Source organism: Dermacentor variabilis, chromosome 7 (genome assembly GCF_050947875.1).
Source record: "Dermacentor variabilis isolate Ectoservices chromosome 7, ASM5094787v1, whole genome shotgun sequence".
In the NCBI taxonomy this organism is placed as follows: Eukaryota; Metazoa; Arthropoda; class Arachnida; order Ixodida; family Ixodidae; genus Dermacentor; species Dermacentor variabilis.
This window is the reverse complement of record NC_134574.1, coordinates 52,371,309-52,443,397: the sequence shown is the minus strand read 5'-3', so window position 1 is coordinate 52,443,397 and position 72,089 is coordinate 52,371,309. Positions and strand designations below refer to the sequence as shown.

At 47.5% G+C, this 72,089-nt stretch overlaps 1 protein-coding gene across 1 annotated transcript; it reads right to left on the bottom strand.

Moving 5' to 3' along the window:
- Nucleotides 1-13,958: 13,958 nt before the first annotated feature.
- LOC142588626 (neprilysin-1-like) lies at nt 13,959-60,785 on the bottom strand. The gene is made up of 7 exons (XM_075700458.1): nt 60,642-60,785; nt 60,318-60,485; nt 54,460-54,549; nt 49,690-49,791; nt 47,319-47,414; nt 28,675-28,776; nt 13,959-16,016 (listed from the first exon to the last, which is right to left on the bottom strand). Exons 1-7 carry the CDS (start codon nt 60,783-60,785, stop codon nt 13,959-13,961), a joined length of 2,760 nt encoding a protein of 919 aa, XP_075556573.1.
- Between the last annotated feature and the right edge of the window lie 11,304 nt (nt 60,786-72,089).

Here is a 72,089-nt window from a genome sequence, read left to right as displayed (position 1 = left end):
ATCACACACAACATGGGGTAGCGACAGGAAGTGTATAATGAATATTTATAAGAGCCTCATTCAATCACGGTTAGACTATGGCGCCATAGTATACAACTCTGCCGTGCCGAGTGCACTAAAAATGCTGGATCCCGTCCACAACCTGGGTATCTGTCTGGCCACGGGCGCATTCAGAACTAGCCCCGTTGAAAGTTTATATGTAAAACCGAATGAGTGGTCACTCAATCTGCAGAGATCTTACACCAGCTATACATTTTCCTTAAAGTGCACTCTAATCCTGAACATCCATGTTGTGAAACTATTAACGATTCGACATGTACTGCACTTTTCCGTAATCAACCCTCTGTGAGACTGCCTTTCTCACTCCGTGTGACGGAGCTTAGCGTGCAAATGGATGTTCCACTCTTCGAACACCGCTTAATGCCTGCAGCGAAGCAGCTACCGCCTTGGGATTGGCATGAATTAGAATGCAATATATCTTTTGTAAGAGTTACAAAACACGCGCCAGAGCTCAAAATACGAATGCATTTCCACGAACTCCAATTGAAGTACTGTTGTCCGGAATTCTACACCGTTGCATCAAAATCGCATCTTGGTGTGTCTTACGCGGCTGTTGGACCCTCTTTCTCCGAAGCAGGTGTACTGAACCCCCATACAAGCATCTTTACTGCAGAAGCCTACGCAGTACTCTCTGCGGTAAAACACATAAAGAAATGAAAACTAGAGAAAGCGATAATATTCACGGACTCGTTAAGTGTCGTAAAGCACTAATGTCTTTAAGAAAACACAAAAATAATATGTTCATTGAGCTTTACTATCTCACGTGCAATATTTGTTTGTCTCGTAGACTTGTGACAATATGCTGGGTCCCTGGTCATAGATGCATCGAAGGTAATGTGCTGGCCGACGAAATGGCCACATCAGTTACACCCCCCCCCCAAGCTGGTAATTCCACCACTGCTATTCCTGCCACAGACCTCAAGCCTTTTTTGCGAACGAAACTGCGAAGATACTGTCAACGCATGTGGAATAATGGAACAAATAATAAGCTGCATTTGATTAAGCCAAGGATAGGTTTCTAGCCCCCCGTTACAAAAACAGGACAGACTGATGGCCTATTCTATAGACTCAGAATAGGACACACATATGGTACACAAAATTTTCTGCTTACTGGCAACGAACCTCCTGCCTGTGGTAGATGTGGTGAAAGGCTCACCTTCCTCCACGTCCTCGTGGAGTGTCGGGAAGCCGAAAGAGAAAGAAGGAAACATTTTCATCTAACATACCTATAATGTCTCCCTCTCCATCCTAGTATGTTTCTTGGTATAAGGAAACCCTTTTTGCCACCAAAGCTGACCTAGATTTCTTGAATGATGTCGTTTTACATGTTAATAGCCCAATAGTATGGCAACGCATCCTCTCTCTAGAGGATACTCCTGTGACAGTAGTCCTCATACAGCACACGCCTTCAGGTCCTTGCGCTTCAAAGGATCTGTTAGGGCAGTAGTGCTTTTTCGAATTTTTATCCAAATGACCAATTTTAGCACATCGTAACTCTTTTATAATGCACCTTTCGCGACCTTGGCCCACTTCATAGTCATTGTGATAGTTTTATTACATGTAGCTCTTACACACTTTACAGTGAAAATCTTTTAGGCCCCTTTACAGCCCTGTGACGGTGCAGCGGTGGCGTAGAGGTAGAACACCCGCCTCGCGTGCAAGAGGTCCGTGGTTAGAATCCCGTTGCCGACAATTTCCTACCTGTATAAAAAAATCCGCGTGTTGTTAAAATTGCATAAACAGGCCTGCAGTGTGGCCTGATCCCGGTGACCAGAACCGGTAACGCACTCCCTCACCTGAGCAGGATTAGCCACCCTGGTGCAGTACTTGGCCACAACCTCCTATATGAACACAACAATCAAACCCCGGCCCTCAGTCCCCAGCAGCTCCGAAGCAACTGACCACGGCGGCGGTCAGACCTGCGACGCCGCAGAGGGTGCTAAGAATCCCGGGCTCCGGACAGGCCGCCATTGGAATATGAACCTCGCAACGTTTAACGCTAGAATGTTATCTAGTGAGGCGAGTCTAGCAGTGCTATTGGAGGAATTAGAGGGCAGTAAATGGGTTATAATAGGGCTCAGTGAAGTTAGGAGGCCAGAAGAAGCATATACAGTGCTAAAAAGCGGGCACGTCCTGTGCTACGGGGGCTTAGTGGAGAGACGAGAACTAGGAGTCGAATTCATGAATAATAAGAATAAAGCTGGTAACATACAGGAATTCTATAGCATTAACGAGAGGGTGCCAGCTCTTGTGAAACTTAATAAGAGGTACAAAATGAAGGTTGTACAGCTTTACGCCCCTACATCCAGTCATGATGACCCGGAAGTCCAAAGCTTCTATGAACACGTGGAATCGGCGATGGGTACAGTGAAAACAAAATACACTATAGTAATGAGCGACTTTAATGCCAAGGCAGGCAAGAAGTAGGCTGGAGACAAGGCAGTGGGGGAATATGGCATAGGCACTAGGAATAGCAGGGGAGAGTTATTAGTAGAGTTTGCGGAACAGGATAATATGTGGATAATGAATACTTTCGGATAAGGAATACTTTCATCCGCAAGTGGCATAGATGAAAGTGGACGTGGAGGAGCCTGAACGATGAGACTAGAAATGAGATAGACCTCATACTCTGTGCTAACCCTGTGATCATACAAGATGTGGACGTGCTCAGCAAGGTGCGCTGCAGTGACCATAGGATGGTAAGAACTCGAATTAACCTAGACGTGAGGAGGGAACGGAAGAAACTGGCGCATAAGAAGCCAATCAATGAGTTAGCGGTAAGAGGGAAAATAGAGGAGTTCCAGATCAACCTACAGAACTGGTATTCGGCTTTAACTCAGGAAGAGGACCTTAGTGTTGAAGCAATACACGACAATCTTGTGGGCATCATAAAGGAGTGTGCAATGGAAGTCGGTGGTAACTCCGTTAGGCAGGATACCAGTAAAATATCGCAGGAGACGAAAGATCTGATCAAGAAACGCCAATGTATGAAAGCCTCTAACCTTACAGCTAGAATAGAACTGGCAGAACTTTCGAAGTTAATCAACAAGCGTAAGACAGCTGACATCAGGAAGTATAATATGGATAGAATTGAACGCGCTCTCAGGAACGGAGGAAGTCTAAAAGAAGTGAAGAAGAAACTAGGAATTGGCAAGAATCAGATGTATGCATTAAGAGACAAAGCCGGCAATATTATTACTAATATGGATGAGATAGTTCAAGTGGCTGAGGAGTTTTATAGAGATTTATACAGTACCAGTGGTACCAACGCCGATAATGGAAGAGAAAATAGTCTAGAGGAATTCGAGATCCCACAGGTAACGCCGGAAGAAGTAAAGAAAGCCTTGGGAGATATGCAAAGGGGGAAGGCAGCTGGGGAGGATCAGGTAACAGCAGATTTGTTGAAGGATCGTGGGCAGATTGTTCTAGAAAAACTGGCCACACTGTATACACAATGCCTCATGACCTCGAGCGTACCGGAATCTTGGAAGAACGCTAACATACTCCTAATCGATAAGAAAGGGGACGCCAAAGACTTGAAAAATTATAGACCGATCAGCTTACTGTCAGTTGCCTACAAACTCTTTACTAAGGTAATCGCAAATAGAATCCGGAACACCTTATACTTCCGTCAACCAAAGGACCAGGCAGGATTCCGTAAAGGCTACTCTACAATAGACCATATTCACACTATCAATCAGGTGATAGACAAATGTGCGGAATATAACCAACCGTTATATATAGCTTTCATTGATTACGAGAAAGCGTTTGATTCAGTCGAAACCTCAGCAGTCATGGAGGCATTACGAATCAGGGTGTACACGAGCCGTATGTAAAAATACTGAAAGATATCTATAGCGGCTCCACAGCCACCATAGTCCTTCATAAGCAAAGCAACAAAATCCCAATAAAGAGAGGCGTCAGGCAGGGAGATACGATCTCTGCAATGCTATTCACAGCGTGTTTACAGGAGGTATTCAGAGACCTGGCTTGGGAAGAATTTGAGATAAAAGTTAACGGGCAATCCCTTAGTAACTTGAGATTCGCTGATGATATTGCCTTGCTTAGTAACTAAGGGGACCAATTGCAATGCATGCTCACTGACCTGGAGAGGCAAAGCAAAGAGTGAGTCTAAAAATTATCTGCAGAAAACTAAGGTAATGTTTAACAGTCTCGGAAGAGCAGAGCAATTTACAATCGGTAGTGAGGAACTGGAAGTGGTAAGGGAATACATCTGCTTAGGGCAGGTAGTGACGGCGGATCCGGATAATGAGACGGAAATAATCAGAAGAATAAGAATAGGCTGGGGTGCGTTTGGCAGGCATTCTCAGATCATTAACAGCAGGTTGCCATTATCCGTCAAGAGAAAAGTGTATAACATCTGTGTCTTACCAGTACTAACGTACTGGGCAGAAACCTGGCGGCTTACTAATAGGTTTGTACTGTAATTGAGGACGACGCAACGAGCTGTGGAAAGAAGAATGATAGGTGTAACGTTAAGGGATATGAAAAGAGCTGATTGGGTGAGGGAACAAACGCGAATTAATGACATCTGAGTTGAAATCAAGAAAAAGAAATGGGCATGGGCAGGACATGTAATGAGGAGGGAAGATAACCGATGATCATTAAGAGTTACGGACTGGATTACAAGGGAAGGGAAGCGTAGCAGGGGGCGGCAGAAAGTTAGGTGGGCGGATGAGATTAAGAATTTTGCTGGGACGACATGGCCACAATTAGTACAAGACCGGGGTTGTTGGAGAAGTATGGGAGAGGCCTTTGCCATGCAGGGGGCGTAACCAAGCTGTTGATGATGATGACAGCCCTGTAGCATTCATTGCTCGTAATATATCACTTCACTTTGATCTAATTGCCATTGGCTTGGCGCTGTTTGGCCAAACCTGGCCCTTGCGCCATAAAACACCACACATCATAATCATCAAGGAGGCTGCCGATTCCGTCCGCAAGAAAAGGCGCCAGTTACGGCAAAGGCGTTGCCCCTCCCAGAGCAAGTCCCGGGGGAAAGAGGTACTTCGTTTAAGTACTTGGATGCGAAACGTGCGACAGAGAGAGCAAGGCTGGCACACAAAAGATGCGCCTCCCCCAGTACCTCCGCGCCCGTCAAGGAACGAAGCGTCATCCAACGTGCGTCCAACCTCTTCGGCTGTGACTTTCGCTACCACAAAGGGCTTCAGGTGGAGACACTCCTTCGACGCTCCCCAAGAGCCGGGAAAGTAATGAAAGGCTTCGAAATGAAAAGGTGATACTTAGACAGCTAGTAAACACTATGCGTATGTTGCTCTCCGTCTTGGCAACGCCAACTGCATTATCTGCCGTGAAGGCGTTAGATGCTATGGAGCCGCTAATAGCGGCTCTAAATTAAGGGCGGCAATCATGGCTCTCACGATAAAACACTGGACATTGGAACGGAAGATGCATCACTCTGTTATACTGCAATGGAATGCTCGAGGTCTATGCGGCCGCATATCTGACTTTCGGCAATGGGTTTTGAAATACTGCTTCCCAGTGATCGTGATATGCGAGCCAAATCTCACGTCGGAATTTTGCCTTTCCGGATACATTAAGCTCTGGTCACGTGAACATGGACACAAGAGCAACGTGTTAATGTGTATACGCAGTGACATGACGTTTGTTCGGCACACGATCACTCCACAAGACAGCAATGAATATGTGTGTGTGTGACAATAAAACATAAACTACATGTGTTTTTGATCATCGGCGCCTACATACTTCCTAGACAAATACTTGACCTGTCCTACATATCCACTGTATTACAAGGTTCCCCAATCCCTCATGTTGTTATTGGAGACTTCAATGCTCATCATCCTTACTGGGGAAGTGCCGCAATGAACTGTCGGGGTAGGAACTTGATGGACTTCATAGACACTGAAGGTATGACTGTCATCAACGATGGGTCTCCAACTTACATCCGCGCATTACCTACGGAAGTTGCCTAGACCTCGCCATCGTATCTCAGAGCCTCCTGCCCTCAGTCAGCTGGTGCTTGGACATAGAACCGTATGGGAGCGATCGTACAGCAACAGATGTGCAAATGAAGCGGTTTATGCAATCAACTGCACTGATTGGTCGACATTCTCTACATGTGTCGAAGAGTATTGCGGAGACATCACTTCACCATCTGATATAGAAGACATTATTGCATCGTCAGTGCAGGATACAACTAAGTTTATCAGCGCACCTACATCCAGAACGGCGATTGATATTGAATATGAACGGCTCCACGCGATCCGTCGTAGAGCGGAAAGGAAGGTTAGGCGAACTCGATCGTCATTAGACGTTGTCTTATGTCGACGAGCTCAACGAAAAATACGGCGTCACCTTCAAAAAATTGTAAAACCTCGGTGGAGGACCTTCTGTTCGTCTCTGGACCCTCGAAAGCCACTTTCTAGGATCTGGTAGATAGTACGAAGCCTTCATGCTCATCCTCAGCAAAAACATCCTTTCTGTGCTCTAGCACTTCACCAATCTCTTACGGAAGTGCAGGTTGCCGAAGACTTCTGTAAGAGAGTCACCCGTACCTATATTTCAACATGTCCAACATTGGATGGACCCGTGCCACCTCCTAAAGATGCTCGTCTTGACCTTCCTTTCACGATGCCGGAATTGGAAGCAGCAATTGCTGCTATGAAATACGGTCAGGTCCAGGTGCAGAAGATCGTCTCGAAGCAGCAATTGCTGCTTCGAGACGATCTTCTGCACCTGGACCTGACCGTATTTCATATACTGCTCTGTGCCACCTTGGCGTGGAAGCTCGGCAAGTCCTGCTGTCGTACTGTAACGCCACGTCGTCATCCTGTACTGTACGGAAGCAGTGGAAAACCGGCTGTCCTAAAGCCATGAAAATCGCCTTGCGAAATGTCATCTTCCCGGCCAGTATCTTTAGCTAGCTGTGTCGGTGGGGTGATGGAATGAATGGTACTCATTAGATTAGAATGGTTCAAAATAATGAGCTTTATCCTGAAATGATGACCGAATTTAGGCGTGGACGGCCTAGAATCGATTGATCAGTGTGCACGATCGAACACGAAAAAAAGGCGACACCGACTTATAGGAGCTGTTTCCTTAGACATAAAAGGAGCCTATGACAATGTACTGCACGAAGCCATTCTTGATGCCCTCAGTAATTCGGGCATCGGCGGCCGTCTCTACATGTGGATTGAAAATTACCTAGATGGTCGCACAGTCTTCATGTCCACGAATGATGGCGAAACGAGAAAACACGTTGTGGTCCGTGGAGTTCCTCAAGGAGTGCTCAGCCCAACTCTTTTTAATTTTTCCCTTATTTGCCTTGTGGAAATATTTCCTGATACAGTACGCATCAGTACCTACGCAGACGACATATGAATATGGGCGTCTGCAGTCAGGCGACCGCAAATTCGTGCAAGATTGCAGCGAGCCGTTTCTTTACCGTCTCCGTACTTGCAGTGCGAAGGACTGCAACTGGTCCCAGATAAGTGCGCTGTGATAGCGTTCACACGGACGCTTATCTGTTGGTGTCCATCATCATCATCATCATCATCATCATCATCATCATCATCATCATCATCATCATCCTGGTTAGGCCCACTGAAAGGCAAAGGCCTCTCCCATACTTCTCCAACAACCCCGGTCTTGTACTAATTGTGGCCATGTCGTCCCAGCAAAATTCTTAATCTCATCCGCCCACCTAACTTTCTGCCGCCCCCTGCTACGCTTCCCTTCCCTTGTAATCCAGTCCGTAACTCTTAATGATCATCGGTTATCTTCCCTCCTCATTACATGTCCTGCCCATGCCCATTTCTTTTTCTTGATTTCAACTCAGATGTCATTAATTCGCGTTTGTTCCCTCACCCAATCAGCTCTTTTCATATCCCTTAACGTTACACCTATCATTCTTCTTTCCACAGCTCGTTGCGTCGTCCTCAATTTCAGTACAAACCTATTAGTAAGCCGCCAGGTTTCTGCCCAGTACGTGAGTACTGGTAAGACACAGATGTTATACACTTTTCTCTTGACGGATAATGGCAACCTGCTGTTAATGATCTGAGCATGCCTGCCAAACGCACCCCAGCCTATTCTTATTCTTCTGATTATTTCACTCTCATGATCCGGATCAGCAGTCACTACCTGTCCTATGTAGATGTATTCCCTTACCACTTCCAGTGCCTCGCTACCAATCGTAAACTGCTGTTCCCTTCCGAGACTGTTAAACATTAGTTTTCTGCAGATTGATTTTTAGTCCCCCCCCCTTCTGCTTTGCCTCTCCAGGTCACTTAGCATGCATTGCAGTAGGTCCCCTTAGTTTCTAAGCAAGGCAATATCACTAGCGAAGCGCAAGTTACGAAGGTATTCTCCATTTACCCTTATCCCCAATTCTTCCCAATTCAGGTCTGAATACCTCCTGTCAACACGCTGTGAATAGCATTGGAGAGATCGTATCTCCCTGCCTGACGCCTTTCTTTATTGGGATTTTGTTGCTTTGCTTATGAAGGACTATGGTGGCTGTGGAGCCGCTATAGATATCTTTCAGTATTTTTACATACGGCTCGTGCACACCCTGATTGCGTAATGCCTCCATGACTGCTGAGGTTTCGACTGAATCAAACGCTTTCTCGTAATCAATGAAAGCTATATATAACGGTTGGTTATATTCCGCACATTTCTCTATCACCTGATTGATAGTGTGAATATGGTCTATTGTAGAGTAGCCTTTACGGAATCCTGCCTGGTCCTTTGGTTGACGGAAGTATAAGGTGTTCCGGATTTTATTTGCAATTACCTTAGTAAATACTTAGTAGGCAACGGACAGTAAGCTTATCGGTCTATAATTTTTCAAGTCGTGGCGTCCCCATTCTTATGGACTAGGATTATGTTAGCGTTCTTCCAAAATTCCGGTACGCTCAAGGTCATGAGGCATTGTGTATACAGGGTGGCCAGTTTTTCTAGAGCAATCTGCGAACCGTCCTTCAACAAATCTGCTGTTACCTGGTCCTCCCCAGCTGCCTTCCCCCTTTGCATAGCTGCCAAGGCTTTCCTTACTTCTTCCGGCGTTAATTGTGGGATTTCGAATTCCTCTAGACCATTCTCTCTTCCTATATTTTCATGAGTGCCACTCGTACTGTATAAATCTCTATAGAACTCCTCAGCGGCTTGAACTATCTCATCCGTATTAGTAATGATATTGCCGGCTTTGTCTCTTAACGCATACATCTGATTCTTGCCAATTCCTAGTTTCTTCTTGTGTTGGTATCCAATTATGGTTAGTGGCGATGTCGTCCCATATGTGACCCACCACAGATATCTCGACGTTGTCATTGACCATGGTGTTTTGTGGTCAAAGCATGTGACAATGTTAAAGAAAAAATTAACTGGGCTTGCTCAAGTTTTCAGCCTTCTGGCCGATATGAAGGTGGGTCCATCTGAGAATTCGCTACTCCGGCTCGGTACAGCCTGCCAGTTTTATCAAATATGAGCCGCTGATGTTTGCGTACGCTGGAAAGTACACAGGCACAGATGCTGAAAACATGTATCGGTATTCCACGTGGCACCTCAACCTACGGAACAATTGAGGAGGCTCGCGTCACCCCTTTATCTGTCTATATACGATGCGAACTTCTTCGAGTATTCGTCAGAGTGCTGTGCCGTCATGGACGCCACCCCATATCGACATTTCCCGACATACGGCCGGGCTCCACTTTTTCAAGTGCCATTAAATGCCAAGAATCTGCCATACCATCATACTTTGCCCCTGCTAACCTTCCACGTATGCCCCCATGGGTAATGTCCAAAATACAGGTACGTCTGTATATTCCCGGAATTTCTAAAAAATCTCGAATAGCTAACGTCCGCCTCAGACATTTAACACTTGAATATATGTCGAAAGAATATGACTCCTTGGTGAATGTGTATACAGACGGGTCAGTCTCGTCGTATGCTTCTGGTGCGGATTTCGTTGTGCCTGCGCATCAATTCATTCGACGGTTTCATCTGTGTAACAAGACGAATGCAATATATACGGAACTAGTGGCAATCAGAGAGGCCATTCAATATATTTCGCGAACGCCTCCTCAAGTATAGGAAGTTTTCAGTGACGCAAAATCGGCTCTGCAACTACTTATAGTGGTATTGAAAGAAAGCGCTTACAGAGTGTTGGCTCTTCAAACTGCCGAGCTCTACACTTTAGCGCAAGAAAACGGCCACCACATCAAATTTCAGTGGATTCCCAGTCACAGTGGTATACACGGCAACGAACTGGCTGATACCGAAGCGAAGAAAGCACTCGAAGAACCAGGGTTACTGCTTGAAATTGCTTTTTCAAGAGCGGACGCCAACTGCCTCCTCTCCAGTGTCATCCGAAAATCGACAGAAAAGCACTGGAACAATCCGGATAATAGCCACAGATGACTCCAGAGATTGGACCTTACCATGAAGTTTAGGCTACCACACACAAAAAAAAATATGAACGCAGCTGTGCCAGTCTTCTGCGCAGACTAAGACTGGGGATAGCGTTTACGCGCGGATACGTCCACCTCATGCGGCGCACTGAGTCTCCAGACTGTGAGTTGTGCAATGTTAATGAGACTATAGGTCATGTGCTTTGTGACTGCCCTAAGTACGTGGAAGAGGGTCAAAAGTTGAAAAATGACCTTGCGCGTCTCATCATTGTCCATCATTGTCGGAGGACGTTATTTTGGGCCCTTGGCCAGACGCTCAATCGAGTTTCAAGGCCATTCAAGCGTTACTGAACTTTTTCAAAAATACGACCCTGGACTGTAGGCTTTGAGCATGCCAAATTGCTTGCCATATGTTTTACATCCCCTTTCTCTAGTCATCGTCACCCATAATGTGGCTCTTTCTTCAATATTTCTTTCCCTCTTGCCCCAACGCCGAGTAGCTGGCTAGAGGAATATACCTCAGGCCGACCTCTCTGCATTTCGTACCATTAAACTTCTCTCTCTTCCTGTTCCTTCGTGACTAATTTTACTTTCTTCATATTGGAGTAAATCCTAGACCTCACTAACCTATGATCGCTGCATTTTACCCTACCTTACACTTCTACATCCTGCACCATGTTGGTATCGGCAGAAAGTATCAAATCTATTTCATTTCTTGCTTCTCCATTGGGGCTTTCGAGGTCCACTTTTTGTTGCTACGCTTCCTGAAGGTGTTCATTATTCCCAGCTTATTCGTTTCCGCGAATTCTACCAACATTTCTAGTGTGTCTTGAATCGACGCCGTTGTTACGAATTGCTTGTTCACCAGCCTGATTTTCCCCGCCTTTGCGTTGAAATCGCCCATTACTACAGTATATCTTATCAACATCTTCATAAGACTGATTTACTCCGTCATCGTTACGACTGCAGTTTGGAGCGTAGGGTTCATTCTATATCTCCTATTTACCTTTATTACTACTGCTACGCTTTCATTAATGCAGTAGAATTCGTCAATGTTTCCCTTTATACTTATGGATTAGAGGTTCTACCCCGTATTCGTTCTTACCTGGGAGTCCTCTATAGCAAAGCATGTGGCCTGTACAAGGCTCTGTACTGTACTGTACTGTACTGTACTGTACTGTACTGTACTGTACTGTACAAGGCTCACCAGTTCTTCAAACCTCACTAAGACCAATGATATCCTAGACAATGCCTGATAGTTCCTCAGAGTCCTGCGAAGCTAGATTCACTCGGGAGGGTTCGTCTATTGAGCGTTGCCAGGTTCGACTTCCAGTGGCAGCCTGTCCGTGTCCGGAGGTTCTTAGCACGCTCTATTGCGTTGCTACTCTGACCACCACCTTGGCCAAGTGCTCCGCAATAGCTGGGGACTGAGGGCCATGGTTTAACTGTAGTAGTGATGATGGAGGCAGTGGCCGAATACTGCACCAGGGTGGCGAATTCCTGTTCTGGTCAGGGAGCTTTGTTGGGATTTCTAATTTGGTTGCACCTGTATTAGTAGTCAACCACTCGATCTCTGCATTTTTTGCCGGTGTCAGGCGCCACTCCAAGCCCGGAGATGTGGTGTACTGGAGGAGGATTCGCGCTCACGATCTTCAGGTTAGAAGTCCAATATCCTGCTTCTCCTCCATGCCCCCACCTCAGTCACATAGCTACAAATGGAACATTTCTAATAGGACACTTAGGAAAACGAGGATTTGAACTTCTGAACATAGCAATCAAGCAACCGAGACAACTCAGTCAGATAACCATGTAGGCGGCGAGGCCAGGTTATAGCGGAAAAGACCTGCCCATGGGAGCCTGCATGTCTAAAAATACACTTGAATTATCCGCGACCAGTCAGACATAGTGTATACACTTCACGCAAAGTGCAATGAATGGTTGGCTGAACGAGGCATGCGCAACATCTATGGCCGAGCCTGTCAAATGATCAATTACAGACGCAACATGTGCACTTCGCGCATGTGGACAAAAATAGTGTACAACAAAAGCGATTACAAGGACGAGTTAAATCTAGGACAAATCTGTCGATCGGCAGTAAGGACTAAACTGATTAACTTATGCTATGAAGAAGTAGAAAGCTATCGGAGGGCTCCTCACCGCAATAGGTAGGTGGATATTCTCAATCATTCCATTGTCTGTGGCCGCGTCGAGAGGCGCGAGTGAAATGTAACCGTAATGTTTACCGGGAAACACTGGCAGCGAACGCTACGCACGAAGGCGAGCTTTCTGCTATAACGCGATCTCTTGCGTGGGCCGACCTTTTATTGTTTCGCACTTTTCATATTTCAGTCTGAGAAGATTTAGCATAAAAGGCATGCGTAATCGGTGTTTTGTTTCATTACAATTGTTTGCCTATAGGCTGCTATTCTCAAAATTCCAAGGAATAACTTTGTAAAGAATTCAAGACAAGGTATGAGCAGCATTAGTAATAGAACTTTACTGTCGTATTCAGAAAACACAACTTCAGGAGAGACGCCATCGTGAATGCCTCCTGCCAAGGGCGCTCATAGCGTTTCCTCCGGCGCGTTCACGATTTAAGTAAGCAAGGGCTTCAGCTTAAGTTGCGTTCTTCAATACGGGAGCTAATGCCGCCCGGAATATTTTTCGCTCGCGCGATGCCAATGCTGGCTGTGACGCCGACAACGTACTTTCTACGAATCTGAAATACCACGGAGTTTCGTACAATAATTGCTAGAGGAAACTTTGGTGTTAGTGTCTACGGGAGCTGCAATGAGAACGATTGTAACAGCAGGGGAATTACATGGATTTGCCTATACTTCGTCCTTTTTGCTTAAAACGGCTTTGCGACTTTGTAAACTCGTCATTCTCAATAATGAACTGCGTAATAAATTACTAAAAACATCATTAAAATTGTCTGACAGCAGGATTCGAACACGGGAACTCTAGCACAGAAGCCTAATATTTAAACTATTAAGCCACGGAGGTGTGTATCGACAAGTGTGTGAAACGCCCTTATGAATTTATTGCGGGCATGCCAGTGTCTTGAGAAGTTTGGCTCGTTTCGATTTGACCACCTGGACAATGTCAATGCTTGCCATTAATGGCAATTGTGCGTGTTCGCGGCGTCTTCTGCACTTCCATTTACGACAATATGCACTGAAATTTACAATATGATAGTAATATACAAAGCCACAAGAACGTCTGAATCCACAAGCACGAAGATCAGACAAATCCATGTACTTCCCATCATTGCCATGGTGGTACAATGAGTGCAGGGCCAGAGTTCCCTGTAGTAATTATTGTACGAAACTCTATGTATAACACCACGGCGCCACTCGATTTTAAGGCGCGCAGTTTCCGCGACGCTCCGACGCCATTCATATTAAACTTACATCGCTGTGCCGTTGTTCTCCGACGTGGGCGGCGTTCGCACATTAGAACAGTTAGAACTGCCGGAATTGTTTACTAGTAAAAAAAACGGCATTTGTCTGGCGGATTCATGGGCGCGTTCGGGGGACAGTGGAACACTTCTGCGAAAACGGGCGAGTTCTTGGCAGGAACGTTGCACTCATCGCGCATGGTCTGCGGCTGCTTTGCACACACTGCGTAACAGTGCGCCAGGAAAAAGATCTGGAAGTCTGTGAATGCTTCCAGATGAGGCACCTTGAAGTCGTCCAGAGCTCGAAAGTCAACCGCCACGGCCGCCGAGAAGCCCTCGTAAGCAATCTCCAGCCCGGGCATCACGGGCAGCGCGCGCATCGGGCGCCACAGCGAGCTGTTCGAGCCGGAGTGGACGTTGCAGTTAGCCTTGATCTCGTGCACTGCTGCCGCCTCTGCTCCGAGCCACAGTCGGTGCTTGCCCAAGTCGTCCACATTTACGCCGACATCGTCGAATGTTCTGGCCATCTGTCGAGCCGCGAATGAGCCTAGGCCACCGTATTTCATCGCCAGCGTCGCCTCCTTGTAGTACATCGGCGGGCTCAGGTTCACTAACGCGAGCATCATCAAGTTTGGCAGGTAGAGGTAACGCTCGCGGCCGAACCTGGGAAACATGCGAACGCTGTACACGTCCGCGAAGTATTTGTGCTTGCGTAGCGCCCGGTAGATCTCGGATGTTTTCACTAGATTCGTCATGAAGGTTTTGCCGCGCATTTCGGGAAAGACGGCGTACAGCCTATCGCGTTTCTTAGCGTCGAAGAAGCTGTCCCCTGGCAGTATGGTGCGGGTCATCTTGTCCAGCTTCGAGAAGACCATCTGCTTGCTATCGTGGTCCATCCAGCTGAGCTTGTTTACTAGGCGCTTCGTCTGCCCGTTGATTCGATGCAAGAAACTGGCGATGTGAAGGCGGTTCTCCGTCGTGCCGAAGCGCTTGGTTAGCGTCGTCGCCCAGCCGAGCAGCCCTAGACGAGATTCGACGTATTCCATGCAGCCGCGCTCCTTCATCTGTGTCAGGTTCTTGTAGATGCCGCCGAATCTTAGCGAAGGTTCCCCGTATACAGCCCAGAGGTGCGTCTGAATGAACATCCATGAGAGCCCGATGATCAGCTTGTCGTGGTCCATGCCTTTCAGTAGCTTGTCGATGCTCTCCAATATTTTGCAATCCTCGACAATCACGGTGTCCCCGCCGGTCCATACGAACTCCCTGTCGTGCTTCCTCAGAAGAGCGAGCCACGAGCCCACCGGAACAGACGGTGTCTTGTAGTCCAGGGCGGTGACTTCGAACCATTCTTGCCGAGGAGCGTCGTATAGGAACTCGAGCTTCGCGTTGACAAAGGCAGTCTCGATGCCAAGGAGGTCAGCTGCTCCCACGCCAGATTGCGCACTGTTGGTGTTGAGGACTTGGTAGTAAGCTGTCACGTAATCCTCGTATGTTTCGACCGTCCTGACACCGCGCAACTTCTCCTCCCACACGGCATCCAGGCGACCGCGGGAGACGAGCAGCGCGGTGGAATTCCTTACGGTAACGGTGCCGAGGTCAAAAAGGAAGTTCATTTCCCAGTTCAGCGCCAGGTTCACCATGATGTCGAGCGGGTGCGTTTCGCCGCTGGTCTTTTGCTCGGGCCAGGGCAGGCCCAAGGAGTGCCGGAGATCCGCGAATTCCTTCAGGTTCTCTTGCGCCGACTTACCGGCCATGGTGCAACTCTCGAAGAACTGCGTCGCCTTGCTGCGATACATCAGGTCGGCTTTAGCTTCCCCGATCGCCAGATCCAAGGCGGCAGCCACCATGCGCGACTCGGTCGTCTCTCGTCGCTTGGGGTCGCTCCATCCGCCGCACACGAACGCGTGGAAGTCTTGGCACGGGTCGACCGACCAGTTGACGGCCGCGCGTAGCTCTCGGCCAAAGGCAGCGCAGTCGTCGCTCTTGCACGTGTCCACGCGCCTTTGGGGTTTTTCCAGGTAGATCATGTAGATGAATGCCGCGATCGCGGCTATCAAGAGGGCCAGCGCTGGGACGACCACCAGCATGATCACCTTGCCGCGGTGCATGGCCTTTTCTTGAGCTTTCTCATTCGCTTCGACGTACTGCGAGAGAGGATTACATATTTAAACCATAGCTCTAGGAATGTAACACGTCAGACGCCATGCTCCACAGTAATTTGAGAGTCTCTTTGGCTTGGCATTAGCGCGTGGTGGGACAAAGTCCTCAAACAACGTCACATCCATAGGCCGTTACGAAAAACAAACAATGAGCGTTGCATTTGAACGTCGTTAATGTTACCCACTCTATTCAGCGAGAACAAGGGATACAGGGTGGACTTTTGGCAAAATAAGCCTCCAAAGGCAGCGTTGCAAGACGAAAGCCCTGTGCGACGCTGCACAGTCGAGCTCCAGTGAAGCAGTTCGCTCAAATATAAAAGGCCTCAGCACCCAACGTGCGCTCCTCGTTCTTTACTCGAAACGCTTTTCCACCAAAGATGTATTTCCGGCTCTTGTAGAACTTCTTAAAAACTCTTCTAAAGCTTTCTCAAAAACTGTGCGCCAACCCCATCAGCTTTTGCGCATGCTCCGTTAAATTTTAGACGGCGTGCAAAGAAGCCCCCGCGGTAACAAGTGCACACTTAGAGACACTTCAAAACGTAGATTCAAAATAAGAGGGTATCCCATATACGTATGCCAAGCTTCAACGAGAAATACAAAATCGCTCATTGAGAGTAAGAATTCCCACAAGGGACGTAATGGCTGCGACGTCAGCATGCGTATTACCGTGCTCCCAATTCACCTGAAACTTTGAATTTTAACCCAGTCCCATATGTTTTCATGGGAGAGCATGAAATTGTCCATTGATGATAAAAGCTGGTGTCTCTTGTCTGGACAAGCGAAAGTTGGTACCTATTCGCAACTCCAGCAATTCATGCGACATCTAGCGGCAGTAGGGAGAAACGCCATACAGAGGTCCAGTCGCCGTGTGTGCCGTAGAGGCTGCTGTCGCGGACGGAAGAATGGAGCTGCTAGCAAAGAAAAAGCGAACGGCCAAGCAGTTCTGCTGTATTCCTCAGTGCGTGTCAGAGAGATGGAAGGACAGTGATATTTCCGTTCACGCATTTCCCTCCGAGTCGAAAGGCTGAAGCTGCAGAACCAAGTGAATCGCTAACCTCCGCATCGGCAAGGCTGTGGCGCTGACAATGACTGTTTGCTCACGGCATTTTGCACGGGATAATTTCTCCTTACCAGGTGAGACACTGTTGTGAACTCGAACCTAATGCATGACCATTGTGCATGGCCCTTATACATATCGCTGTGTCACCTTATGTAAACACGTTTCACATTGCGAGGACTGGCGATTGGGCTATGCATTATTTGCTGCGTATGTTAGCCGCAACGCGAAATTCGAGCACAGGTTCGAGACCTGTTACAGCGGTTTCTGCGAGGAACGTCACCTCTGCACTCGTTGGCTACACCCGGCTGTAACTCGGGAGGCTTTTGATGCCCAGCACGTCTTGCGCAACTTATACGGGCGTCTGAGATTCAAACGCTTACGAATGATGTACTAGCAAGTTCGGGAAGTGTTGAGTATAAACGTGCCACGTATGTGGCATGCTAAAGCGGAATAAATATCGTGCGTGGCGCGGATGAACTTGCAGCACAGGCGCACTGCACACGGGCAGTTCCCAGCGCGACTGATTACGAATTTACCACTTGCACTTGAGAAAAATCTCCGACGCTCTCAAGAGTGCCCATATGACACTGGTATTTCGCACCGACGGCGAGCCTATCACGTTCATTGCAGAAGTTTGCCACTTACGCGACAGCCACGTGTCAATTTTACACCCGTTTGCTAGTTGCGAGTAAAATTTACGGCGTCCGCCGTCTACTGACGTGCCCCATATATATGTGCAGTATTAGCACCTAAACTTGCTTTATCTGTATTATTAAATCATCCCCAAGTCAGTGGCAAAGCTACTCCAGTCGTTTGGTGGTGTTTGCACCTATGTACTTTGTGTTATGAGCAGCTTTTAACTACATTTTGCAGATTTTACATTCGGTGCATAGCCTTGCACACTCAAAACGTGCTTCATTTCCTTGCAAATGCTTTTTTATAAATATTGTGACCTTGTTTCTGAGGTAAAAAAAAATTCTGGGTGCAGCCCATATTAAGGCACAATAAAGCATAAACAATTCATTAATTTTTTCAGATGTAGCATGTCAAAGACGGCGGCTGAAAAAAATGCAATACCAACTGAAAACCTGCCAAGGACGTCATGTTATGATGAGAACAAGGATGCTCATACGGAAGAGCTTTCACTGGCAAGACTTCGCCGACGTGCGTATCGGTCAGCCAGAGTAAGGTAATTTGACTGCATGGTGCAGCACTTATATGCTTACAGTACATGCACCAGGGCTACAAGCATGCAATAAATGTCAACACCTTTTAATGCATTACAGAATGAATCAAGCAAAGAAACTGCTGCCTCCCCATTAGAAGCAAAGGTGTTGCCCCATGCACCTGTCAGCACGACCACCATGGTAAATTGGCTGCCTGCAACTTGTGCACACATTGCTTCACCACTAATTCCTTGGGATTAACTTCTGACATTGCAGAACGATCTCCCATCCCATGGCAGCAACAGCATGGACCAAATAAGTGACAAAGGAATTATGGTAATTTCTTTTTGTATATATATATGTGTTGTCGTAGCTGTCTTTACCTAGACGGTGGCATGCTTTCTGGATTTACATCATAAAAGCGTTGTAGAACGTGGTGTGTGATGGGTGCACATTAACTGCAACTTGTGCACACATTGCTTAACCACTGGTTCCTTGAACTGAACTCTATCTGACATTGCAGGACGATTTCCCATCCCCTAACAGCATGGACCAAATCCTTGCAAACACCATAAGTGACAAGGACATAGCAAATATGGCAATTTATTTTTTCTATATATTTGTGATGTGGTAGGTGTCTTTACCTAGCCGGCAGCATGTTTTCTGGATTAACTTCGTGAAAGGATTGTGGTGTGTGATGGGTGCAAATTAACTGATGCAAGAACCCTGGCTTTCCAACTTCCGACATTGAATTTAACACATTGACGTGCATTATTGGGATGACAAAAAAGAAGCTGCATCTCGCGTCAGATATGTCAGACATTCTAACTCTTGCTTTTGTGTTGTGACAGGAATGTGCTTGCCAACCTGGCCCCCGGACATTAATGGCAGAGTACTCAAGAGAAGAAAAAGACATGGCAAATATCCTATTAGAAATGGCTTCAGGGACAAGGCTTACAGAAAGCAAGGCTGTCCAAGTGACATCAGGTATTTTTCCACAGAAGTTTGTGAACACGATAAATAGTAGCAACGTAAATACGTTCACAGGCCTGCCATCATTCGATGTTCTGAATGCTCGTGTGACGTGCTACACAAAAATTCATCCACTTTCAGGACGGCACCAGTTATGTGTAAAAACAATTGCATTGACATTGGTGAAATTGAAGCATAATATTTCCACTGCATTCTTGAGTCACCTTTTTAACTGTTCTCTAACTACGTGTAGCAACATAATTGAAGAGACTGCTCAGTTGATGTTTGAAATTTTAAAGTAACTGTGGCTGTCCCACCAAAAGATGTTGAACATTTGCCTGTCTGTTTTAAACATTTCAGTGCGTGTCGTAAATTGCACCGTAATTCTTATTAGCCAGCCCTACTGTTTGCGATGTGCATTACAGACCTACCCCTTCTATAAGAAAGGTTTCACGGTTAAATATATGGTGACTGTTACACCAAGTGGTCTTAGTGCCCACATAAGCCAAGGATATTGAGGCCGCACCTCAGACAAGGCCCTATTTGAGCAAAGCTGCCTCATCAAGCAACTAGACCCGATATCAGATGACATAATGGTGGACCGTGGCTTTCTTATTGATGACATTTGTGCGGACAACTTAATTGAGTTAATCAGGCCTCCATTCAGAAAACAAAAGCAGATGTGAAAGGGTGATTCACTTAGGACACAAAAGATAGCATCAGCAAGAGTTTATGTAGAGCGTGCTATACAGCGAATGAAAATATTCAGTGTTGTAAACAAGAATCCCATGGAGCATAGTGGGATTACTTGACGACATTGTCATAATAGCTGCAGGCATCACAAACCTTTCATCACCGATTTTAGCAACACATCGATTTTTGTGAGTCCTGCATCAATACATTTCCCAAACGTATTATGTGCATCGTAAAAGTGGTTCGTGCTTTCCATGCAAGGAAGTTTTAAAAACTTTACAGAAGTGGAAGCGCCATGTTCCTTACCAGCAGAGGTGAAGCCAGCGCTTGCCCTTATTTTACATTTCAAATAGACCTTCGCTGGATTGTCCTCTTACAGATCAAGTGGTTTGGCTCATGTAATGTAATTGCGTGGTTAATTAGAAACTAAAAGCAGGTTGTTCCTGTCAAATTATCTTGCTCTGAGTATTGATTACGTTATTTCTGAAACAATTTACCAAGAATTTCAGGCTTCATCTTAAAACCAGTAACACTAAGAAACACGTCAGCCAGTCTCTGTATGGCAAAATAAGTCACGTTAATGGGGTTGAGACACCACATTTTTGGCTTTTTGGCTTATGCGTTCTTTGTTTCAAACGTTTCTTATTGCTCCAGGAAGCATGGTGCACACTCGAATACTCTTATATTCTCAGTAAATAAGTTAATATCGCATTATTAATGTGAACGATTTTCAGTTTCGGTTTGTGGGCGCAGAGTTGGACAGTGATGTCAATGCCTAAGAAGCTTGGTCACGTGGGCCCACCAAGCTGTGACGCACACACTGCTGCATCGTCTGGTCTCGCACACACATTCTGTACCAGTGCAAGCAAACAAAACCACCCCGACAGTTGCCTTGGCTAGCTGCGGCAGCTCCAATTATGACTCTACGACTGACGCGGCTGATCGCCCTCTGGACTCGAGCCTCTTTAGGCTTGCCCGGTGCTGTGGGTCACCACTCTAATGCACGTCACTCTAATGTGGTATGACGTCACTAAAACTTTCGTTGTGCTTTCAATACAGTGACATCGGTGTCAATCGCGGTAGCGATGGGTTTCGATCACGAGAACGAGCATTTAGGCACTCTTTGGAAGAGAATTAAAATATACTTTATACTTTTCTGTGTCCAGCACTTCATTTCGAGTGTCTTTGCATACAGAGAAAGCCTACAGTATGCTTTTTACAGCCTCAAAATTTGGTGTCTCAACCCCTTTAAACTAGTGGGAAGTGTGAGGAAAGCACTTCTTTTCCTTCATTGAAAAGTAATATTTTATAGTGCCCCTCCTAAAATGGTGGTGTTGGTTCACTTTGGGCACATAAATTCCCCTCCAACAATTTTTTATATTCCTTGTTTCCATTATATTCCATTGTTTCCATTATTATATTCCATTTACATGTGCATTCCTTACTATAGCCTGTCCTAATGTCTTGTTTGCTTTTTTTTTTACATCTCCACAATCTTGTGTATTGTTGCAGCCCATTTGAACTTAACACGTGTTGCTACATTGCCTGAGTTTTTCTTTGTTAGGAAAACTTAATTTGCATGGCCTCGTAAGGGCCCCTCACCAGACCCTATTGCAAATTTCGGTTATACACTGGTATATGCAAGGTGTCGTCTAGAAAGCCTTTTTTTCGAAGATTTTCAAATTAATTCACCCGATGTCACTTGGACAACCTTGGTTTCTGTAAGCCAAGTACCTGAAGCCATTCCTAACAGAAAATTTGCCACATATTGTGAATTGGAAGAACCTGTCCTGTTACCATCCTGCCAGAAGGCAAGCGTTACTACCAGCAGATATTTTGTCTCTGCCTCGACTAGGGTGCGCAAGTGTTCTTTCCCTGCCTTCTCCAATACCAAAGCGAAGAGACCATGTCACGTGAACGTGTCGTACCCCGCATTTTTTTCTTCACAATTCCAGTGGCACGTTTGCGTATTCGGCATTAGGTGATCCACCTGAAGTCATGTGCCATGGCTGGCGACATTGCAAGTAGCCTGTATTGCATACAGGCATTTGTGCGTGTGACCTTGGCTCCGTCAAAGCGTGGCGGCCTTCAGAGTAAGGGCATGCGGTCTTCTATTTGGAAATCCAGCATTTTTTATGCTACTCAGCCATTTCATAATTTTCAGACACGATCGTAGCCATGTGATCTACATGCTGCACTTGTTTGCATTGGCCAAACCTGCAGACTTCAACTTCAACGCACTTTTTGTAAATTAGCAATTCACATTCTTTTGCAACTTGCATTCTTCATTGCAGTGCTGATTTACGCTACGCATTCTGATGCAAGTTTTCATCTTATGGTATTCCGAGATATTTGCAGTTCACTTATGATCTGTGTGCATAGAGTTGTGGTTATTCATCAATGGCTGTTTGTTGTCCCTTGCCTTACTTGTATTTTTTTCACAAAATAAACCACTTGCACTCAATTTTTTGTTCACTGTACTCAGTGTCAAGGTGGTTGCCTCATAAGTTTTACTCAAGCCCATTTTTGTTGCACTTTTTAGCATATGAGGGCATATCTTGCCAAACAGAACATGAGAATTTGAGAATTAACATGGAACAGTGTCAAACCTGCATACGAAGAGTATTTAAAAAGTTTGGCCACCAGAGTTGAGTACCCTGAAAGAATGGTTTGATTCAAATGACCCCAGCTGGTATATGTACCATAATTTATGCTTCTTCCCAATTTGTTGAATACAGTGCAAATGGCTGTCCTGGGAAGCATAACTAAACCACCAGTAATCAAGATGGGGAGACACTTGTGCAGACTTAACATCAGTGAATGGATAATTATTGATCTCCAGAGAGCATATAGAGCTGTCCTTACTATCAGCATATCAATAAATGAAATGTGACATAAAAGTTTAACATGCACTTAAAGCACTTAACAAACACTTAAAGGGGCACTGAAACACTTCTGACTGATCATAGTGACCTCACTACAAAAGGACATCGCCTGCTGCAAAAATTTTTCGAATCATTGAAGTGTAAGCGGAATTAGTAGTTATTGCACCGATGCATTGCTTTCTCCTTTCGTCTCAGCTAGTGTGCTGGAAGCTACACGGTGCATGGCAAGGTAGCAAGGTCCTGCTCAAGTTTCTTTTTTTTTGACACATTGCTACTTGTGGTTCAGGCACGCGTGGCACTCTCTAAACGCGAGATGGACGCCTGGAACTACACCACAGAGACCAATCAATACACGCGGCTGTCTGATCGTCCTGCGAACAGGGCTTGTGGTGGTCGTGGTATCTATATTATGCAGCATGCCAGTTGCAGGGCCCCTTTAAGAAGGGCACAAACAAAGACAACAAAAGTTGGGTTCATGAGTTCTGCCTGAGTCGCCACTGATATCACGCGGTTGCTCGTGCACAACTTGTGAAACAATAACGTATGAGCCATAGGAAACGAACAGTCATGTCGGCAAAAAATAAAAAAAGAACAACAGGATATGTATTGTGATAGGTAATCTCAAGCGCCACAGCACAAGGTGAAGCTAAGTTGCAGTTTGGCACATAATATGATCTTTTCTGCTTACAACGGTGCACGCACATGAACATTTCATTTTTATACAATCTTTGCAATATGAACAGCATTGAAACGCAATATAGAGATGAAACATTAAAGGGACTGACAACTACACCAAATGTGCCAGGATAAGGTGCCAGGAGAAACAGCCCAGATGCGCTTTCACTTTTGCGACAATCCAGCAGTGCACGAGCACTTTGCCTCCACGATCGATGGGTCCCGGAATGCGTCGGTGATTCTCACCACAATCTCGTGCGGGTCCGCTGTCACGCCGGAGGTTTGCACACACTGTACTTCTACTTGATTACTCACTGTACCACTGGTACCGACTAAAATGAGCTGCTCGGCGTCTACTACCCGTTCTCTCTCCAAAAAACAGCGCGAATTAACATCGCACTGCAAGAAGCTTAATATTTTCACCAAGAACAGCGTACACGGGGACCTCCGTAAAGCCGCCATACTGCACAGTGTAGCCAGACCGGGCCAGGCTTCGCAGCGCCCCATAATGTTGATTTGAGTTGCGAATATTCCCATTGACTGCGGCGCCAGGTCACGAGCACGCCTCGACGGAGCACAGAGACCGAAAGGGAACACCTGCTGCTGCCATAGCACGCCAGGTGTTGCGAGAGGGGGAGGGCATTGTTGTGACGCCACGTCATGCTCGCTTTCGGAAGCCTGTGTCATCCGCGCGTTCATTGCCCGCGCAAGCTCCCATCTACGTTCTAACTGCGCCTCGGTAAGGTCAAATCAAAACGTGCCAAGGCTCCTAGCTAGTGGGACTGTACACTCTGCTTTAGGAGGTCATGCTAACTGGACCAAAATTTCTATTGCCAAGCCCGGCGTGCTGAAAGCGGCGACGTCAAAATCACCGCGGCTTACTCGGGAACATCCCGAGTAGATTCTATGGCCGTCAGGCACGGACCGAAGTGCACCGGCCTTGTGCCATCTAGGAAGCGTTTTCCAAGCGTCTCAACACGCTCGCTTGCCCGCGAGCTGTTCATAACTCGAAGGACCTCTCAGCTGCGTTCAACTGGATAATGCTTTCGCATGCACATCTCATAAAGAGTGCGTAGGTGTCCTGGGTCATAAGAAGTGCGTAGGCGTCCCTAGGTGACCATACTTCAACGAAGCTTTGTCTGCATAAAGCGATTAGTCATTAAACGACAAATGTTTTATTTTCCCGGCAAACATTAAGCAGAAATCAAATTAGGACTTGTTTGATAACTTTGTGCGTTGTCCACGGAGAAAGCTTTGAAATATGCTGCTAAGGAGCAGAGCTTTATTACTGCAGAGCTCAATACATTCTGAAGCTGTTCCAAATATTCTTAATCCGAAGCATTCTTTGCGTCATTCTTGGCACTTTGCGATAGGTAGGTTTCTTTCTCGCCTCGTTTTAATAAAAGCACAATTATGTGTGATAGACGGTGGGATTTAACTTCTGCCGCGGAGCATAGCAGCCACGTGCTCTAACCACTATACAACGATCACTTTTTCTTTCTTTTCGTTCTTTGTTGCCTGTTTCTGCAACGTCACAAACAAAAAATAAAAATATTTACAACATTCCCATTGTCCGCGTTAAAAGAACACCAGTGCATCTGGCGCCAATGCGTACATTCTAAAAGAGTTTTATGTGTAAGTGGAGCTCTACATGGGCTAACCAGTCTGGGACACTTCTCTTTATATATATTTTTTTGTTCTTCAACAAAACGTGTCACACTCTCAAGTATTGACGCGCCGAACAGGCATCCACATCGGCGTGCACAACTGCCATCCTGCACCTGCATATGCTATGGAGTACAATCAGCATGATTAGATCAATTGGTGGCCCGTCCTTACTTTCTACAGGGAGATACCGAATGCCCGGGGGATCCGAGAGTAATCTTTTTTACTGGTACACCGCAGAAGGTCCCCTAGAAACACGGCGTCTCAGCACCCGAGGAACACATGATCTGTCGTTTCCTCTTTTCTACATATTATGCAGTGCGTTCCCCATGACACGTATATGCCCTTTTCTGCCAGCCAAGGTTTGACCCAGCAAGCGTACATGTATGTAGTTGGGAAAAAAATGCTTTCATTCTTGCAGGTACCGTCATTTTATTTACCCTCTTTAGTACATCTTTCTCTCGTCCTACAGGGTACTTTGACCTATTCAAAGGTACAAGAAGTATAACATCACACAGGGCCTTGTAAAACCTCTTTCATGTCACAGCAGCCAAATATTCAAGCAGAAAACCGAGCAGACAGGCTAGAACTACTTCTTTTAAAAAGTCATGTACGCTTCCTGCCAAATTATTCGCGGATACGACAATGTACGGCAGTGGATTGCACAGACGAAGCTGCCACATTGTGCGTAAGAAAGGGTCTTTTGCAGGGTCTCTTACGTAAGGACAAAAAACGGTTTCTTATCTGGCGCAAAGAGAGGTTTGTTCGACTTGTTCTAACACGGGGAAATTTCTGGATGTTAAGCCTCGAGCATTGAAGAGCCTGTAGCACGTACCATGTTTTACTGACCGGAAACAAGTCACCGGCACTTTCTCTGGAAAATATTGACCGTTTGCAACCATTGAATTCTCATGTTCTACCGTGTGATTCAGTCCACTGTTCTTGCCAGTGCGTTCATTGTCCTTGTAGTATTGCAAGGGTGCCCCTAGATATTACACCGGTGTGTTAACAAAATTGATGTAACCGAAAATATCTAGCATCCCAAGCCAGTCACCATGCCAGAACCCCAGGCATTTTCCCCAATTCACCGCACTTCCGCTTAACGAACAATTTTTTTAACCTTTTCCACAGCATGCACAATGCTGTCATACCCTGGACAAATGACATTGCTATCTTTCTACGCGCTATATCACGATCGCACGCATAATTCTCTAGTTCCAAAGACGGCCAGCTTTCTGAAACACTCAGCGCGTTCGCCACGTGCCGCTTCCTTGCCTTCTTTCCTTGTGACAACTCGCGCATTCAGGGCCGCGTTAGGCTGCAGTATATCCCAGACCTAGGCGCTTTCCTCAGCACTTCCTTGGTAGCAGTTTGCGCTACTTTAGAAAGTGCGGCGTTGTGCCGACTTCAAGTTCGCCCAAGTTTTTCATGTTTTAACGCTTATTCGCCGGAGTATAAATGCCATCGTCGTTTTAACATACGCCACATGACATAGCCATAGGTACGTACCAGTGTGCGTCACGTAGCTGCTTATGACGTCTCAAACCGTATTTATCTCGCTTACGCTCGTCCGCTACCCACGCATAACCCAAGCAATCGCCATGTCGTAAGCTCACGCCGAACGGCCGGCACAGATGTGACCACGCTGCCGTACGACGGTCTTCGACCTTGCCGACGCCGCGCTGCTGGCGTCACACACACGTGCGCCCGCGACCCACAACACGCAACTCCTCAGTTTTCACAAACACAACACGTTGGTTCATCTGGCGACTGTGTGCGGAATCCCAAACAATACTGGATAGTCGGGTACGTACAAAATGCTTCGCATAACATGGACTCCCACAGTGCGCGCAAATTCGTCCTGGTCCGGGGTCCGAACCAGGACGAATTTTTCTTCAACTGTTAGGCTTTCTCTCTGAGAAACCTGTATGGGTCTCCTTTGTAACTTAATGCTACGATTCGGGGGAGGGGGGGGGGGGCAACTTTTCTCTTTCATGTACTTTCCTCTACCTTGCGGGCTTCCGCAGAACTTATTTGTCATATCGTGCAAGCGACGGTGGTCTGCTCCAGACCAACTTCAGTTACAATTCGCTCCATGGAGAAACAAGACGTGTGTCGAGTGAACTCCTAAATTGCCCCTTGCAATGTAGTGAATGCGGTTTAAATCATGGATCCGGGACCTCAAACAGATGCGACGTAATGCAAACGCATTTGTCTCGCGTTTACCGTTTAATCGCCACTGAATTTAATAGATTCCTTGTTGCCTTCTCGTATTTCCAATTACAACATACTTGGTTTGACCTCTTCTTCCATACCCTGTCCAGCGAAAGAGAGAAAACGTTATTTAATAGTGGCTAGGTATCCAGAGGCCCCCAGTCCAGAGCCTTGCTGCTGGGTTCACAACTTTAAAATACATATATTCGTGCAAAACGAGAGGAAAGGGGGTTAACCGAGGGTCCCGATTTCATTAGTCATATCATAAGAAGCCAACAAACATTGACACCAAGGACAACATAGGGGAAATTACTTGTACTTAATAAATGAAATAAAGAAACGAAGAATTAATGGAAAATAAAGTGGATGAAAAAACAACTTGCCGCAGGTGGGAACCGAACCCACAACCTTCGCATTTCGCGTGCGATGCTCTACCAATTGAGCTACCGCGGCGCTGTTTTCCCATCCACTTTCTTGGGTATTTATGTGTCCTAGTAGAACACTGGGAGTGTTAGCCAGCGCCACCACACACAGACCTTGGCGGCGGACGTGGGACGTCCTTTTTTGCCGCAGGCGTCACGAGAACGTGATCTTTTTCGGTGAAGGCAACTGGTCAATAAACCCACAAATGCTACCTGAAGGCATCAATGTAGCCGGATTCGAGACCCTCGAGGGTCTCGAATCCGGCTACATTGATGCCTTCAGGTAGCATATGTGGGTCCTTCAGGTAGCATATATAAGTTGTTTTTTCATCCACTTTATTTTCCATTAATTCTTCGTTTCTTTATTTCATTTATTAAGCACAAGTAATTTCCCCTATGTTGTCCTTGGTGTCAATGTTTGTTGGCTTCTTATGATATGACATATATTCGTGCAGTCTTACACTTTGTGTCATCCAGGTTCCTGAGCCATTACATGAAATCATTTTTGCTCTGTGCTTCTCTCTACGTTGAGAACAAGCGCAGCACCAGTGCGCTTTCGGCACCTGGGCGCGAAAGCGCCACCGACGGCTAGCTCATAATCTCTAAGGCAATGCGCTGGGAACTGCATCAGGTTCGCTGACGACTAGGTGCGCCTGGGGTCTTCTGTTGTTATTTAAGGACTGTTAATAAAATGAGACACAGATAATTACCAGTCCAGCATCTTTCCCAAGACCGCTTCCCTATAGTATGCGCTACTGATTTGTAACTTCTTCAGCCAAAGCCATATTGTGCTCGATTTTAAGCAATGTGGAGCATGCGTTCTCTAGGGCCGCATGTGGATGACAAGTGACCTTCAGGTCACCGGCCTCGATGAGCGCCACAAAAACGCACCTGTCCTTTCGTGCTGACGGTTCTCTTCCGCGCCACCTGCGATGATGTGCCACTGGAGGACCATTTTGGTAAATTGAAGAAGGCGCCCATAGGGTTAGAGATCTGAAAAGTAGGAATTAAATCAAATCGCAGCTTATTCAGCGTGAAGAGATCAAAGTTTAGAGGTACCACACAAGTCGAAACGGAACGGTATGACGACGTCTATGGCCCGTGTGGCATCTTTTTTTTAAGCAGTACAGATTGTGATCTATCGAAGTCCCACAAAAGGAGCCTGGTGAGACGGACATCATATGCAAGCACAACCGTACGCAAATAAAAAGAAACGGCATTGATACATTCGAGGAAACGAAAAGATACGATTGAACGAGAAATGTGCAGGACGTGGCCGTGTGTTTAACCCTTTAGGCCCTGTTTTTTGTTTTCCTTTAGGCAGAGATTATTTCTTCCTTGATATATTTAGTGTTAAAGTGTCTTCAGAAGCATGGTACACAAATGAAAATTTTTATTTTACAATATTTAACAAAATTACGGATATGGTATCAAATGGCGTCACCAGGGCTCAAACGTGCTGAATAAACACGTGATGTAGTGTGAAAAATGTACAACTTTCTTGTACAATATATTGTAGGGAGTGAGAAGTTGGATTTTATTTCCGTCAGAAACTATGTTCGCTCTTGTAGTGTTCAAATAAGAAAATGTAATTATAAAAATGAAAAGCTTCTTCGTTGCATCCTTCGTCGAGAGCAGGACGGCGGCCATAAAGTTGAGGCAATCAGTCTCGGAATATTTCACACTCGGAAACAGGGGTACTCCCCAAGGGGCAGTTATCTCACCCCTTCTGTTTAATATAGCAATGCGCAAGTAGTCGGAAAGCCTTGCAGCAATTCCTTACGTAGGTCATGCATTATATGCTGACGATATTACAATCTGGTGTCCTGGAGGATCGGAGGCTGCGGTCGAACAAGCTCTACAGGAGGCTCTGGATGTTACAGAGTCTTTCTTGAAAGGTACGGGACTGGCACTCTCGCCTGGAAAGTCAGAACTCCTGCTGTACAGACAGGCTAGACGAGGTGCTAGGGGACTCACCCCACTCGATCAGGTGCCCATTAGCGTTCGTACCAGAGATGGGCACACCATCCCGAGAGTAGACTCCACCAAAATACTAGGGCTTTCAATAAACTCAAAGGGATGCAACGCTAAGACTATAGCCCAACTCACCACGAAAACTGAAAACATTATTAGATTAATTAAGAGAGTATCCAACAAGAAAGGTGGCATAGGCGAGGATATACTCCTTAGGGCTCACCATGCTTTCCTCATCAGCCATGTCATTTACATAGTCGCGGCCCTCAATTGGACGAAAACAGAAATGGAGAAATTAGATACGCTTATGCGCAATAGTATCAAAAGGGTGATCGGCGTGCCAATCACGGCTAGCACAGAGAAACTCATGACATTGGAAGTACACAACACAACTTCGGAATTAATAGAAGCACAAAGATCAGCACAAACTATTAGATTATCAAACTCCAAAGCAGGCAGAAGACTTCTGGATGCGGCAGGCCTCCGTCCTAGCTTCAATCAGGGAAATATCACGCAACTTGATATTCAGACAAGGAACTCCTTTATTGTAGACCCTTTTCCAAGAAATGTCCACCCCCAACACAATAAAGGTCGAAGGTTAGCGAGGGCTAGAACTTTCTTAAACAACATATCCGGAACGGAGACCTTTGTTGACGCGGCGCGACACGCCAGTGCCAACAAGTTCTCCGTAGCCATACTCGATGACAGGGGAGAACTCCTCTCGGCAGCCTCGCTGAAAACCTGCTCGGTCGATGTGGCGGAACAGGCTCCTATAGCTCTCGGATTACTGGACTCAAAACGCACTACGGTGTACACGGACTCCCGAGCAGCCGTTAGAGCGTTCGCATCGGGATTGATAGCCAAAGAAGCAGCCAGGATTCTAAACGGCAAACACCCCTCTGACATTGTTCACCACATAGTCTGGTTCCCAGCTCACATGGGACCAGACGTATTACCGGGTCACCTGAACCCCAATGAGATAGCCCCCGACAGTGCGCGAGGTTTCGTATGCCTCGACGGGATGGTGTCTCGGGAGAGTTCGGGAGAGCTCGTCCACAGTGATCCATTGGTTACTTTTCATGATCCCCTCTCATTACAGAGGGAATAGGCAGAGTTTTCCTTTTCCCCATCACAAGCTCAACAGGCCACAAGCTAGCACGCTTCGCATGCTCCAGACGGGGTCTTACCCCTCTAGGGGCTTTTTAAACATCCTCCACCCGGACATCGATCCACTCTGCCCAGATTGTGGCACTGAATTTAGCTCATTAAATCACATGCTCTGGCAGTGCCCTGTGTTAGAGGATTTTAATACAGAAGAAGACTGGAAGAAGGCCATCCCAGACCTGAGACAGGACGTCCAGCTCCTGGCTGTCCAGAGGGCCCGTGAACGAGCGGAGAGGCATGGCCTCTCTGTTCCTACATGGGACTAGCCAACGGCTGGGTAGGGACCTGCAGGCCCCCGCTCAGCTCCTCAGGACCCCAATAAAGTCGTTTGCTGCTGCTGCTGCTGCTTATCACAGGTGATCAGACATCCTGACCCAGTCCCGGTTCGCTCTGAGTTCTTGGTATTAGTAGGCTAAGCTACTCAAAGCAATCTTCAGTTTCTTTTACACCTAGCGAACAGGTTAGGCATACCAGTCAAATGAGTCTCCTTTGTTTTTATTGATAAAATATCTGCATGCACCGGACGTCCTATGGTGTTTTATCACATTTTAACCTAAATAACAGTTCTTAACGGGTAAATACACAAAACTCAACAAAAATTCCCCGTATGCTTCTATAAAACGCCTCTGCATACGTGCCAAAGAAAACAATTCGAATACTCTCAATCTCAATTTTACAACCACTGAGCCCTGATGGCGTCAAATTCGTACAACGCCAAATGAGCTATTACAGGAGTCGCGAAAATTATTTCACTCATGTATTTCCCTGAGCTGCCATTTAGCATATTCTTATTGTACAATACTATTATCAAGCTAGATGCCCAAGTTCTTTGGCCCTGACGATGATCTTAATTGAAAAGAGGTGTAGTACTGCTAGTATTGATTTTCTTACTTGGAATTTTGTGCAGAACAGTTATTGTATCCCACCACTTGACATACACTTCTGGCGATCACCCCAAGACTATGCTGGCTTCACGTCGAAAGTTTGACTTCTTGTATTCACTTTCCTTTCATGAATTGTGTGGAAATTCCATGAAATGTCCTCAGTTAGCAACACCAGCACGGAAGGGGTTAGGGGATTTCTAGAGATGACTATTTTGCAATTGCATCCCATTTAGATCAGGGTGGTGGCGAATGGCAACCTAGCCTACGCAGTCGAACAGCACTGTATCCTTTTGTAGCGTATCCCTCTGCCCATTTGCTTCATCTCGTGAGGTTGCCTTTGCCTGTGATGGCCACGGCTTTATCGACTCACCCCTGACTTTTTCCCTCCACTACTCTTGTAGGGACGTGCGCGCAGCTAGGAGACAGGCGTGTGCCCCAGCATCTCGGTGACGACTAGCTTTATTTTCTTTCTGCTGGCGGCTTCTCGTGACGCTGTTTTCCCTTTCCCTCAATGGCCGCGCTTGCAGCGCCACAGCTCACTCCCGGTGAGAGCACATTCATTCATTCATTCATTCATTCATTCAATACCAAAACTTTATTAGTGTCCTGAAGCCGGGTCTTTTCAGACAGAGGCGGGCCGCATCCACGTCGGCACCGCCAGGCCGTGCCTTATGGCGTCATCGTGGACCCTCTGGACAGCCCGTAGTATATCTTTATATCAAGAGCTTGATATCATCTTGTGCCAGTAAAGCCATTTTTCTTCGAGGTCGGCGAGAGCCGCGGGACAGCCTGCCAGCATGTGTCTGATGTCAATGATGCCATCGCACACGTTACATTCTTTCCTAATTTCTCTTTCGGGGTGAATTTTATTTATGAAATACGGAGTAGGGTACGTCCCGGTTTGCAGTAAACGTAGCGTGACTGCCTGAGCCTTGTTCAATTTTACCTGTGGCAGTGAGAATTGCCTACGCCCCAAGTAGTAATATTTAGAGATGTCGTTGTCGTTGTAAGTGATCTTTATGCTCCCCGGAATGGTAGTTGGCGTCGGTTCGGTTCTGACCGGCACGGCAAGCAAGTCCTTGTGCCAGGTCATTCGTCACTTCGTTGAGGTTGGGCCGACTCTCGTCCACTCGTCCGATATGTGCAGGAAACCATCGGATTTCAGTTTTGATAGCTTCGACCTTGTCGATAATTTAGCCGCAGTCGCAGCTACATAGGCCTCTGTCAAAGCTCTTAATTGCTGCTTTGGAATCGCTATAGATTAAAGACCATTTACGGTTCCTGATGGCTAGAGCAATCGCGGCTTGCTCCGCCATCGTGGAATCCTTAGTGAAGATGGCGACGGCGTCCCGTACTGTCGACCACCACGGCGGTGTGGGCCTCCTTGCCTTTGACTCAGGCAGCGTCTACAAGGACCGCCTGTTGTTATAGCTGTTCAATTTCTTACAACGAATGAAGCTTTCGCTCTCGCTTTTCTCCTGCTAACATTGTGTTCCGGGTGCATATTTCTCGGGAGGGGGGTGGTTCTGATCACGCCTCTAAGGTTCGCGCTCAATTCTACCTCCGATTACTTCGGGTTCATTGATCTATTGGGGTCTGTCCCTATCGGTTTGGGTATAAGCCTGCCTGCTCGCGTTTCCGTCAGTCTTTCCTGCTGCGCCATCTGTTGCGCTTCCGCCATCTCTTTTATCGTATTGTGCACGCCTAGGTTCATGAGCTTCACGTTCGAGGTGCTGATGGGCATAGCTATGGTAGCTTTCACTAACTTTCTGATCATAGTGTTTAGTTTCTTCAGCTCGGCTTGCGACCATTTAAATAGATCTTCCACGCAGGTGAAGTGATAGAGAGCGAAGGCGTGCACTAGCCTTAGAGCGCTGTCCTCGCGCAGGCCTCTGTGTCTGTTGCTGACTCTCCTGAGTCACCTGATGACTTGGTCCGTCTTGTTTGGAATGCGTTGAATGGCATTCAGGTTGGTACCTCCCACTGCTATGTGGAAGCCTAAAACTTTAATATTTTCAACCTGCTTGATTGCGGATCCGTCGTGACAGCGTAAGATAATCTTGGGTTGCTCCCCGCACCGTAGCGCCTGGGTCTTCGACCCTTGCGCCGATGTTTTAGGACCAAAAGCTCCGACTTTGCCGCCGAACAGTTGAGTCCCATCTCGCCTAGCGTGCTTTCCACGGCGTGTATGCTCTCCTGCAGTCTGGTCTCCGTTTGGCCTACGTTACCGTTGGCGCTCCATATGGTTATGTCATCGGCGTATATTGCAAAGTGTATACCTTCTATACTCACCAGTTTCGTCGCAACTCTGGTCATTGCTAGATTAAATAACATGGGCGAAAGTACGGCCCCTTGCGGCGTGCCCCTATTTCTCAGGTTCATCACCTTCGATTTTAGTTCTCCTAGCGTAAGGCTCGCTTGCCTACCACCCAGAAACCCCTTGACTACGCTGTATAGCCACTCGCCCAACCCCAGCTCGGACAGGACCTCGAGGATGGCCTTGTGCTCTATGCGATCAAAATCGTTTTCGACGTCTAGTCCCAGAATCGCTCTCGCGTGCACCGGGCTAACGTGTATGAGCTGGTGTTTGATCAGGAGCATGGCGTCCTGAGTCGATAGTCCGGGGCGGAAACCGATCACGTTAAACGGGAGTATGTCATTTTGCTCGACGTATCTAGTGAGTCTGTTAAGAATAACGTGTTCCATAGCTTTACCTATGCACGATGTAAGCGAGATTGAACGTAGGTTATCCAGATGGAGCGGTTTACCCGGTTTTGGAATGAGGATGGTGTTAGCCATCTTCCATTCTTCCGGATAGTCTACCTTTCTCCAGAACTCGGTGAAATCATCCCCCAGGAAAGTGATCGACTCATCGTCTAGATTCATTAAGAGTTTATTGGTAATACCGTCAGGTCCGGCTGCCGATCTACTAGAGAGACCATGGAGGGCGGCCCGTACCTCACCCTTGGTGAAATCACGGTCCATATCCTCGCACGGTCCTGCCATGTACTCCACGCGTTCGTCGCTATCGCCCGGTTGTTTGAGCGGGAGATATTTGTACGTGAGCTGTCTCATGACTACCTCCTGAGTCGTGTACTCGCTGACTTGATGTACCAGTTTTGTATTTGCCGCTCTCTTGTTTGACTTAGTGTCGCTCTCGTTCAATAGATGTTTGAGGATGTTCCAACTGCCTCCATGTTTAATTCTGCCGTCTGCCAAGTGGCAAACTTCGTCCCACTGCTGTTTCACGAGCGTTCTCGAATGCTCCTCGATCTGTCTGTTTAGCAACGCTATCTTTTTCCTGAGCTTTCGGTTCAGTCTTTGCGTTTTTCATCTTTGCAGAATGGATTGTTTGGCCTCGATCAGATATGCGAGCCTACTGTCTATGCTCTCTATGTTTTCTTCGGTCTTAATTTCTTTAGTGGCCTCCCTGAGGTCCTCTTCGAGCTGGTTGATCCTTGTCTGGAAGGACTGTCTGCCCGCTTCTATCGGTTCCGACTCTAGTCTCTTCGCTCTAACTTTCCTAAAAAGGTCCCAGTCCGTGCACCGAAAGGTTCTAATCTTTTGTTTCGGCATACCTATACCTATGTGTATGATATAGCGGTCGCTGCCTTGATCGGTGCCCAAGTTTCCCCAACTAGCTTGTTTCGAGTTGTTGACAAAAGTTAGGTCGGGTGTAGAATCCCTGCACGTGGACGTGCCACAGCGGGTGGGGAAAGCCGGATCGGTGGTCAGGCACAGTCCCAGGTCCATGGCAAGGTCCCATAACCCCTCACCTTTCTTTGTATTCCAAGCGTATCCCCACGCTTGGTAGGGGGCATTAAAGTCCTCTCCGATGGTGAGCGGAGAGCTCTTTGCGACTGCGAATGGCTTGTTGAAAAGTGCACTAAACCTTTCTTTCCTGTAGGTGGGACTGCTATAAATGTTTAGGCAGAAGATACTCCGGGCCCTGCCCTTATGCCTTTTGAGTACGACTTCTACTAGGATATACTCGATTTTTCTCAATCCGAGATGGATATCGTGTTCGATAAAGGGTAGCTTTTTGTAAACGAGGGTGGCTAATACCCTCCCCCAATCTATTTCTCTACATACAGATTTGTACCCGATTAGCTTTACTTCGTCCGCTAAAGTTTCCTGCAGCATAATTACTTTTGGTTTGACCCCCAACGGTCTAATTAATTGGCGTAGCGATGCCTTTTTGTTGTGGAATCCGCGACAATTCCACTGCCACACACTAAAACTGCGGGCGCTATCCATGATTACTGAATGGGTTAATTTTGCTGTTACCTGCGATCGATCTCTTTGGAGCGCCCCTTGACGTTCCGGAGAGCGATTTTAAGCTTTCCGATTCTGACGGCAAGAATTCGTCGTCGTCGCATCTCGTTTCGAGTTTCTTGAATCGCTGTTCGGCCATTAACCTTCATTTCCATAATTTGTTTACCTTAAAGTTAGCCCTTTCCGTCGTCTCTCTAATTTGTTTGATTCCCTCATTCAGGTCCCTGAGGACTGAGAAAACCGAATCAGTTTCGGGGCTTACTGCTCTTTCTTTCGGGGCGGGGGAGTTATCTCCCTCGCTTGGTTCGTTGCTTTGACCTACTGGTCTGGCTACTGCACAGAGTTTCATACAATAGTTACTAGACAGCACTCTGGCGCTAGTGTCTACGGGAGCTGTAATGGGAGTGGTTGACCCGCCATGGGAATTATGGGAAGTACATCTTTTGCCTAAACTTCGTCCTTCTATCTTGAAATGGCTTCACGACTTTGTGAGCTCGTCATTTTCAACATGTACAGCGTAACATATAATTAAATAAATATTACATTGTCCGATGGCAGGATTCGAACACTAAACCTTAGCACAGAAGCCTGATATTGAAACCATTACACCACGGACGCATTCGTCGAAAAGGGATGTGAAACGCCCTTATGGATTTATCCCGGGCATGCCATCGCCTTGAGACGCTTGGCACGTTTCGATTTGTCCACCTCGACAAGCTCGATCGTTGCAACTCGTAGCGAATGCGCACATTCGCACCGTCTTGCGAACTTCAAAGAGTATAGATTGCTCTGAAATTTACAATGAAGGCATATAAAGCGTAATAAACAGAGCCACAAGTACGTCTGAATCCCCAAGCACGAAGATCAGACAAATCGATGTATTTGCCATAATTCTCATTGTAGGTCAACGACTGCAGCGCCAGAGTTCCCTCTGGCACGTTATTGTAAACTCTTGAACGAGAGCACTAACGAAATTGTTAGGAGCTCGGTTTAGGGGAAACAAGTAATACACGTTTTGACAGGCTGAGAACGAAAAGTACACTGGCTTTATTCCACGCTAAAACAGGTTTGCCAAGTGGCAGTGGTGGCGCCCCTGTCGGCCAGCCACCTAACGTGCCAAGAAAGGGCAAGGGCAATGACCCCCACATGGAGGTCAGGCGAGGTAATCGAATTTAGTAGAAGCGGGGGGCAAATCAGTGACTGACGGTCGCAGCAAGCCCCCCCCCCCCCCCCCCCTAGTACGCCAGAGGTTTAGGTGTGAATGGCGGGTGGAATGAAGCGGTAATGTTCAAAATAGGCGGATTTCACGGGGTCGCACGGCCCTGTCTCTTTTATTGTCGCGTACGACAATCTTCAAAGTTCTCTCTGAACGCGAAACCACACGAAAGAGGCCTTCATAGGAAGGAGTCAACGAAGATTTGACAAAGTCGCGCTGCAGAAACACGTGCGTGGTTGTTTCCATGGTCAGAAAACTGGACGATTCGTGGGGGTGTAGGTCGATGCTAGTCGAGCCAGAAATGTGGCCTCTCAAAGCACTGCGCCGCTGCTGACGGAGTGCCTTGCTGGGTGCGGAAAAACTGGCCTGCAACGCAGATTGCTGATCAATAGAGCATCTCGACTGCGCTTACTCCGAGGTCATCCTTGGTTGTTGTTCGCAGCCCCAGTAGTACTAGGGGTAGCCTTTCCACTTTGCGCTGTCGGTCGAGCGTGGAGGCCAATGACGTCTTCCGTTGTCCGTGGAGACGCTCGACCATGCCGTTGGTCTGCGGGTGGTAAGCAGCAGTGATTTGCAGGCGCGTGCCGAGCAGTCTTGCCAGGGCCGAAAAAATAGCTTCTGCCTCGGTCAGTAGCTATTCGCAAAGGGCAACTGTACCATGATACCCCCGTAGCAGCAAATGCTTTCGCAACTGTTTCGGCCGTGATGTCTCGTAGTGGCGTCGCCTTAGACCACCTTGAGTACCGGTCAACAAACGTGAGAAGGTACCTGAAACCTTGGCAAGATGGAAGAAGCCCCACCAAGTCTAAATGCATGCTATCGAAACGGCTTTCTGGCAGTCGAAACGGCTGCACCGCTGAACGCTTGTGCCGAGTCACTTTCACGGTTTCACAAGCTTTGCGGTTGCTTGCGCAGCTTCGAACATCTTTGTTGATTCCTACTCATACGAAGCAGTCTATGATAAGCCTCTGTGTCGCTCTGATGTAGGGCTGGCACAACCCTTGCAGTGAACCAAATACTGGCTGCCGAAACTAATAGGGCGTGAACGGGCGATGCGCTGCCTGCGATGTGTTGCACGTGAACAATGTTGTTGTACAGGGAAGCGGCACTTACGCAAACTGGAGCGACGAGCCTTTTTTCCCGTAATCGCCGCAGCTCGCGGTCGTTTTGCTGGCTGCGGGCAAGAGCTTGGAAATCCCCAGAGCCGCGACAGTGCGTCACCTGCCTCGTTTTTGGTCCCAGAGATATGGAGGATGTCTGTAGGAAATTCGAAGATAAAGGAAAGTTACCGAAGGTCACGTTCTGAGTTCGACAGACTTTTCCTTGAAAACGATGTTTAACGGCTTGTGGTCTGTCAGAATGTAAAAGCTATAACCTTCAAGAAAAAAACGAAAATGTTTGACAGCGCAATAGATGGCCAACATCTCCCTCTCGAAGGTGCTGTAGCGAGCTTCTGTGAGCTTGAGGCGCTTTGAGAAGAAACCCAACGGCCTCCAGTCTGTGCCATCGTGCTGCTGTAGTACTGCACCCACTGCCTTGGTCGACGCGTTTCCCATAAGGCGAGTTGGGGCATCGGGCAACGGATCAATCAGCAACACTGCTGTAGCCAGCCGCGTTTTGGCTTCCTGGAAGGAGTGTTCGTGCTCCGAGCACCAGTGGAAGGTAGCCAGTTTTTTGGAGTCGCGAGGCAGCAGGACGGTATGCCGCTGACGAACTTGCACACAGGATGGTATGAAGTGCCTGTGAAAATTTATTAGCCCCAGAAATTCGCGCACCTTTCTGAAGGAGGTTGGAGAGGGGAAGTCCTGGATTGCCCGCACCCGTGATTGCAGTGGCTTGACGCCTTGGGGTGAAATGGAATGGTAGAGAAAATGCATGGCTTCAACTGCGAAAATGCATTTGTGGGGCTTTAGGACTAGGCCGTGTCCATCCAGTCGCTCAAATAGAAGGCGAGTGTGCTCTTTGTGGAGTTCGTCTGTGTGGCTTGCAACGAGAATGTCGTTAAGGTAAACAAAAATGAACGCGAGTCCGCGCGTAACCTCGTCCATAAACCTTTGGAAAGTTTGCCCCGCATTCTCCAAACCGTAAGGCATACGAAGTAACTCGAACAGCCCAAATGGAGTAGTGATTGCTGTCTTCGGGATGTCGCTGGATTCGACAGGAATTTGGTGGTATGCGCTCCTCAAATCCATCTTACAATACGATTTGGTTCCTGTCAGATGAGCGCCGAAGTCACGTATGTGGGGAAGGGAATATTTTTCCAGAGTAGTAATGGCATTCAAAGCTATTGTAATCACCGTTAGGCCGTCAGTCGCCACTGTCCTGCTTTGGAGCCAGATGATGGGAGAAGAAGATTGGTCATTTTGGTTGTTTCCCGTCTTGCATCGCTTGGTCACGCCACCTGGTGGCTGAGAGCTGCTGGTGCAAAGTGTTGGCATCAACGTAATCATCAACATGCAGGTTCTTTTTTCTTTCATTTTTGACAAGGACTGCCATGTAACCCAAAACGTTCGCAACGCCTTGTCTACGGAAAAAGCGTCACGAGGTGTCGCTACGAGCGTTTATATTGTGAGGGCACTTGGAGTTTCTGCTACAAATTCGCAGACGCTTATAAGGCATGACAATGTTAACACCTTTGAAGGAAACGATGCGCTTCGGTATATCACAGATGTCATTAGGATAGCTTCGGCAAAAAAAGACTGCGTAGCCCGGACTCAGACAGATCCTGCAACAGAGAAGCCTGGCAGATGAAAACATAACGTAGGAAATCTTTTCTGAGAAAAGAAAGCTGAAGGAAATATACCTAATAACAGGGCCGCAGGACCCGATTCATTCCCAATACAGCTAATGAAACAGCTGGGTCCAAAAAGCGCAAGGCACTACTGGCTAATGCCACGGAACAAGTGATTAAAGCAAATCAAATTCCTTTTGGGTACATCAAGACGGTAAGTGGAGCCAGTTGTTTAGGATTGATCGTAAGTTGTGTGTGTGTGTGAATGTTTGGGATTGAAAAATATTTTTTTCTTGGATCTTGTTCGTCCCGTCCTCTATGATGCACTCACCCGTTTTGCGGAGACTGCGTCCTCGCAAATAGCCGTTAAATACTTTTAATGCAATCACCTTTCAATATTTTTACGCCAAGCGATCAGATAGCGGAAAACGTTTTTAATTCACGCAGGAAACTCAGAGAGCCCGCTGGTTTTCTTTGAATAAAAACCCATAGAGCCAACATAGTTTACAGCACGCACACACCACGGATGATGACGGGCGTCGAATGTTTCTGCAGCCAAGAGAAACTTCCGAATACTGTAGTTATCGCTGCCCCGATAGGCGACATAGTGGCTCCCCGATGACATCGTATGAACTGATATCACGTAAATTTTGCGGAGAAAGAGCTAAAACATCTCGAAATTGTTCCGCAGTACGCGACGTCAACACATTCAAACAGCGCTACGCCCGTTCACACAAGCCAGAGGAGGAGGAAACGCTTGCCGCACGCCCTTTCCTCCTGATGAAAAGGTCTGCACAACAACGTAGACACGAATTTGTTATGGCATATTCTCAAGCACAAAGGTACAGATGAAGATATTGTAGTGCTGCTGAGGGACAGCCCCAAACAATTTGTACGGAAAGGCGAGAAATACAATGAAGTGGTCAATTTCAGCTAAGTCTGAAGCAAGGACGCCCTTTGTCTCCATTGTTGTTCACGGTTTATGTTACGGGCATCCAAAGACGACTGGAAAATGGATATTTTGATCTATCCTTACATCCATAATGTGCAAAAGCTGCAACAAAAGAGTCCATATAACGTAAAACTATTCCAATCTCTTTTTATTCAATTTCCTGTCGCCAAATTTACGTAACTACCTATGCGAGCATTGGGCGCTGACCTGCAGCGGTGTGCGAATAACTTAAACGCTATGCTCTTTTATAGGAGGTCACTTTTGTTTGCTTTCAAAACGAATAAAATTGCAGCCATTTTTCGAATCTGATTGGCTGCCAGGAGGCGAGGAGCACGATCAAGTGGAGAGGGTTTCGATGGGGCCGAGGGAGGGCACTTAATTTGGAGAACCGGATCAGGAATATGGTGCCGGCGTCTGCGATCAGCCTGCTTCGCATTAGCTTGCGGTGGCTGGTGACTTGCAACGGAAGGTTAAGGATGCCGACAAAACGGGTCCTCGGCAGAGAAGAGTTGGCAGATGGATGTCGTATATGTGCCGAAAGGGCTCGATAACGTTATGCGGCCACGCAAAAAGTTTTGTTGTACGCAAATAAAGCCATGCTATCCAGAAGATGCGAATTGCCAGTGCCTGAGCGACTGGTGAGCATCCGTCTTATATTTCTTTCGGAACGGGGCAGTCTCCGGCTATTGGGGAAAAAAATCAGTTTTGTTCGCCATCTTTAACGCGTCCACTTCACTTTGACGCGGTGAGTTATCGCGGTTTTGTGACGTCGCATGACAGAAAGGCGGAGTGGGCGCGGCCTGGAAGCTTTTGACCAATAGCAGAGGGCTAATGGCGAACAAGCGCCGAATCAGAAATAATTATTTTTCTTTTATTTGGTCTATTCATGCATAATCAGCGTGTACATGTCATATGAGATGGGCAGCTATCGCGGTTTTCGTGACGTCGCGTGACAGACAGGCGAAGTGAAGGCGGCCAGAACATTGTGACCAATCGTGGATGGCTGATTGCAGAATTGGAATCAAAAAGTGTGGAATAGCTTTAAGCTATGGCGCCCGAGGTCCCTGTGCCGATGTATACGGAAAGCATAGTGCGACTAGCATACAATTACAATGCAAGATATTTACAGAGGCTTGCTAACATATGTGGCAATGCAGCAAGGGATGCAGGCCTGAGCGCACCACATTATAATCTTTAATGAAGAGACGAGTAATGACGCAGTATCAATTAGAGAGGAAGCCGTATGCCTAGTCAAGGAATATGAATACCTCTGTGTGCACATAAAAGAAAGAAAGTAAGACCTTGCTACTCAAGCATTCACCAATCTAAGAATGAAGGGGAAGCGGAATTCGGCAATGATAAAACATAGAGCACTTTGGGGCTATAATAAATATGAGTGGTGTGATGACTCTGGAAAAGAGTAACGCTACCAGCCATAACGCTCGCACATGCCATTTCGTGCTTAAAATCGAACATTGTGTCGCCGTCCGAAGTTAACCAAATGTCGGTAGGCCAGTTGGCTTTGGGAGCCAACGGTAAAACCACAAATTACGCAGTGCAAGGTGACATGGGTTGCGCCGCTTTTAAAGTTGGAGAAGCACAGAGCGAAATTAGTTTCGGAGAAATCCTCAACACGGATTAAAATAAATAAGCGGCTAAAGTGCACATATATCTGGACTTCAAAATAATGGGCACGGTATGTAGGAAGAGGTCGGGAAAATTGGCAACCAAATAGAGCCAAATAAAGGTTAAACGAAAGTGTAGACAACCAGGATTCATAAAGTAGCATTTGAGTGAGAAAAACAGACGTGGTAAAGCGGACGCAAAGAACGGAAACTAACAGAATTATGCGTGGCTCTGCTATCACAAACACCAGAGACCAGCGGAGATGGGGGAAGGCCAGTAAAGTAGTGCCAAACCGCACACAAGACACACGGGTGCCGGCAACTCGTCCCTATGGCGTCCGCCAAAGGCGTCTACAACGGCGTGCGCGATTCGCGTGTACAACGCCGTAGTAGATGCCGCGGCTGTCTCGACTCTGTGCGGAGCGGCGGGCGAGGAGGACACCGAGGCACCCTAGCAGCCGCCGAAGGAGAAAGACCCTCCTCCCTCGCCTGATCCCCCTGCCTCGCGAGCCACAGGAGAGGGCACGCATCCGGGCAACACCCTCTATAAAAGCTTAGCCGGAAACTTTAGCTCGGGTGCACCTGTCTGAATCCTTGTAAAAGGAGAATTAGTTTTTCTCGGCAACCACTGCACCAAACTTGGCTAGGTTTGTTGCATTTAAAGGAAAACCTTAAGATCTAGTGACTGTTGGTTTTCGATTTTTGATTTAGGTTGTCAATTTTTATTAAAAATTGTCAGAACATCATAAGAAAACGAAATATCAAATTTACAACTCTGTAACTCGGCAGTTAAATATGATAACACAGTGTTGTGATCTGCACCTACTAGCACAGCTGACGCGGACAAAATTGATGTTACACATGAATCTAAAGAAAAATTTGTAATATGGAGATACCTTGCAGAACCCTCTTGAAGAACGTCACACATTCGCGTAAGATATAAAATCACATCTCAAATTTCTGGGCTTTGAATGATCTAATGGATGCCGTTTACAGAATCGTGATATGTGTTTTCGATGCAAAATTATTAATCTATAAACTTTGACCGTCTACTTTTTCAAACTTGCGAATTCTTTAAATTTCCTTTAATAATATTCTGGCCATAAATCGAATTTCCGCTTCCAACGGTCACTAGAATTAAACTTTCTCTGTGAAATGCAACGAATTTCATTAATATCAATCCAGGGGTGATCTCAGAAAAGCGTGTTTGCGTATTACATGTATTTCAATAGGCCGCGTCGGAGTTGGGCTCGAGCTCCTTACTTAAGAGGCTTTAAGAGGAACCGCTGCACCAATTTTAATGAAATTTGCTGCATTTGAGAGAGAAAGTAAAATTCTAGTGACTGTTAGAAGCGGACTTTCGATTTAAGGCCTCAATTTCATTCAAAGAATTTTCAAGTATTCGAAAGTTGGAAAAAGATAGAAGAACGACGTTTAAAAATCAATGACTCTCCGTCAAAAATAGATATCGCTGTTCTGTAAACGGCATCCATTAGATCGTCAAAGCGTACAAATTCTATATGTCAATTTATATCTTACGTGAATTGGTTACGTTGTGTACAAGGGTTCTGCAAAAGCTGTATTTACACATTACTAAATTTGAGATTCATGTGTAACATATCTATTTTGTCTAATTTAGATGTACTATTAGGTGCAGTTCACATAATTTTATCATTTTTCATTGCTGAGTTGTGGAGTTGTAAACTTCAAAGTTTCGTTCACTGAAAATTTGCGATTTTCCCCGATTTTTAGTAAACGATTTACGACATAAATAAATAATTCGAAATCAACAGTCACTAGATTTTAACGTTTTATTTTAAATTCTACAATCCTCGTTAAGTTTGGTGCAGTCGTTACCGATAAAAACGATTTCTCCTTTTACATGTATTTACATAGTATATACACCTATTTACATAACACGCGAGCTAAAGCTTCCCCTTAAAGAGCCCCTTACCAAGTATGGTCATTTTGAGCTGACATGCGCAGAGCATACATTGCGCGATAACGATCGTGTCTGCAAAGTATTACATCGCTATGCGCGCAGAAAGATCTCAAATTTCAAACTGAACGCCGTTTTTCCTTCTCGCGGCTGCAGCGCTCCGAGCCGGTGTATGACGTACTCGTGTAGCGGCGCCAACGTAGTCGTGTCCGCAGTGTGACGTCGCTCGTGGTGACTCGTGACTTCGACAAGTATTCCAGACAACATCTGATATCTGTGTGATCTGTTGCTCGAAGTGACGAATTGAAGTTTAGAGAAATAACCGCACGTTCCCACTGTCGTGCGGTCACGTGCGCATGTAATGAAACCATGCCATTTTCTACCGTGTTCCAGTGCGTGATCATGCTCTGCGATCCACTTGTTCTGCCTCAGTATTCGTGTAGCACTGAATTATGCCGCTAGTCATGCGTCCTTGTGCACAGCGCGCAAAATCCCGCAGTGCGCGAAACGATAACAGCTGGCCCGCAACGTCGCCAGCGGAAGTGCGTATCGCAAAAAAAAAAGCGAGGAGAAAAAAAGTCAGGGCGAGGCAACTGAGGTATGTGTCGCACGATCCTCGAGGTCCGGCATGAGAGAACGCAGGGAAGGAATTTCGCTTGCGGAGGCTAGACGGGGCGAGTGGAGAGAGTGTCTCGCTATGCAGTGGAGCTCGTCTAGTGAAATTACAGGTTTGCGGCACTGAACTATTTGTGTCTCTGCTATTATAGAGCCGATATGAAAAATTTTTGCGGCAGAACGCTCCATGGAGGACACGTAACATCTTCCAACGTATAACCACAAAGGGCCTGGTGAGGGGCCCTTTAAGGAGAAAGCTTGAATTAATAACGAAATTATTAAAGCTTCCGGCGCTACAGGACGAGGGAGCCCAACTCTCGTTTCACTGTCTAAACTAGCCGAGCCGTCGTCAGAGACGCTGGCTGCGGTTACGGGCACTGCGCACCTATGGCGTGAATGTGGAGAAACGCGGATGAACTCGGATGGCGTCAGCGGCAGCTCTGTCCCATCTTTCAGTGCATTGCCTCGTTGGCACAGATACAAAATAACAATGCTATACCGAAAAATAATCTTACCCTGGAATTCTCGTTGACCGAGAACTTATCCCGCGGCACAGCGCGTATCCAAGGGTTCCGCAGTGTTTCCTAGCTCGGGAACTTAACACGCGCACCTTCGTGTCCCCGGTGTAGTTGCCGCGGCATCGCGGTACACATCATTTGCACGGCCTTTCAGCGTCCTTCCTTTCACATTTCTAGAGCTCGCAAACACGGAAAAACTCACAGCAACACGCATAACACGAGCAACTGAACAGCGAAGACATGCACGTCGACAAAGACGCGCCGGGGAATGCCCATTCCCCGGGACAGTACGGTGACTCTTCAGCTGGACACGCGATACTGCGACCTCGCGGTCACTGGCCGAACTCTTTTGCCGCGTCATGCGGCCGCCCCATCTGTTGACCTAGTGCTAGCGGAAAGAGCGTAAACAAAAGGCTTGTCCCTTTCCAGTTGGAGTTGGCTATTGGTGTTGATCCGGGCCACGTTCCTCGATCGCGTGCGCGCCGCTCCTTCTCCCCCGCTAGGCTCCACCCACCCTCGCCGCGTCACCTTATACTGTGCTTTCACTCTCTCTCAGCTCTCCCTCCCCCAGCGCACGTCAAGAGAAACCCAGCGAAGTTCTAATAGCTGCTAGACTCCACCCACCCTCGCCACGTCGCTATGCCGTGCGAACCTATTTTTATACTCTGCTTTCACTCTCTCTCAGCTCTCCCTCCCCCAGCTCGGCGAAGCTGCGCACGTCAAGATAAACCCAGCGAGGTTCTAATAGCTCCACTTTAAAATACAACAGAGATTTAGAAGAATGCTAAGGAAGAAATAAGAAGGGAAATTCTGTAATATAACACAAAGAGAAGTGCCTTGCTATATGAGGCTCGAGCTGGTTCCCTAAGGACAAACACACACCGGAGCAACCCCTCTCAGCAAGTTGAGACGTGTGTACTGCAAGGAAAGCCCGGAAATGACTCGCCTCATTGTGGTACAATGTCAATATATTCACCGAGCGAGACCTGTAGGAATCTAGTGTCCACCTTCCAGAGGCGATGGAATACAAAAAGGGTGGAAGGATTAACTGGTCAGCAGTCGAGATCAGAAACGATTAGTGCTGTGTTGGAATAAAGGGCACCGTAGATATTCATATTGTTACGAGGTGCTGCAGGAGTGAACGATAATGAGAGGAATGACGAAGACGACGATCGCCGATAGTCGTTCGCACGGGCTCCATCTTGTATGCCTGTCTTCTGCCGGTTGTATATATCTTGTAAATATATTGTCAAGCGTCTTTTCTCCCCGTAACATTTTGGTGGAGAGTGCGGGTTTTTAAGGTTTCAAGATGAATCTAAGCAGCGGACGCTCCTTGGCGGCAATAAATAAACAATATAAACGGAGACATGGCAAGCGTAGGTAATGGTACAATATAGTGACAGCGGTTTTAAATAGAAATGTTAAGATCGACATCGGACGGGCAAAAAGGCTAGATGGCTATAAATGTAGTAAATCAAGCAGGCTAGGTGACACTCTGCGCCCCGCGTAAAAAGGGTTGCCAATAACTACCATCGTCATCTGCCGTTCACGTCACCTCGGTAACCCGGTGTTTTGTAAAGAGCCCAATTAAAGAAGCTAAAACATTATTTGATCGCGTTCACCGTGTGTGGCGGTGTCGCACCTTTTCTTTGGACGTTACCGTCCTTGAAGCATCCGTTGAAGGGTTCTGCCCTTGGGGCTCATTCGGTGGTTGTGGTGGTTCCTGTGGAACAGTAGCCTGAAAAGCGAGAAATAAACAACACCCGTTCGTTACAGTGCAATGGAAAATAACGTTGCGATAAAGGTTTCACGGTGGGTGCCTTGCCACACCTGGACGGGTCATGCATGCTCGAAAAATGCAGTCTTAAAAAGTACCGGCGAAATAGTTAAGGGTGGTAAATTATTCTGTCAAAATCCCATTTTTCATTCCTTTGGCGACAGAGATTTGATTAGTACAGAGATCTCAATAATAGGGAAGAAAATTCAGAAAAAGGACATTCTTGTTTAATGAAATTCCCCTATAAAGCTCAGCGCCGGCAGAGTGGAAGCTACATAGCGGCTCGAGCAAATCAAAATTGGGCGAGAGTATGAGTGCCTTGGCAGCTTATGTGCTACCCTAAGAGCTTCGCCAGATCCGACGTCAAAAAGAAAGTAAAAATTGTGAGGTTCTACCCGCCAAAAGCACGATCTGCTTACGAAACACGCCACATATGGTGCGAGACTCCGGAACGATTCCGACCACTTCTGGTTATTTATCGTGGTGCACCTAAATCGAAGTGCACGAGCGTTTTTTCCCCTCACGAGTGTTTTTCCCCCAAAAAAGTTTCTTGCACTAAAGAAGTGCACAAAATGACTGTGACAGCATCTGGACCCATAGCCGATATGGCTGGTTGGGGATTTATCACAAAGGCTGAGTAAGTACTGCGTCAATTATCAAATGCAATGTCAATGTGAAAATTACAGCAACAATGAGAGATGTACAAAATATCAGCAGTAATTCGTGAGTTTTCGAGCTCTCCGAAAGAGTGAGTCTCTTAAGCCACGGTGCAATATTTGGCCGACATTTATTCAAGCTAGCCATATTGTACCAAATTTTTTCGCCAACAAAGGACATTGTTCGACGGCCGTAAACATTGCGCACTATTGGCACATAAAGGTTTTTGTTCCTCTCGGCGACTGTTTCACCTTGGTGAGAGATCGGCATCCAGACGTCTGCAGGCATGAGTGAGCTCTGACTAGAATCTGACGACTTGTTACTACATGTAAATAGCGTAAAATAAACACCTTTTTCTTTCGATCCTACTCCCGGACGTTCTCATCCATATGGGACAAAGGATTCCTTGCCTAAACGCTACCCCGAGTCTCAACAATGCTAACCACAGAACAATGTGAAGCATACGCGTATCACTGTGCTTCTACGGAATATGTTGGGCAATACGCTCAGTTTTCCTCGTATTTAGCACATATTTTTTTTTCGTCTAAACCATTCAAAAGTGAACTGTAGTTTGTTAACTGTAGTGCTATAACTAAGGCAGTGTCGTCTGCACACAGAGCAGTTAGCGTGTGGGTCAAGGAGATAGGATAATCATTGACGAAGAGGACAAACAAGCTTGCTCCAAGTACTGAACCTTGCGGAACACCCATTTAAAGGAGTTTCCTGTCTTTTGTTGTCGCATACTTGTACAAACTGAGTCCGCCAATCTAAATGGCCGCGAAAAAGTTTTGAAGCAATCCTCCTAAATCCCGACCGTAGGAGCTTCTGCAGCCGCGTATTGTGCTTCACTGCGTTGAAGGCCTTTTTGTATCTAGGACGATACCAATGATCATTTGATTATCGTTTAAAGCCGGGCTTACTTTGCCTGCCACAGAATTTACTGAAGTAGCCGTACAGTATTCCCTTCTAAAGTCATGTTGATTCGGAGTTACTATACTGTGTTTTGCAATAAAGTCTATCATTCTTTGGCTACTATAGTTACCTTCTGGAATCCGTGATTTGCACGATACTTACTAAGATGGTATTTTGTATGCCTCCAGTAGTACATTGAAGTAGTTGCAAGATAGGGGTTTTCAAATGCGCGTTTTTATTTTTCAATTATCAGTTGAAGGAAGGAAGGGGGTGGCTTATGTAGACAGCTAGTTTCTTATGAATAAATTAGCCTTACCCTAAATGGCAATAAATGCCGCACAATTTCTTGTTTTCTGTCAATCCAAATAAAATTTCGAGGCAATAACACGCGTCAGGTATCTTGTTACTGAATGTGCAACGTGACGCCTAGCGCTAAAGTGCCTACGCACTTGCAAGATTTCTTACCGTCGATAGCACCCTTCAAGAATATGGCCAAATATAAACAGTTCATGTGCATCCGCATGGCTGTTAAAATAACTTGTTCTTCATTTGCGAAAACGTGCGCATTTAGATATGTTGCCGCAGTTATAGTGTTCACGGTTGGGCACTATCTGGGCTTATACGTGACGCTTTCATCGTGCCCCAAGTATCCGTTATGGGGTCCCACCTTTTCTTTTGAGTCAGTCGCCTTCGGGGGTTCCTTTGAAGCGTCAGGCCCGGCATGAGCTTCCAGCAGAGGCGCTTTCGTTGCATCCGGGACCAGCGCTATCTGCAAGCATGCAGCGCCGCTCGTTTGTTTCAATGGTTCACGTGGTCAGCGATGATATTTGCATGATTTTTGTCTGAAAGTGTTTGCTGCGGCAGTCGTAGCGAGCTCATAAACTTGTTCGCTAGGCGCGTAATGGGACAGCCTGTTAATGGCAGTACCTCCGTAGGCGATTCAAATCGACCACCTAAACGTAAGAAAATTCGTATATTGATTGCGTGTGACACGTGGAAGATCTGCTCAAGCAGAATACTGTACGTTCGCTGCCTAGATCGCAAAAATTCAAGCGCCGAAATCACAAAATCTTGTCTTTTGCCATTGGCTAGACTCCTTCGCTATTAGTAGGTCCAGCATCAGAGTTGATTGAAGTTTGCTCTTAGGAACAATGCTAGCGCGAGTGTAAGTCCAAGCCTAATCTCGCACTGTGTTCTGGGTTTTTGTTAGCGTACAATTAGTCCATGAATGGTACATGTTCCCAGACTAAGCCGCCAGAATACTGTTTGCTGAGTAACATTCTTATATACAAGCGACATGATCTACGATTCTCAGATCGCAAGTCCTCTGGAGCCGTGCGGATGTTGTAACGATGCATTTCACTTTGTGGTCATCTTTTCTTATCATTCGAAGCACCGAGCCACATATTACGGCGATAACTGCATTGCCGCAGCGTGCAAGCCAGTGATTAAGGGCGAAAGAAAAATGGAAAATTAAATATATCCGTACAAAGTGCGCCTTCTCGGCGACTTCGCGCACCATGTTGTCGCATCGGCAGCGACCAGCGGTCAGTATCGCTTTTCTCACTTGGTTGCTGCATGGCCTCCGTGATCGGATGGCCTTCCGATTTCGAAGTCCATGGTTGCCGGTTATCCAATACATCATGCCCCGTGGCGTTGAGCGGCGATCGCATCTACTGTTTGACTTCCAGAAAGGAAGGCCTAGACAACGCGAGGAGAGGTAATAGGTTTCAAGTGATGGATTAAAATGTAAGAGGATATGCGCAACTTTAGTAAATCACAATAAGAACGTACCACGAAAAATAATAAGATGTATTTATTCTTATTCATTGGTCACAAAGCGATGAAGGGAGGCAAAAGGCGGCACACCACTTACGTAAGGCCTGTCCTTTGCCCACCGAAACGAAAAACAAATTATGGCAAATGAACGTGTGGTCGAAATAGGGGTTCTGTCGCCCCGGTGTCCAGTGTTCAGAATTTTTCTGGTTGAGCTTTATAAACAGTTAACGGTCTTCTTTTCGATAGACGCATTCTATGTAAACAAGCTAAAACGGACGAACATGTCAATGCAAATGCGGCTGTTTGAAAATCGTCTACGAACTGATTTCTAAAAATCCTCGTTGTCACGCGTTAATATACACTGCGTCTTAAGGTAGCCATATTTAGAAAAACAACAATATAGAAACAGGTTTGGCGAGTCGTCCTTTGCATTGTTCTCTCCACTTGAATTTCACAAAAGACGTGCAAAAATTAGCCCACAGGAGCATTCTTTGCAGCAGGTGCGAAGGTGTGATGCTTTCCTAATATTACAAGCGTTTGTTGACTTACAGGTATGCATTGGGAGTATTTCCATGTCCATCCTAGTCATGACAGACGTTTTGTCCTTGTATACTGTTGTCCTGTTTGGCTGGGTCCCAATACGTGCTCTTGCGAGACAATTAGCGGTATACCGCTAGACAAAAAATTACAGGGTCTCTTGAGATCACTCAAGAGGTGTACGACGAAAGCCTACTCTTACTCCTTTTATCATTCGTCTTTTCAGTCATTATTAGTCACTACTGCTCTCTACTGAGCATTTTAGACATTTGTAATCAATTGTGGTCATTAAAGGCCGTCGTTAGACGTGTTGGTCATATCATAGTCATTAGCAATCATTACACGTAATTTCAGTCATTTTTAGTTATTACTGGTCATTATTAAGCATTTTTAGCCATTTATAATTAATTTTACTCGTTGCAAGTTGCGTTAGAGATATTTCTCATTTAGTAGTCAATATTAGTCATTACAAGTCATTTCAGTCATTATTAGTCATTACTGCTCAATACTAAGCATTTTTAGTCATTTCGATTCAATTGTGGTCGTTCCAATTTGTCGCTAGACATATTGGTCATTTCGTAGTCACTATTAGTTATTACAGGTCATTTCAGTCATTATTAGCCATTAGCGCTCACTAGTAAGCATTTTAGTAATTTGTAATCCCTTGTGGTCATTACAAGACATCGTTAGACATATTGGTTATGTCATAGTCATAAGTACGAATTACAAGTCATTAGCAGTCATTTAGTCAGATTTCATTTCATTTCATTTCATTTATTTAACCTTAAGGGCCCGAAGGCATTACATAAGGGGGGGCGTGCATCAAAGTCGAACAGCTTCATAAGAAAGTTACATAATAAAGTGCACATTAGTTGTAATAGGTACATAAAAAGAAAATTTCAAAAAAGAAGAAGACGGAACATATACACAGTACCAGCAAGACGATAAATAAATAGATGTGGTGTTCATGTGGTTATGTTGGCATTATCAAAATCGTTTAGTTTTTCGCGAAATGTTTTGCGGTTGCTGCACGAAACAATGTCATCCGGGAGTGCATTCCAAAGTGTTACGGCATGGGGGCAGAATGAGCTGCTCATCGCCGTCGTCCGGCACTTTGTCGCCGCCAAGGGGTGAGTAAGAGATAAACGGGATGATGTTCTGAACGGGCGTTTTAAGAGGGCGTGTCCTGAATGGGTGAAATAAAAGAAAGTGTGAAGAAGGCAAAGACGAGAAGTTACGCGCCGTGAAGCAAGCAATGGGAGAGAGAAATTTGTTTTAAGGTGGTTACGATATGTCTTGAATATTGTGACGTAATGAAGCGAGCACCGCGGTTTTGTATGGCTTCAAAGTCATCGGCGAGATAAGCTTGTGAGGGATGCCAGATGGATGATGGGTACTCAAGTTTGGGTCACACATACGTTAAATATGCTAGTTTTTTTATTTCAGACGATGCAGATTTTAAGTTGCGCCGTAAATACCCTAGTGTGCGTGAAGCTTCGCAGCGAATTGTTTGGATATGTTTCACCCATGAAAGTGATTGCGTCATATGAACTCCTAGATATTTGTAAGTACACGTGTGGTCAATAGGAACAGAGTTAATGCGATAAGTGTGGTATACGGCGGTGTGTTTGCGCGTGAAAGATATAATTACTAATAAGATATAACTACTAATTACTACACATTTCTAGTCATTTCTAATCAATTGTGGTCATTACAAGCCGTCGTTAGACATTGTCATTTAGGAGTCACTTGTAGTCATTACAAATCATTAGTAGTCATTATTAGTCATTACTAGTCATTAACCTCTAACAATCTCTGTTATAACGTTATCATTCACTAACTGTCACTATCAATCATTTTTCATTCTATAATTTGTCTTTAATCTGTCTTCACATGGCCTGATGACGCTTCGGCGGACACTCCGGCCGTCAGGTCTGCTGGCACAAAGTTCACCATGAGCCTAGAAAGGCTTTCGCCTTAATGAGTCGCTCTTTTTTGAAGGTGGAGTGGTTATGTAAACATCGCCTCAACGTCACAGCTAGCATTCACGATGCAAAGCAACGTCAGCTCTGCTTTATTTTGATTCATAGCGTATTACCGCTGTTTCCCTTGTGCACCGTGATGCAATGCTCCATTGCCGTTTTCGTTGAAACGCGGCTATTAAAAAAGTAACAGGCTTTCGTTCACTGAAGGCCGCGGCACGAGCTGAATGCAGTATAGCATTATGCAGGGTGTCCCAGATAATTCTAGCCACAGTTTAAAAATATGCAAATGCCACGTAGCGGGTCATAACCAAGGTAATCTTGTTTGCCCTCACTTGAAGGTACTCAACTTATTTTTCATTCCGTCTATTTACATAATTAGTCTTAATTATTGAATTTCTCAAATATTATGATTAGATAAAAAGTGTCAATGAGAAAATTGTAGAGCGACATGAACATCTACCGACACAGCTTTCTGTTGCTCAATACGTGCTACATAAGTGTTTTTCCCAGCGGGAAAGCCCGCGAATATACGCAAAATTGGCGCGCGACTAGCCGCTCGAGGCACTCTTGAGTGTATTGGGGCACTTCTTTCGCGCTCGAAAAAACACTTATATGTATAGCGGGTATCCAGCAACAGAAAGCTACATCGGGAGCTTTTCATGTTGCTCTACAATTTGCTCATTCATATATTTCATCTAATTATAATATTTGATAAGTTGACTAATTAACAATGACTAATATTCTAATTAACCGGAATGAGAACATAATCCGAGTGTCTCCAAGCGATGGCAAACATTACCTTGGTTCTGTCCAGCTACGTAGCATGGGCATATTCTTAAACCATGGCTAAAGTTAGCTGGGACACCCGTATTCATATATTAGTAATAATACTAATATGTCGTGACCACCAGTTCACAAAAAGATGAACACCTTTCAGAACTTTTATAACGCCTTCATTTAATATTATTCTTTAGTTCATATGGAATCGGGGGCTTAACCTGATGTTCATAAATTTTGTTCGGGGAGCGAAAATCGGTAATTATCGGGTTTTACCCCAAAACGAAGAACTCTATATGTATAGTATGTAGATCCGTAAAGTTCTTACGGCGCCCCAATATTTCGCAGGGGAGTCGTACCTTTTCTTCTGATTTGGTTGCCTTTGAATCTGCAGGTCCAGCAGGAACTTCTGCAAGAGGCGTTTTCGGTGCAGCCGGACCATCTGAAGTCTGCGAATGAAGTGTAGTGCGGACCTTAAGTTTCTAAGCTACACATCGTCAGCGATCACGTGTGCTCTATTATTCTTTTAAAACTTTTGCTGCGACATTATATGATTAGCTGAGAAACGAGTAAGTAGACAAGCCAGGGCTGTTAACAGTGCTGCCACCTCAGGAGATTCCAAATGAATCGGCTCATGTAGCTTCGCAAATTGATTGCATGTAACGACGTAAGTCATTTCATGCTACAAATACCTCTGTATCGCGCGGTGAATTGCTAAACAATCGCATTAGTATGCCCCCAGGCTTGAGCGGGATCTTTAAAATTTTATGCTTCAATTTGTTTTTGCCTCTTGACCTTTCAGATGTCCATTAATGCTAGTATACGTGCTCCCAGAATATGCACTACATGGCGACATGTTTTTAGCTATGCTGCGACCGCAGTGCTTCGAAGCGGGCCTGCAAGTGTAGTGTATTTCAACGCAACATTCTGAAGAACAACGCTAACTGAAAACAACAGGTACACGAACAATCCAGGCGTCCTTGTGTATTGTATTTAACGCAGCCTGGCCGCGACACTGTACTTCCGTAATGTAATTTCTGATCGATTAACGAAGGTTAGGGGCACAAGTCCTGCCGTGCCGAATCCGGTGACTCTTTTTTTATCATTCCATCTCTCCCCACCTTTGAGAATCTTACGTGTAGAAGAAGCAAGTGTCAGGTCGTTTCTTAAACTGCGGAGCTGTTCTAATCGAGCCTTTGCCATCCGTTGTCTGGTGTCACGCCGAGAAGCAGGGTGCGGAGAGGGGTATAGGAGCCGGTGCTTCGCCGGGGCGCGCGCCCTTTCGCCCCATGAATTCCGTTCGACGCGAGCGGCAGCGCCCACGTCGCGCAAATCCCGTGCTTCGAGAGCGAGAAGAGCAAGAAAAAGCGTCAGCGGAGGGAAGTCGCTACCGCCGAGGATCGATGACGGGAAGGGCGAGCGAAGCACCGGTGGAGGCAAGCCGAACCCCACTTTCCAGAGAAGCCAACCCAGCCAAGCACCAGCAGAAGCAAGCCAACTCCCAACTTCGAAAGTATAGGAGGCCGAGCAGAGACGTCGACGCGAAGAAATTCTTCCCACGGAGAGTACCGATGGACGGTTCAAGAGAGAATTCCTCGACCGTGAGTGCAGCCACAGCTGCAAGGTGTGTGATAGACTGTGGTTTGGCCGCAACCTCGCCTAACTGAAGAGTGTGCGCAATCCGGAACCGACGCTCGAATCTATCAAAACGGCGACAACGAGACAAAAGATTCATGAAAATCGCACTAAACACGAGTTCGAGATTGAGAAAACGACCGCCAGCTTCACTGATCTGACAGTTTTCACTGCGTGGAACTGGTTTCCTTTTCTTTTCTTTTTTTTTTTTGAAAGCCGCCGCAAGTCAGCCGCCGTGTTGTAAGGGGGTCGTGTGCGACACGCGCGTCATCGAGCAGATGCGATGAGACTGCGCCCCGTCTCGTATAACCCAATGATCATTTCTTGCCTTAAGAGCGTGTTCATTCCGTTGAAGTAATTTACATACGAACCCGATATTGAGGAAACAAGAGACAGGGATACCGCGTCGATTCCATCTTTCTTTTTTCCTGCTTCGTCGGTCATCCGAGCAACGCACTCAAGCTATATCCCGACCGCCGCTACCGACCGCCTTGTAGTATTTCACATTCCATGTTACATATGAAATGTCATGCGTTCATAGTTTACGCCATTCTTTCCTACAACTTACACAGACACGCGTTAGCTTCGAGACAAAAAGAAACTAGAATGCAGTCGGCTTGGCAAGACACTTCTTAGCAAAATGGTGTACTGAGGAAGACAGTATGGTTCTTTCTTTAAGTATTCACAAATGAGAATGGTACTGGTGCTTTTAAAGTTAAGCTGGGCTCTAATGGGTTAAGTGTCGTGAATGCTCTTTTTGCAAGCGGCGGTTACTGTTTTGTACTGTTTCAGTGGTTACTGCGTGGTGGTCACAGTAGTCACGTTTATCGTCCTGGGAGCTAGGGCAGGCGACTTGAAAGTTCGATTGGATCATTTTTCGAACGGCCTTTCACGGATAGGTGAGAAAGGAAACAGCATGCCTCCGCCAGAACGCGCTAGTCCCAACAAGTGTGGTAGGGCAACACTGTCGATAAAGATTGCGTTTGGTACCGCGCTAACAAGGGCCACAGAGCAGCGAAGAAGACAGGGCAAGCACTGCACCGTCTATTTTGTGTTTTCGCGTTATTCCAGCCTTCTTCGCTGCGGTGTTTGCCCCATTAAAGCGATAAAGGTGTAATGTATGAACCAAAAGCGAAGAAGTACGCGGTATTAGGCCCCTAAATAAATGGGCCGACGATTACGATACTTGGTAATATGATCTTTCAGCACAGCTCCTGCCTTACTTCAACAGGCAACCGCATACAGAACACACAGTTCCGAACGGAGGCGCGGTTCTGCGTTTCGGATTGGGCAGCACCCACCGCGATCCGCCGCTATCGAGCCGGCGCTCCGGCGACGCACCATCGCGTCATACTATAGTGGGTCATTCGCGTGGAGATGGGAGGGGGAGACTAGTAAATGGCGCAAAGCTAGGTTGATTTCGCCAGATAGCAGCGGTAGCGGACGACTGGCTAACTGTAGCTGTTAGCCCTAACTGCTACAAGAACAAACACGAAGTATGATGCATGTTTACGGAAGAATCGTAACCAGAGGTACATGCACAGTTAAGTATGGATAACTATGGGTGGGTTACAGTCGCACAGAAAGGTACTGAAATAAACTGGGAGCAAGCGAATACACGAGTATACGCGAATATCACCGACGGTCTCCAGCCGCCATCGCACTCACCTTTTTCTTCTGAGGTGGAATGAGGAAACGGGTAGAGAATAGGGGTATTGAGTGGAGGCCACACACTCATTGATTCACAGAGTCATTCTCAATATGGCCACACAAGGTTGGGGTAGGAAGTAGAAGTAAGGGGACGAAATGCTATAACTGTTTTTCGAGTAACCGCAACGGCACTGCGCCAGGTAAGGAGAGGTATAAGGCAACAGTGGAGGCGGGAGAAGGACAGCCAGGCGCAAGCACTGCCAGAGGCGACAAATGCCACTGAGGAACGCGCCTTGCAAACGGGGAAGCGAGACGCGGCTGAGAGACGTAGAGCCACGCGACGCGGGGACGGAGGAGCGGAGAGCCGTCACGCGCGAGGCGGCTAGGAGCGCTCGCCACCGGCACCGCAGCAGTGCCGCGACAGTTAAGGTCCCTCTATAATTTTCAAGGTAGCCACATCTGCCGCGCGCGCCACCTAGGAACTTCCTGTAGCAGACGGCGCCCACGCTAAACTGCGGCGCCGCGGCATTCGTGAGGTGAAAAAATATCTGCACACGCGCGGAAATAAAACCTACTGGTGCCTGCCTGAGTGTGGTAAAAAACGAAAGAAGGGCCCGAACTGCTAAATCTAGTCCTTTAATTTCAATTGAGCGCTGAAAGAGAAACGATCAAGAGAGCGGAATGAGGACTTGATCGCCTTGATTCCGCATGTTTATATTTCGTTCGTTCGCACTCAATCACCGTGCGAGCCTTGGTGATTGCTTGCGCTTAATCCCGTTTGCTCTGTTAATTATTTTGCTTGCAAGTGTACTGGGTACACATAGCGGTTACTTTGGACGAAGAATTCGTGTAAAAGAGAAGGCTGACATTCGCTTGGACCGAAAAACTTTCCACATAACGGCGCTGAAACTTCTGTGAGTCTTCTTGCCGCTGAGTGTGTCTGTCGGGTAGCGATTGCACGACGGCTGTTGTGTCTTGTGGTTCTATGCTACGACGCAGTGCAACTGTCGTGACATTCTGAAGCGGCGGTATCGTGTCAGCGAGTCTCCTTGATCGTGTTCGGGCGGCCAGAGCGATCTAATCTCGCGGCACACCAACATCGAGCGTAGTGTGTGCGCGTGTGCGCTCTGAACCGTGCGACGTCGCCACGTAAACTAGAATCATGACGCGCATTGTTGTGTTTATGCCTATTCGCCTCCGTGCACCGCTACAGCCCCGTAAGAATTAGAGGGCCCTTATACGAAACGCACGCTCATTGGCCTAGCTATTACTGCACTGTGTTTTGCTGGCATTCCGTGTATCGGTTCTGGCGTTTTTCTTCTGTTAATTTGCAGCTATGTGTTTTTCATCAGTAAAATGGCACCGCCGATTACTGAAACATCTTCGAGTGTAAGGGAAACTTGGGAGGAACGAGCTCGCAGCTGTATGTAATGTACTTTGATATATTGTATTACACTTTATTATTTCATGGCAAATAGCAGTGGCCATGCAGTATTTGTTTTCAAGAGCAGAGTAATGCAGGCACTTAGGAATGTATTTATTCATATATGCAACGCACCAAATACGATTTGGGTATGCAGAGTTGGTTATGAATTTTTTGACATATTGTAAAGCGCAGTTAATAACGCGCGCACAAACACAGGAAAGTATAAAAGTAGAATTCGCTGCTGAAATTTGCTGAAATTGCGCACGTAACGCAATGCGCATATTTGTCAGCGAGTTAATGCGCTTCTGCCGCACTATTTACTTGCATGCTAGGTCATACTGCACTTGCTAAGTCAACGGGCTCATAATGCACTAAAATCAATAATCTCCACAAACTTCGGCCGTCAAAACTCATGCGCGCGAATGAAATACTATTGCAACTCTGCACACACACGTGTGAACTTTCTCTCGCACCTTCGTATCACTCTACGTTACTTTCCTCGCATAGTCGTGCAGTTAACGACGGTTCAGTTATTCGGTCCAATTCTATGCGACCACATTTATCTTCTGGTTAGGTTTTGTTTGCCGAGCGGGATGGAAAATAACTTCTTGCCATTCTCCATCTGATCTCGGCACCCACCCGCACAGCAACAAGGCAATTCGGTCCTTCGCATCCTAGGCCACACTGAGCTATTCAGCGGGTTCATAATGAACTAAAGTATATATTCACCAAAAACTTCGGCCATCAACATTCATGCGCGTGGGTGAAATACTATCACAGCTCGACACACGCACGTGTATACTTTCTATCGCACCTTCGTATCGCTCTACGTTACTTGCCTCGCATAGTCGTTCAATTAGCGACGGTTCAAAGTCATTCCGTTAAATTCTCTGCAACCATACTTTTCTTCTGGTTAGGTTCTGGTTGCCGCGGAAATAACTTCTTGCCATCCTTCGTCCGGTTTCGGCACCGAACCGCACAGCAACAAGTCATTTCGGCCCTCCCGGAACGAAATTATCGCAGCAATGTGCGTAGCACAACAGGCGAAAAACGCGCACTTCGCCCGGCGCGCAGGAACTTTCATGGCGGCAAAGGGGTGAAGCAAGGTCACATGTCACCGTTAAGCCTATCACTGGCGTCGTCTGCTGGATCAAAGCCTTTCGATACTTTGAAATTATTGAGGGACTTTAGCGACAGTGCGATAACGGAACGGCGACGGCGGAGTAGACGGTAGCGGCGAGAGTCACCGCAACGGAGCTTCGCGGAGGAAGAGGGCGAGAGGATAGGCGAGAACACATGATCCGGCTTTGGAGGAGCGAAGAGAGCAAGGCTCGCGCCATGCGCGAGAGATAGTGCCAGGAGCACGCGCAGCTAGAGCAGCGCACTAGCCCCGGCTACGGAGCTGGTTACGGCGAAGCACGACGGCGAGGCTAACGGCGACGAGACACGTGGGAACGGATGCCAGAGCTGCGCTCTAAAGCGGGCTGCAGCCGTCATCGCACTCACCTTGCTGCTGCTTTCCGCGATTGAAGGCTGCAATCGCTTGCGTTTCGTTGGAGTGGTGCTGTCATTCCCTGAAGAGGTCGACCTTCCGGACACAGAAGACTTCGAGGCCGTACTGGACGTGCCGGCCTTGCTCGCGTCGGCCATGCCTTGATGGGGGGAGTCGCTGGGCTTAAAGGGTGGAGGCTCGTCCGTTTATCTACCTTTTTTCGCTACGGCGTTTCCATCGTTAACGCGATACAAAGTGCAATGCACAAACCGACAAGCCCAGAAGTACGTGGTATTACACCCCCTAAAAAGACGGTCTCCAGCCGCCATCGCACTCACCTTGCCGCTGGTTTCGATGGTCGAAGTCCGCGACTGCTTGTGTTTCGTTGGCTTGATGCTGTCCTTACCCGAAGAGCTCGACTTTACGGTCGAAGAAGACTTGGAGGCTGCACTGGACACGGTGTCCTTCCTCACGTCGGCCATGCCTCGATGAAGGTAGTAGCTGAGAGCTTAGAAGGTCGAGACTCGAGGTCCGTGAGAAGGAGCGACGTCTCGAATCAGCGAACCGTCGGGCTTCTTCTGCGTTATCTTCTGAGCGCGTGGTTCTCGCGCAGCACGCGCTGCGCCAGTGACGATGATGACCCCGGACAATGGCACATGCCCACAACAAGGGATTGGCCAGGAAGCGAGCGGTTTAGGAATAAAGAAAAGAAGCAGACAAATAGTGCCCTTGGTCGTCACTGCGTCATCATTGCCTTCTGCTGACTTTAAATTCTGAACGTGACAGGTTACACACTTAGGAGGAGAAGAACGAAAACAGTTTTCAGTAGTAAAGAAAGCACAAGAAAACTTGTTTTAAAAATGCAGCGCCAAGGTCATTTGGCTTTAAGACGCAATTACCATTAGACAAATTCAAGAAAGAAAGTTCGCCTAAGCAGCCTTCATGAGATTCCTTCATATTTGTTCGGTTCTTTATCTGTGGCACAAAAAAAATTACACATTAACAAACAACAGCAAGACTTACAGTTGTAAAAGAGCCGTTTATTTCTTGTTGAATGCAATCCTTAGCAAAATAACATAAAAGAAGATGAAAGGAAAACAAACAGATCCCACGCAATGTTCCGATGTAAATGGCGCAAAGCTAAGTTGATTTCGCCAGAGGGCAGCGGTAGCGGACGACTGGCTAACTGTAGCCGTTAGCTCTAACTGCTACAAAAACAAATACGAGGTATGATGCAAGTTTGCGGAATAATCGTGACGAGAGGTACATGCACAGTTAGGTACAGATAAATATAAGTGGGTTACAGTCGCACAGAAGGGTACTGAAATAAACTGGGAGCAAGCGAGTACACGAATATCACGGAATCGAATAGAATAGTCAACGTTCGAATAATTTGATTCCAGAATAATATCGTCACAGTTTAACCCTAAAGGCGAAGAATATTACCTACGATAGCAAATCATTAGACAGTTATCCGCAGTAAGGTAGCTAGTTTTAGCAGCCGTAAAACTGCTGCAAGCATTCGCTTACTAAAGAAGTTAGCATGCAGGGTGCCACACGCGCTCAGGCAAGTATGGACGCATCTCACTCAATGGCCGCTGACACTCGATGTCCGAACGCTGGCGTGAGGAAGAGCAGCAGCAGCCAGGCAGTGAATTCCCACTTCGTGCAGCTTCGAAGCCATCAGCTATCTGGAGTCGGTTAGCCTTCGAACTCGGACCAGATCACCTCCAAGGCAGGAGGTGGGCGGCCGCTCTCAGCCGTGCAGTGCCCAGCCATGACCGGAATAGGAGCGGAGACGCGCGCTACGTAGCTACCGTGCACCTCTTCTATCCCCCACCTCTCATAGCGCGCACACATCTCCCTGCTTCCCCCTCTCTGCGCGCTCTCTCCCCGCCATCCGCGTTTACGCACTCGAGAAGACGCCGCCGCCCAAAGCCAGCATCCTTCTCGGCTCTCCCTCGCATGCTTTCCCTCCCACCTACAAACTTACTAGCATAGAGAAAGAGATTCAACAAAAGCGGACACTCCCACAGAACCCAGAGGCCGAATAAGCGGTCGAATTATAGCGCACAAAGCGGATGGTATTAACACCTTCCGGTTTCAGTTTTGGGCGCGCGCGTTTTGAACGCCAGCTGCTACACGCCAAGCCGGCTCCGATGATCGCGCGGTATTTATTTTTTTTCGCTTCTACTGCTGAATCACGCGCGGCCTTGGCGCGGAGTCGTTTATTTAGTAAAAATGAGTGCGAACGATCTTTACAAGCCTCCACCGAATCCGTGCCAAGTGCAATTTCATAAAGAAAATGCAAGACGTCTTCTCAAATGATGAAATGTTTATTTTGCTCCATATAAATGCTCGTTCCAGACTTCTTGCACATTCATCCAAAGTTGTGGCACCAGGCAAGCCGCAGTCGTTGCCGTACGAAGCTCCACCGGATGCCATCAGCTGAAAAAAAAGTTAATTACAAGCATGTATCATTTTGGTATATTGACCTATACAGGAATATTGCGTGTAGAGGCGAAACGTGCATTAGTGGTGAATGAGCGGCATTACAGATAAATTCACTTTTAGATACATTTCGTAGGAAATAGACTCCTCCCAAACAATGCCATCAAATCTGAAGAAAACATCCAATTTTCAAGCATCCCTCCCTTCCCAGGTATTATTTCCTGCACTTTAAGAGCACAAATACACGGGTGACTGCGCGTTTCCAAAACAACTTGGCCTCAGTCGACGCGATGGTATGCCAAGTGCACAGAGGTGGCCACAACACAGGCTCTCAGCCAGACCATGTTACACGCTCGCAGAATGCCTTCTACTCGCACTCAAGACAAATTTGCGGGTGCGAAGCCTGTTTTCAGTCGCTCAGAAGACAGAAATGTCAAGTTATTGAGCTCCTCGGCGTTATCTTTTACGCATACTGCCGGCGCAAGCAACTCTCTCGTGTTATCAGTCTCGGCAATCGCTCGTCGCGTTTTCGACAAGCGTGAGTACCGAAATAAGGTCCAGGCGCCGACAAAAGTGGTATACTCCACGCAGTCCACGCAGCGGGAGCCGGAGCAGCGGCAAACTACATCGCCACGCCATCTACAGGCAGCATCTGGGATCATGTCTCCCGATAATGAAGGGCACCCATTGGCAGACTCGATCCCAGATGCCGCCTGTGAATGGCGTCGCGATGCAGTGTGCCGCAGCTCCGGCTCCCACTGCGTGGACTGCGCGGAGTATACCGCTTTTGTCGGCGCCTGTACATGTTTCAGGGCCATAAAAAGCATCACAAACTTGTCTCACTAAAATTCAGTGCACTGAAAACTAACTTACTATGGCTGGCTTGCTTTTTCGCTAACAGCTTCACAACCCCATGCGCGGCGAGCATGCCTAAAACGTATCCCAAAAAGTTACGAAATGAATTGCAATAATTTTCGGGGTCAGACAATGCGTCACGAACTTCTGCCAGTAAGATTCAGTACACGCGAAACTAACTGCGGCAAACAGCCGAGCTGCTTCTCGCTAACTGCACCATCACGCCGAGCGCGGCCACTGTGCTTGAGAAATACCCCAATAAGTAGCGAAATTAGTTACAAAAATGTCTGGCGCCAGAGAAAGCGGCAAAACATTTCCCGGTAGGACTCAGTACACGCGAAACTGTGTCACACGGCCGAGGTGCTTTTCGTCAAAAGCCAGATGCTGCGAGCGTGCCCAAAAACTCCCGAAATAAGCTTTAATAATGCTTGGGCTCATAGAAAGCGCAGCAAACATCTCCCAGAACGAGTTATTAACTCAAATTATCTAGGCGTGGACGGCGGAGCTGTTTTTCGATAACTGCGTCACTATATAGGTTCAGTTTCGCGCAGTATATAAGCCTAAATGTGCTTGAAGTGCGTCGCAGAGTGTCAAACGAAATTCCTCACCTTGCCCTAGTCAATTAGTGCAGCGGTGCCGTGTCGAGATGCAGACGGAATGCAAGAGAACGCTCGGAGCGCAAAAAAAACTGGCTGCATCCAAAAGAGGCGGGTCACCGGGCACGCGCGCTTCACATATGCGCAGTTGGCGTATGCACGCGCGTCTGGCGTGCTGCTAACTTGTTGCTAGGCAACGCAAGAAATACAAGTCGCGAAGTATAAATTCATTTATACGCAAATCTTTTTTTTTTTACTTTTAGCAGGAAAGAATAAAAAGAAAAAAAAACGTTGTCTGTAAGTTCATTCCACATTCTTTTTTTCCGATGCTCGCGTCAACCAGCGGATGCGATTAATACTAGGTGTGACGTGTTTCCTTTTGCCAGTTTTCGCCGAGGGTCCCCTCTTCTTGAATTTCCTTGTCTTGGTATTAGTGGCAAGCTTTGCGCCACAGCTTGCGGCCCGTGGCCACATCGGCCAGGGGCGAATTTAAATCACGGCCACACTGCCCAGGCGATTATAGCAGGGGGGGGGGGTGACACTCCCCGGTTTCGGTGGCACAGGAAATTGGCGCCATCTCTGTAATGGGCGAACGCAAAAATCCGTTTCCCTTGCATGGCCTCGTAGATCGTCGCCCTACGTCGCCCGCACGCGCGGCGATCCAGGTGGCCAAGCCCTTCCCCCTGGTCAACTCCTCTCCCCACGCCCTCTCTCGTAAAGCCCTCGCAACTCCCTCACCTTCGACTGTCTACGCGCCGGCCCGGCGGCTGCTTAGTCCGCTACGTAACGCTTTATTTTTGTTATCCACTGTCATCGAGATGCGTGCGCTGCTGTGCGTTGACCGACGTGGCTAGTTTTCGTCAGTTCTGTGGTCCTCGGTAGCTGTGTGCTTGTGCTCCGCGATGTTTCACCCGTTTCACGACTCTTACCGCTCGTGCATCGTGCAGTGGTGCACAAATACCTCAAAAACAAGCCCTGCAAGGTTGTTCCGGGTGCCTAAAGACAACAGGTGAGCGCTCAGACCCAAGGACATCAGAAGGCGCATGTACACGAACACAGCCCTGTCCATTTGTGTGCTCCATGAGGCTCCGGACGTCGTTGCGCCTTGATTGTGCTACACTTCCCTCTTCCCGGTAGAGAAAGCTGACAAATAGATGTTCCTCCTCATTGTCACCTGGTCTGTGACTTGTGTTTTTCTGTGCCAAGTCTCATTCTGCAACTTCAGTAACTTGCCCAGCTTTCCATACCGCCCTCAGTGTTTTTTCTGTGTATCACGTTCTACAAACCTACTAACAGCTGAAAAATTACTGTTAGTGTTTGTGTACTATCTCAGTAACCCCCGATGGCAAAACCGCGCGAACAACCTTCATGTGTAGGCATGATACGCTTTTTTTTTTCTTCTGGAAAGCATGAGCATTGCAAGTGTCCTACATGCAGATTTTTGCAGTTCGTGTTTGTTATGCAAAGGAGAGCCCAGTAGGTACGATTTAGTGCCTTAAGTGACGTAATTTTATTGTTAAGCATTGCATTCGGGTAGAAAGAAAAGTCGTGTTGGCTTGTTTTACCTGGTCTTTGATTGAGGAATAAGCCTTTCTGCGAATGTTTTCTATGTGCTGCTGCAAAAGCCGACTACTGTTACGTTTCGCCTACGACGCGCGGTATAGCCGGCGCGGATGCAACGGACGCTGGGGCTTCGTTCAAAGCGGCAGACATTTTGGCCCGTTCGGCGCCGCCGCTACGCCTCCCCGCCAAGCGCGTTCAGGCATGTTCCAATGCCACGTGTCTTCGTGTGCGTGTGTGTGTGTATGTGCATGTTGGTGCCCACGCTTGTCGAAGCGCGGCAGCCGGGGAGAGGAGCTCCCCCAACTGTGAAGCGAGGAGGTCTGACCGGCGCCGACACGACGTATGCGCCACCTTCTCATCCCATTGTGCCCGAGCGGCGCGGCCCGGCGTATGCGCCACCTTCTCTTCCCATTGTGCCCGAACGGCGCCGGCACGACGGCTGCGCCACCTTCTCATCCCAACGTGCCCGAGCGGCGCCGGCACGACGGCTGCGCCACCTTCTCATCCCATTGTGCCCGAGCGGCACAGTCACGTGCTCGTCTATAGAGGGGTTCCTTCTTGCCCTCAACTGCGAGAGTATAAAAGCAGCTGCCCCCGGACGCCAAAGGAGGCTCCGATTTCTTCTGTTGAGTAACGTGCTCTCCCGTCTCTCTACTTCGGTCGACCTGACCGCCAACTCTTTGCGATGTTAGAATAAACAAGTTGTTTTGTTGTTACCAGTCGACTCATGCTTTGCCGGGACCTTCGGATGCTTCCAGTTGTGCCCCAGGCCGCCAGGCCAACGCTACCCTTGGGGCTTGCGACCCAGGTGCAACAACGGGCGTCAGCGCCGAGTTCCCAACAACTGTCTGCCAGCGGTGAGATCGCGACAACGGAGGCCAGCAGCGAAGAGATGCAGTTGACTGTATGCTGAGCAGCTCAACGACCATCCGGGAGCAGTGCAACGAGCCCTGTGTGATGACTGGTTGCCTGCAGCGGAACGACTGCGCTGAATTCTTGGCTGCGAGGTTTGGTGAGTGCGGGACTTTCTTCTTCTGAGCTTTGCCAGGCTTTTGTTAGTGTCAGAAACAGAGCTGGTAATTGTGGTTGTCGTTGCTGCCGGGTTAGTTTGCGGCAAGACAATAATAGGCAGTAGACAAAGCAGCATTCAGAGCAGCCATGGATTTGAAGTCGTTGCGCAAACCGAAATTGCTGGAGCTTGCAAGAGAGTTGGGTCTGGATGTCTCAGACAAACTCAGAAAACCAGAACTGCTGAGGGCTATTCTTGAGTTGGAAGATGAGGATGACGAGCTGTCGGAATGCCTTGAGACCATTGAGGAAAGGGAGACTGCAAAAAGACAGGAGCGCGAACTTAAAGAACAAAAAGAGAAAGAAAAAGAAGAGCGCGAACACGCTTTGGAAATGAAGCGTCTTGAGGTAGAGATGGAACGCGCTCGTAATGGAAGTCAGGCACACGGTGCAGGAGAACGAGTATTGTTCAAAATGACTGACCTGATGCGGCCGTTTAAGCTTGGAGAGGACATTGGTTTGTTCCTGGTTAACTTTGAGCGAACGTGCGAGAAGCAGGGGTTCACTCGGGAAACGTGGCCACAGCGCTTGCTCACTTTGTTACCCGGCGAGGCGGCCGACGTAGTCGCTCGCTTGAATAGAGAGGAGGCAGAGGATTTCGACAAAGTGAAATCGAGTCTGCTAAAAAAAGTACAGGCTGTCAGCAGAGGCGTTCCGTCGGAAGTTTCGGGAAAATGAGAAAGGCAAAAGTGAGTCATATACAGAGTTTGCGTACAGGCTTATGTCAAACATGCAGGAGTGGCTCAAAGAAGAAAAAGCGTTTGGGGACCACGAGAAAGTTCTGCAGTGTTTCGGGCTAGAACAGTTTTATAGTCGGTTACCTGAGAACGTGCGGTACTGGGTCTTGGATAGGCCAGACGTTTGTACGGTGGCTAAAGCCGCTGAGCTAGCCGAGGAGTTTGTGACGCGTCGGGCTCGCGGAGCTAAGGACGGTCAAAAGGGTGAATTTGGCTCGAAGTTTGAGAGGCCGAAGTTCACACCCATGAGAGCAAAGGGGAACACGCGTAGTGCGGATGAAAGGAGACGGCGGAGACGGCGGCAAAACGAACGAAAGGAGACGGCGGCAGCCGAAGCCGAACGCAGAAAGCGGTTCGAGACGAGGCAAGCGCGCGTGTGTTATACGTGCCAGAAGCCGGGTCACTTTTCGGCGCAGTGTCCGGAAACAACACCAAAAGTTGTGTTTTTGTCATTATGCAGCACTGACGAGAACATGAAGCTTCTCGAGCCTTACATGCGAGACCTCCTCGTGAACGGGAAAGAGTGCCGAGTGCTTCGCGATTCCGCAGCTACGATGGATGTAGTTCACCCCTCCTACGTAGAACCCGATATGTTCACAGGCGAGTGCGCATGGATCAAGCAAGCCGTGAAAGCTCATAGCGTGTGTCTGCCGGTAGCAAAAGTGCTTATTGAAGGACCTTTCGGAGCGCTTGAGACGGAGGCGGCAGTGTCATCTATGCTGCCCCCCCAGTACCCGTACCTATTTTCGAACAGGTCCGATCACCTCCTGCGCGAGAAGGGGCTTTTGTTTAGTGAGGCTAGCGTTCAGGCCTTAACCAGATCGAAGGTTCGGGAGCTCGCTGCAAAGGCGGTAGTTGCGGGGCCGACGTTGGCGAACAATGAGAAAGGGTCAGAGGCGCAGCAAGCCGATATTCAGAGCACGCCCGAACTGAATAAAATTGAGTCTGTAACGTTAAAGGCACCAGATACTGGAGAGGAAATTCCCGATGCGGGAAAGTTAGAAGAGCTATCTGCAGATTTGCTCATCGCGCCTACGTCAGACGGACTTAATAGGTTGCTAAAAGTCAGCCGGTCGGCTTTGATAGCCGAGCAAAAGAAGGATGGCAGCCTAGAAAACATACGCTGCATTGTCAAGGAAGGTATCGCCAAGAAAAATGCTCGCTTTGTGGAAAGAGGTGGGGTCCTGTACCGGAAGTATCTAGACCGCAGGGGAGTGGAGTTCGATCAGCTGATCGTGCCTCAGTGCTACCGTCAGGATCTGTTGCGCTTGTCGCACGGGGGTTCGTGGTCCGGACACCTAGGAGTTAAGAAAACTAAGGACCGTCTCTTGCAAGAGTACTATTGGCCAGGGTGTTTTCGGGACGCAGACCATTTCGTAAGGACATGTGACACCTGTCAGCGGGTGGGCAAACCAGGGGACAAATCGAGGGCGCCGTTGAAATTGGTACCTATCATTACGGAGCCTTTTAGACGGCTCGTTATTGATACAGTGGGACCTCTGCCGGTAACAGCCACGGGGTACAGACACATTTTGACTGTGATCTGCCCAGCGACAAAGTTCCCTGAAGCAGTGCCGCTTAAAGAACTCAGCTCAGTTGAGATAGTCAATGCACTACTGTCCATATTTGCGCGAGTTGGTTTTCCGGCGGAAATCCAATCAGATCAGGGCCCAGTGTTTACTAGCGCTTTGACGACAACTTTTCTCGAAAGGTGTGGGGTAAAGCTGTTACACAGCTCAGTGTACCACCCACAGTCGAATTCCGTTGAGAAGCTCCACTCCGTCATGAAGCGCGTGTTGAGAGCATTGTGTTTTGAACATCAAACTGACTGGGAGCTGTGTCTGCCTGGGGTGATGTTTGCATTACGGACCGCGCCGCATGCGGCTACGGGGTTTTCGCCAGCTGAGCTGGTGTACGGTCGCTCGCTGCGATCTCCGCTTCGCATGCTTCGAGAATCGTGGGAAGGCAGGGGCGACGACCCAGTCGTGGTGGAGTACGTGCTTAAGCTCCTCGAACGCTTAAGAAGGGCACAGGAGTTGTCAGGTGAAGCAATGGCAAAGGCCCAGCAGAGGGCCAAGGTTTATTATGATCGGACCGCCAGGGCCCGTCGTTTTGAGGTGGGCGATGAGGTCATGATATTGCGCACATCGCTAAACAACAAACTAGACGTGCAGTGGGAGGGCCCAGCACGAATTGTTCAGAAACTGTCGGACGTTAACTACGTGGTGAGTCTGCCAGGAAAGCGGAAAGCACAGCAAGTTTACCACTGTAATCTGCTCAAACCTTATAGACAACGGGAAGCAGTGGTGTGCATGATGGTAAACGTTCCTGAAGAGCTTCCGGTCGAGCTTCCGGGACTAGGCTCAGTGACGAACAGGGAAGACACCGGTCAAGTCATTAGTGACCTTATCAGTAAAGCACCGCTGTCGCCTGAGCAGAAAACCGAACTACACCAGCTCTTACAAGAGTTTCAAGGTCTGTTCTCTGAGAGGCCTGGTAGGACTTCTGTCCTTACTCATGACATAGAACTTACCTCCCCAGAGCCAGTACGATCCAAGGCGTATCGGGTGTCACCCCGCCAGAGCGATATTATGGAGGCTGAGGTAAAGAAAATGCTACAGCTCGGTGTTATTGAGGCAGGTGAGAGTGATTATACCTCCCCTTTGATTTTAGTTGAGGTACCGGGCAAGGAACCTCGTCCTTGCGTCGACTACCGCAGGCTTAATTCCATCACTAAGGATCAAATTTATCCGATCCCTAACATCGAGGAGCGCCTTGAGAAAGTTAGTAGCGCTCCGTTTATTTCCACCCTAGATCTTGTCAGAGGTTATTGGCAGGTTCCACTTACAGAAGAGGCTAGTAGGTATGCGGCGTTCATTTCACCAATGGGAACATTCCGTCCTAAAGTGTTGAGTTTTGGTTTGAAGAACGCGCCATACTGCTTTTCAAGCCTCATGGATAAAGTGTTGCGGGGACAGCAAGAATTCGCTTTACCGTATTTACACGACGTAGCGATATTCTCCGCATCCTGGTCTGAGCATATGGCACACTTGCGGGCAGTGCTAACCCGCCTGCGCGAAGCGGGCTTGACAGTCAAGGCTCCCAAGTGCCAGTTAGCACAGGCCGAGGTTGTCTACCTCGGTAACGTGATTGGTCAGGGTCGTCAGGGTCAATAAAGGTGGCCGCTGTGCGAGACTTCCCGCAACCTCGCATGAAGACCGATATTCGGTCGTTCTTAGGTGTCGCCGGCTACTATCAGAGGTACATCCCCAGGTACTCTGATATCGCGGCTCCCCTGACGGATGCTATAAGAAAAACAGAGCCCCAAACAGTCGTATGGGGCGAGACAAAGGAAAGAGCTTTTCGCGCCCTAAAGAGTGCCCTAACAAGCCAGCCTGTGCTACGATCACCAGACTATACAAAAGGGTTCGTTGTTCAGTGCGATGCTAGTGAGCGAGGCATGGGCGTTGTACTGTGCCAACGGGAAAATGGAGAAGTAGAACATCCCGTCCTGTATGCTAGTCGTAAGCTGACCAGTCGTGAGCAGGCGTACAGCGCCACCGAGAAAGAGGGTGCGTGTCTCGTGTGGGCCGTTCAGAAATTGTCATGCTATCTAGCCGGCTCAAGGTTTATCATTGAGACGGATCACTGCCCTCTCCAATGGCTGCAGACCATCTCTCCCAAAAATGGCCGCCTCCTGCGCTGGAGCCTCGCTTTGCAACAATATTCCTTTGAGGTGCGTTACAAAAAGGGGAGTCTCAACGGTAACGCCGATGGCTTAAGTCGAAGCCCCTAACGTAGGAATCAGCCTCAAAATTGTTTGTTACTGATGTTTTTCTTCCTGAGGCAGGATTTTTAACATATTGCTTTTGTTTAGTGTTTCAAAGTGATGACATGCTTTCTAGTGCAATTTTCCAATTTGTGGACGCGTTCTGAGTGCTGCTAGACTACTGTAAGGAACTAGGCAGTGGTATAGAAGGGGAAAGAGCCTGGCAGGGCTTAGTGAGGGTTGTGCCGTGCTTGCTGACTGAGCGGTTGAGTTTCAGCATAGTTCTAACGCTTGCCGGGAACGAGAACAAAAATGTGAACTCTCCAGAAGTCACTTTGCAGTGTCCTGTGCGAACCTGAACGAGAGAACGAGGCCTTCTCTGTGCGCTGCGCTCAAGAAACGTCGAGGGACGCCCGACTTCGGTTATGAGCATCATCGAGCGACATCCCTCCGGACAGCGGATGCAGTCCCCTGACCATCGGGATCTCCTTCCCCCGGCGGGGCGGTCTGTTACGTTTCGCCTACGACGCGCGGTATAGCCGGCGCGGATGCAACGGACGCTGGGGCTTCGTTCAAAGCGGCAGACATTTTGGCCCGTTCGGCGCCGCCGCTACGCCTCCCCGCCAAGCGCGTTCAGGCATGTTCCAATGCCACGTGTCTTCGTGTGCGTGTGTGTGTGTATGTGCATGTTGGTGCCCACGCTTGTCGAAGCGCGGCAGCCGGGGAGAGGAGCTCCCCCAACTGTGA

What these genes read in the sequence shown, in the direction of transcription:
- LOC142588626 (XM_075700458.1), bottom strand. Translation starts at nt 60,785, where the DNA reads ATGGCCGACGTGAGGAAGGACACCGTGTCCAGTGCAGCCTCCAAGTCT. An exon ending in CAACCAAATCAGAAGAAAAG is followed by an intron (nt 49,792 to 54,459) that starts GTACGACTCCCC and finishes GCATGCTTGCAG; the next exon opens with ATAGCGCTGGTCCCGGATGC. An exon ending in CGACTGACTCAAAAGAAAAG is followed by an intron (nt 47,415 to 49,689) that starts GTGGGACCCCAT and finishes CTCGCTTTTCAG; the next exon opens with GCTACTGTTCCACAGGAACC.